At 44.5% G+C, this 72089-nt stretch overlaps 1 protein-coding gene across 5 annotated transcripts; it reads right to left on the bottom strand.

Moving 5' to 3' along the window:
* Window positions 1–12786: 12786 nt before the first annotated feature.
* On the bottom strand, window positions 12787–17503 carry LOC147117533 (proline-rich protein 15-like). Of its 5 annotated transcripts, XM_085988607.1 has the most exons (3): window positions 17353–17503; window positions 15643–15787; window positions 12788–15451 (listed from the first exon to the last, which is right to left on the bottom strand). In XM_085988607.1, the coding sequence occupies exon 3, from the start codon at window positions 15423–15425 to the stop codon at window positions 15090–15092; it is 336 nt and encodes a 111-aa protein (XP_085844733.1). In that variant the 5' UTR covers window positions 15426–15451; window positions 15643–15787; window positions 17353–17503; the 3' UTR covers window positions 12788–15089. The 5 variants fall into 5 exon arrangements, with proteins under 5 accessions (XP_085844734.1, XP_085844732.1, XP_085844733.1 ...); XM_085988608.1 differs by lacking the exon at window positions 17353–17503 and having other exon boundaries at window positions 12787–15448; window positions 15635–15964; XM_085988606.1 differs by lacking the exon at window positions 17353–17503 and having other exon boundaries at window positions 12787–15451; window positions 15635–15964.
* Between the last annotated feature and the right edge of the window lie 54586 nt (window positions 17504–72089).

Raw genomic sequence — 72089 nt, forward strand, 5'->3', positions numbered from 1 at the left:
TTTTCAAAGCTTTACTTTATGAACTCTAAGCTTTTCATTCTTTTATTATAGTTTTCTTTATACTCAAAGATTAAGTCTATCAGGCTTTTTTACTTCACGTGTGGATCTTCTCAGCACAGGTAAGTCTGATGTGTTTTCATGAGAGCCTGTCTGTGTGTTTGTGTTAGATTGTTCTGGTGGTGAGTGACAAGATTCAGTTGCGGCATTGTCATCGATTTGCTCTTGGATAGTTTCTTGTGTTTTCAGGAGGGAACGGCGGTTCCTCCTGAGAATCTGTCCTTCCTCAGTTCTAACAGTGTATGACCTTGGTCCTACTTCCTCAAGAACTGTAGCTTTCCTGTTCCATGCATCTGGATCCTCAATCCTGACAACATCATCCCTCGTCAATGGTTTCAGAGTTTTGGATGACTTGTCATAGTGTGATTTCTGTTTCAGCTTTAACAGTGGAAGTCTCTGTCTCAGTTCCTTACTCTGCTTTTCTTTTGCACAGCAGGGTAGCATGGTGCGCAACTTGCAACCCATAAGGAGTTCAGCAGGTGAAGAACCACAGTCTAAAGGGGAGGCTCGGTAGCTCAGCAGGGCGAGATAAGGATCAGACTTCCTTTCTGTTGCTTTCTTCAGTAGCTGTTTGAGAACTTGAACACCTTTCTCTGTCTTACCATTCGACTGAGCATACAGAGGACTGGAAGTGATGTGTTGAAAGTCATAATGTGCTGCAAACTGTTGCCACTCCTTACAGTTGAAGCACGGACCATTGTCGCTAATGGCAATCCTGGGAATTCCATGTCTGGTAAAGATGGATTTAACATGCATTATGACACTGCTTGCTGATGTGCTTGAGAGCAGCGCCATCTCAGGATAGTTAGAATAGTAGTCAATCACTATTAGATAGTCTTTACTGTAGGGGGGCATCTTTTAACTGGTTTAAGGTAATTTACCTGGTCTTGCAGCCTTTGCCTGCACTCTGACCAATTCCAATCTTTTACCTGGTTTATGGTAATTCACCTGGTCAGGCAGCCTGCTGCTACACTGTAAACCAATTTCCAATAAACCAATTTTCAAACAGCGGTTTCGAATCGCTACCCCACCTTCCAGTTCTGACTGAAGGACTTATAATTAATTATATTAAAATGGACACGTGGTTTGGATGAGGGAACAAATCAATTTTTATTAACTAAATGAACTACAATCAAATTATAAACTATACCACACGAACACAGTAATTACAGTAAAATTGCTTAAATGGGGGAATGCAGATGGTAAAAACGAGGGATTAAATGGCTACAATGTTAATTAAACAATCTTAGCAATATCCCCTTAATTCACCATCCCCTAACTCCTTACTAGGTTGCTTTGCTGAGGAGTCAGAAACTCTGCTCACATGTGGTCCAGCGAAGTGAGAGAGAGAGAGAGAGAGAGAGAGAGAAGCTCACCTGTGGTCCCAGGAAGTAAAACAGAGCAATAGCTTCTCAGGAGCTATCTTATATACCTGGTGAGACCCCTGCTGTTTGCCTGTCCGGAAAATTCACGCCCAAAAAGTTCCAATACACAAAAGAAACGCTGTGATTGGCTAATTCAAAGTGGTTGGAATGGGTTAATGTGTCTGCACTGTGGGGCCAAAATGTTCCCGCAAACATCCGGAGCTCACCTGGGCTAAAACAAAAGGGAATCCAACTGCCGTATTGTCCAATAATGGGTGATTCAAAAACCCATTCATTGCTTAAACTGTTACATATCAATATCCGTCCCATGGTTTCAGTCTATCATTGTCTGTGAGTGCTTTGAACAGCTGTGTAAACAGAAGCAGTTACAATCGATTGTCCTGCGGTTATTCTCAAGTGGGCTAATCTCTTAAGTAAATAAGCAACTTCAAGTGCTGAGAGGGAAACTCCCTGGTTTGATTGACAGGTCTGACTGCCACTGTATCCCCCCACTTTTTCACACAGGCAACTCGAGCTGCTTGCTGCTCTTTTTGCCATGCTTTCTGTGGCCATTTTAAAACTTTTTGTGATTGCCCAAACTCCAGGGAACGATTTTATTAATAAAAGCACTGTCTTAAGGTGTGTGAATATTTTCCACAGAGCTCCACGACTCCCGTGTTGTCCATGTTCTTTCCATCTCAGAGCAGTCTTTTGCAGTTCTAGGCACATTTTAAAACATTGTAGACAAGTCATATCACCCAATTCTTCATCCACGATGTGGACCAATATTTTCAATCTTCAGTGAAAAATAGGGGAAATTTTGCGACCCCTACATTACCATTCAAATGAAAGAGGTCCATACCAACCTTTTGCCATGGTGCTGTTGGTAAGTCAGCTACTATCATTGGTTCCTTTGCTTGTTTGTTTTGGTGTTTCTGACATGTCTCACATATGCCTATCGTGTTCTCAATGTCCTTATTTATGCCAGGCCAATACACAGTGCCTCTTGCTCTACTTTTGCATTTTTCAATTCTGAGGTGTCCCCCATGAATCCTTTTGAGCATGTCTTGACGTAGAGCCTGTGGAATGACTATTCTGTTCAGTTTTAGCAATAGTCCACTTGTGACACTTAACTCTGACCTGATGCGATAGTACTTTGGACAGGAACCTTTTGGCCAACCATGATGAATGTTCTCTATTATTGTTTGTAACACTGTATCTTTTACTGTTTCTTCTGCTATTTGCTTTGATTTTGTGTCTGACACAGGCAGCACAGCAGTGACCACACTCACATGAACATCCACGTCTTCCTCAGTAGAGCTCACATGACTCATTTGTGGGTGCTCGGGATAGTGCATCTGCTAACACTATGTGTTTGCCTGGTGTGTAGATCAGTTCAAAGTCATATCTTTGCAGCTTCATCATGAGTCGAATCCTTGGAGACATCTCATTCAGATTTTTTTTTATGATGGCAACCAGTGGGCAGTGGTCTGTCTCAACTGTGAATGTGGGAAGTCTATATATGTAGCCATGGAACTTTTCTAGTCCAACTACCAAGCCTAGACATTCCTTTTCAATCTGGGCGTATCGACACTCAGAGTCAGTCATAGGCTTGGAGGCATAGGCAACAGGCTTCCAATCTTCACCCTCTGCTTGTAGCAAGACCGCACCTAGGCCATCTTTTGATGCATCCGTTGACACTTTGATTCTCTTTGTTGGGTCAAAGAAGGTGAGTACAGGTGTGGTTGTCAGCACTGTTTTGAGGTTCATCCACTCTTTTTCATGTCTTTCTGTCCATGCAAACTCATTTGTTTTATGTAGCAGGTCTCGCAGACAGGCTGTCTTGGCTGACAAGTTAGGAATGAGCTTTCCAATGAAGTTTATCATCCCCATGATGCATAGCACTCCTTTTTTGTCAGTGGGTCATGGCATTTTGAGTATGGCGTTTACTTTTTCCCATATCTGGCTCTATTCCTTTAGCAGATAGATTATCTCCTAGGAAAGTGACTTCCTAGACGCCAAACTGACACTTGGCTTTGTTGAGCTTCAATCCATTCCGGCGTATGCTCTGTAGCACTTTAGTCAGTCTCTCACTGTGTTCTTTCAGTGTGGAGCCCCAGATGATGATGTCATCAACATAGACCTGAACTCCTTCCAGACCTTCAATTATGTTTCCCATTGCTCTTGAAAGATTTCAGATGCAGATATTATCCCAAAAGGCATTCTGAGGAAACAATACCTGCCAAATGGTGTGTTGAAGGTACAGTATTTGGTGCTCTCTTCATCCAGTTTTAGTTGCCAAAATCCTTGTGAGGCATTGAGCTTTGTGAAGTATCTGGCACCTGACATTTCACTGGTGATTTCTTCTCACTTGGGAATCTGGTAGTGTTCACCCTTTATGTTTGCATTTAAGTACTTTGGATCCATGCATACTCTTAGATCATTGTTCTTTTTCTTTACACATACCATGGAGTTAACCCAGTCTGTTGGCTCTTCGACTTTCCTGATGACTCCTAGTGTGGTCATTCTGTCCAGTTCTTTCTTGAGCCAGTCATGCAGGGGTGCTGGAACTCTCCGTGGAGCATGTACCACTGGCTGAGCATCCTCCTTTAGCTGGATCTTGTAAGTGAATGGTAGAACTCCAAATCCTTTGAACACATCCTGGAAATTACTCACTACAGAATCCACCGAGTCATCTGGTCTGCTTATGGCACAGTTTATATGGTAGACTCTCTTGACCAGTTCTAAGTCCTCAGAAGCTTTGTCACCTAGTAGTGAATCAAGTCCTTCAGCCACAACAGAAAACATGAGATGATGCACTTTGTCTTTGACTGTCACTTTAAGTCTGTATACACCTAAGCTATCTATTTTCTGTCCATTATAGTTCTTCAGTAGTACTGACTTTTTCTGTATTTTGGGCTTTTCTTTCATATTTTTAATGTCACTCATACTGATTAAGTTTGCTTTTGCCCCAGTGTCTAGTTGCAATGTAACTAATGCTCCATTTACCTGCAGTGACATTATCCATTTGTCCTCTTTTACTGCATTAACTTTATGTTCAGCATTGTCCATTCCTGAGGGCTGCACATTTTCTGTATCCTTTTCGATATTGTCATATGACACCATTCCTACAAAAAATGTCTCACTTAAATCAGTGTCCTCTATCACATTGACTTGTTGCCCTTTCTTTTTTTTTACTTTTGAAAAGCATTGTTTGGCAAAGTGATTCTTTCCATTACATTTTGTGCACATTTTTCCAAACGCAGGGCATTGTCTTGACTGGTGCTGGTAACCACAGCATTTACAATTAAAAGTTCCATCCTCCGATTGCTTTGCATTTCTGTTCTGCCCACATTTCTTCCCCTTGTGGAACAGAGCACCGACAGCAGCACAGTCACTCATTACAGTTGCATTATTATTAATTTCACTGAAAGTCTTCGCGTGCTTCTGATGTTAGTTCAGTTTCTCTCAACAAACGTTCCCTGACTTTTTTTATCATTAATACCAAACACAATCTGGTCACGAATCATGGATGATTTCAGTTCAGAGAAATTACATGTCTGTGCTTTCAGTTTCAGATCGCTCACAAAGCTATCAAAAGTCTCATTTTGCTGCTGTGTCCATGAACGGAACATGTACCTCTCATAGGTCTCATTCTTTTTGAGAGAACAATGTGTATCAAACTTCTTTAGCATATCGTCCATTTTTTCTCTGTCCTCCTCTTGATCAAATACAAACATATTAAATACCTCTATCACCTGTGGGCCTGCAACCATGAGCAGTACTGCTATTTTCCTTGCATCTGGCTTCGTACCAAATCCGATGGCAGCAATGTAGAGTTTGAATTATTGTTTGAAAGTCCGCCAATTGCAGTCGACATTCCCCGTGAGTTTCAAACCCCCCCGGTGGCTTCAAATTCTCCATGACGCGTTTCACATTATTCAGCAGATATTACCAATCCTGGTACCATGTTATGTTCATAAATAAATAGACGTTTTCATTATGAACAGCTAGCTTGAGCTAGTCCTTTATTCAGCCATGTGGACTAGTGTACAGGCATCCATCTTCACTACTGCCTTGTGGGTAGCCCACTGCTAAACATACTGCTCCACCTAGTGTACCATTCTAGAATGACATGTTACTGATCATTACAGAGGTGTTTCTGGAATCATCTAAAGTAAAAGGGGTGATTTTAACCCTGATTGCCCAGCGGAAATAGGGTGGGCACAGAGTTAAAATTGATCATGGGACTTAGCTGCCAAGGTCCCACTCTCTTCCCGTAGATTACAATTTTAATCTGCTCTTCTGAGCAATCGGGAAGGACCTACTGGAAACTGGCAGTGTCCATATTTGTACATGCTGATCAGGCATCTGCTCTTTTAACCAAAGGGCTGCATGTGGCTTTCCCACCAGGCTAAGCTTATAGGGCAAGAAGCCCAGTCCAAAAGATTCCCTAATAGGTAAATCTTTTTTGACCTCCCTTGTGGAGCCAGTAGGAGCAGGTTCCCACAAGGAAAGCCAATAGGAGCAGGTTCCCACAAGGAAAGCTCAGGCCTCCCTTGCCCCAGGCTTCCCCACTCCCCCACCCCCATGATCACGAGGCTCTCCCAAACACCTCCCCAGGACTTACCAGAGTAGTGGGGACCATTTATTCGGTCCCTGGCAGTGTCCTCCTGCCATATGACATTGCGCTCCCACCCGCCGACCAGCGACCGCTCCCAGCCAGTGTCAGGCAGAAAGCTAACTGAGGCTATGTAGATGAAGCCTGCGAGTTAAAAATCACACTACCAGTTTGCCTCCTGATTCGGCCTTTGCCAGTCCAACTCATGCCCAGAGTTAAAGAGTTAATGTCCATAGGACAAAAGTATAGATCTTACCATTCCGCAGTGCAGCTTGTTTGAATACCGATGTACTGTGCCCCAAGCCATCATAACTAAATTAAACAAAGATGAATTGTGTGTATGTTTGATATATCTGTTGATTTCTCCAAATTAGCGTTAGAAGTTACTTACCTCTCTTGATTCAGATATTGGATGTACAGTAATCAATGCAGTTCCACTGGGGTCAGTTTTTCTTTGCTCTGTAAGGGTTAGGAATTCTGCCTTCCCCTTACTGGGAAAATGATGGGCCAGAACAGGACATCCCTAAGCCGAGAATGTCTCCATTTCCATGGCGGTCGGTTGCTTACAGAGGTGAGGCAATCCAACCTCTACAAGGGAGCATGTGGGTTCCATCAGTGTGTTCTGGGCTTGGCAAAGAACTTGGACCCCTGACGTGATCAAACTTAAAAATTACTTTCTGGTCAGCCCCCTTGCTTGGAGACTGATCGGAGCCATGGCCAGGGGCCAACCCCACCCCATGGCTGCCCCAGTTTATGAGTATGTGGGCAGGCACCACCAAAGAAGCAACTCAAGTGGCACTTTCAGCTCCCAGTCCTATGCAACAGAGATGCCCTCCCACTGACCCATAAACTCTGGCAGAGTTCAGAGTTGGGGGGCACTGGCAGGCATGATTCTGGTAGGACCACTGGATTGCTGCTGGTGGAATTTCAGGGCCTAGGATTCTACGCATATTTTAAAATATCAGAAAATGTTTTACTAATTTACACGAAAAAGGGAGGAACAGCTTTCTTCAGAAGATTCTACTCCTAATATTTTTTTAACCAGTAAAGAAAAGCCAGGACATGAAATGCAAAGTAACTCAGCAGAAAGCTACACAGACAATGGTAGTTCACAATGGGGTTAAGAGACAAATTAGAGTTCCATTGTTGCTGATGGTGTCTGAGACCTTGCTTCTTAAACCCCTCCCCATGCACACACACACTCTTACATACTCAGAGTATGGAGGGAAGAAGCCTCCTTTTCAAGGCTGAGTTTCAGAGAGCCTGATTGACAACTTACATAATAGCCCAGCTAGTATAAATGGACTAATGTTGAACAATCTCATCTTTTTTGATTCAGTGTAGTTTGTCTTTACATATTACCAGGTAGTGAAATGTATGTGCACGGTTACCAGGTTCAGTAATATATAGTTTCTGTTACAAAGGAGAATGCCTACCCTTAATTTAAGGTGCTGCCGTGTATGGAACATCAGTATTATTTGAGTCAAGTTGCATTGGTCAGCTTTATGCAGATCGAGGTCTGATAAAATAGAATCAAATGATTCAATAAGCTTAATTAAACGTAACATGCCACATGGCTTTTGTACTGACATGTTAGTTAATAATTAAGTAATACTTTTTTTTTGTACAACTGTGTTCAGTGCTTCATCTGTACTTGGAAATGAGAGAAAGTTGTTCTGAGAGTCCCCAAACCTTCATTGTGGGAAACTAAATTCAGATTCACACTCAGAGAAGCCTGAAAAAGTTTGAGAGAGAAATATTTAAAAAATTGCATTGGTGCAGTTGGTCTACTTAAGATATATTTTCTCAATAAACTGAAGAAAGTTTTTCTCTCCATTTGCCCATACCTTTGGGATTGCTTGTGGCAGATAAAAGTTGCTACTTGTTGCATTCCTCACCATGACAACACTCACCTTATGAGCAAGAAAAGCTGTTTGGCCCATCAAGCTCACTCCTTCCTCAAGCCATGTGCAGTCTACCCAATCATGAACTCAATTTCACTTATTTAATCTCTGGACAGAGTGTTTAGCCAAATTCCTCCATCTCCCCAAAAGGTAATCGTGTGAATATCCAGAAAGCTATTTATTCTTACACCTCCGTAATTGAACCATAGCTAGTTGTTTTCCACCGGTGATATTTCCACTCATCAATATGCCAACATTAGGCATGCATGTCAAAGGTGTTCAGCGGTAAAGGAGATAAAGGTCAAGTCTTTGATAAAGTACTGTACAAATGCATCCTTTCTTTCTATAATGTCCTGATTCAGATACAATGCATCAGCGCAGCGACACATATATAATACTGTAGAATCAATTTTGCAACGTTGCAAATCAGTAAGTCATATTACCAAGCTTTAAAAACAAAATCATACGCTGAATCACACATTTCCTTTCTGCTGTTATTGGGCCCTAAAAATCTGCGATCCCACTCCAATGGCATAACGACGGCAGAGCGATAATCTTATTCTGCCAGTGATATGGGAGCCTGACCCTGTAGGAGCACAGACAATTCTTTCCCCATACTCAGAATATATACAAGGGTCTTGATTCAGTAATCTAACTGAAGTGAATTTCAACAGCCATCTCCAAAATCCTGGCTACAATCCTGACACCAGACACTAGCAGTGGTTGTAATGGTGAGATGCAAGTTTAAATGATCGGTGTCATAATACAGTTAACAGCAATGGTCTTCCATAGAAATGAAGAGGGGAACATTTGCCTTCTAAAAAACTATACACTTAACAGAAGTAAACTATTTGATTTAAAGACGTGGATCATTAGAATATAGATATGATTATCCTTTAGATTATTTACACTAATACCTGCAAAAATTAAATTCTGGAATAAAATGTTATTCCAGACTGCTGTTAAGATATTTTCTGATGCCTATGGGTGTGTACGGGCTGTGTACACACCCGTAGGGACATCGCATGCCTGACACCGGCATTTCCGAAGTGCATGCGCTGAAAACCGGCATTTTCGATCTGTCAAGAATGCTCTTGACAGATCGGACACCTGCCCTGGTGAAGGGCCTCTGCGGGAGGGAAGAGTTCCGCTTTCTGCAGAACCTCCGCCCACTGAAAACCCTTATCTTATGCTTGGTAAAGCAGGTGTAAGGCCTGCTTTTACCAGCATAAGAGTTGAAAAAAGTTAAAAAATGTTCTTCCACTCAAAGGTAAGTTTATTTTTTGCCTCATAAAAAACTAATTATTTTTTCAAAAAATAAAATTTTTGTTTAAAATATTTAATTTAATGTAATTTTTTAACTCATTTTAAAAATGTGATGGTTTTTAAAAAAATTATTTAATGTTTTAGTGTGTATTGGGGGTGATCTCCATTCATACAGGTCTATCTGTCAAAAGTATGAAGGAAGATTCCCTTCTCCTATTGGCTGGCCTGGCCCATGTGATCCCAGGGACGCTTGCGAACCGCATGCGCCCCTGGGATACGTGGGCCCTGCGCATTTCGACTTGAGGGGCCCAGGAGCGCAAGTGTCCCGACCTCGGGAACCCTCAGGTAAGTTCGTAGATTTTTTTCCCCGATAGGAGGCTTCCTGCGTGCGGGTGCCTCCTATCAGAAATTACGGGTCATTGGCTTTATTATTGTTTTTTTAGGTTTTTCCATTTTAAAATGTCTTTTCATCTTGATCTGAACACCAATGCCCATGATGTCATGTGTGTTCTGCCTGCAGTTTTGAATTACCAGAAACTGGATACAGACTGGACTTTTCTGCCCTACCAGACTGTTTGTTATGCACATTTATTTAGTTCAGGTTCACATTCTGTTAAACTGCACTACCCAGTAACCTTCAAGATACAAAGGAAATCTTTGACATATAAAAAGGTAAATTCAGCATTCCTGTATTTTCAGAGTGGAGCGGAGCTTGAAGGGAGTGTAGTTCAGAAATAAGGCTACAATATTGTAACTTGGTTTCTCCAAATCACATTCCCTTCAAGAAAGGCTCCCTGCTGGCAACACTAAATTTACCCAAGGAAGCATATTTCACCGTGTATGTTAGTTTATACAAAAAAGGTGATGTAAATACAAAAAAGGTGATGTAAATAAACAGAGGAGCAAGACCGATAAAAAGAGGAATGGACTTTTCTTCCTTTTCACTGTTATTGTGTCTTATTCCCATCCTAAAACGTACTTACAATAATTAGCTGAAAAATTGCTTGTTTATGGCTTTGTTAAAGGCCAATCATGAGAAACCCTTGTAGAATTATGTTGGAGGGGAAATAGAAATTACATTTGAGTTTTTAGCAGAACTGGGAGTTATTTACATGAGGATATAACTATATAGTTCGAATTTCCATTAAGTGTTTTAATATCATCTATATGAAATCAGTCCCCATGAAAGATAGTAGGAGCTACCCAGTACAAACTGTGCTTAGGTTCATTGTACTAAAGGTTAAGGCCTGGATTTTACTCCACTAACCTGCACCAAATTAGGATCAAAATAGCAGGGACAAATCAGGCAGCAACACTTACTGCCATCTCCCCATCCTGACCACCCAGCCCCCACCAGAATCGCAATTGGCTTCCCCTACCCACCCATTAAGTGCAAATTCCTGCGATGAGGCAAAGCCCAGATTCCCATCCAATTTCCTCTCCAGTCTTCTGCTTTTAATGCCTGGACCACCTGGTGAAACCTGGCAGTAGTCCTTGCGGTAGCAGCAGAAGGGCTGTGAACTGTGAGAATGGAGGGAAGTAGTGGTCTCATCTCCCTCCAATTGTCTCAAATACTCAAGTAGGTCTCACTCTTGGAAAAACCCTACAAAAACATGAGCTAACTGCTTTTTCAGCGCGGTTCTGTCCCTTTAAATGCCCTCTTGTTGCAGCACCACCTGGATTTTCTTGCTGTCCAGGATTTTTCCAGGAATCCACAATTAATACATAATGAATATAATGACCCCGAACCCAGGAAAATGAACCAGGGTAAGGATGGGAAAAGGAAAACCTACGCCTAATAGTCCTTTGGCACTGTTATTTGCAAAAGGTGACTCTCTGCTGGCAATCAGTGCTCTGTGAAGATCAATCCATCTTGTTCCACTCAGAGCCCAAATTATTTGTAATAGAAAGAGTGTACACGGTCATACTTTGCAGAAAAATTAAACCGAGATATATTTCTACCAGAATAGGGAAATATTTATCAGCTATGGAAATGTCATTTAAAATGTCACCAACAATTAAAACCTGAAGGAATGAAACTCCACAACTTGAAATAGTTCATTCAGTGCCAGAGAAGTTGACTGGCAGTCATTGAAAGGGTACTTAGACTTGAAATAACTTGACTTTGTGGCAAGTTTACTCTGTATCTACCGTGTAAGTACGCAACTGCACGCTGCTCAATACATTTGAATGGAGAGCCAGACAGCAAGATGCTGTTTTCACGAAGCTAAAGGCGGAGTGGCTCATCTCTGACAGCAACTTTTTTATTTCCAAGTTTAAACACACATCTGCCCTCATCTGAAGTTTCTGTGGCATTTGGGCATAAATAACGGCGAGTGCTATTAACCTCACTGTTACTTTGACAGCAATTTTTGGACCATTACTGAAATAACAAAATAGCCATTAGATAGAAATAACAAAATAGCCATTAGATAGGTTAACAACAACTACAGAATGTTGCGCACCTTCAATTCTGTTTCTTAAAGTTGTACTCAATGTTTCTCAGTTGTAAATGAACCTGAAGCCATAGAACAGCAAAATAAATTACATACTGAAGTTCAATCCAATGTAATTTAATTTGTAATCTTCTTGCAATTTTTAATCTTACTGTTGTAATTTATCCCTTCAATGTCAGCTCAAGTATGAGAATGGCACTAACCATTCAATAATAAACCTGTGACATTTACACCTGTAGATTTGAAGTTACTAAATGGTTTTTTAAATTTATTCATTCATGGGATGTGGGCATCACAGGCACAAGCAGAGGTAGATCTGTGCATGATCTCTCAACGCATTTCAGAAAGATAGCCATTTTGGTAACCTGGCATTTCTACATTTTCATTAAGTCATTAGACACATATTTTGCTTACTCCATGGCTGGATTGCATAAATTTTCATCAGTTATAATTGTTAAGTGACTATTTAGCTACTTGAGAAGAGTAATAGGAACACCATTACAGATGCATTATGGTTGGCCAATTTATTTTATTCCTACTAACAGATTAATCTGCAGAAAAATCAGCACAGGTACCATTTTCATCTGAGTCCATTAAAACGGCTGAAAACACCACAAATAAGGCTTTATTTGCAATAAGAAAATATACCCCATTGTGCCTGCATGAATTAAAAACAATTTTTTTTTTACTGAAATCTTTATGTAAAAGTCCACCTTACTTGGATATAAGCTGTTATTACTAGTCATATAGGTAATTGTCATACACAAATATTATATATTATTTATCAGATGAATAAGCCCGATGATACTAGAGCTAGTGGAAGAAAATCTAATTAATAAAAATCTGTTGAATAAAACATATGTTTATTGCAAGATATTGTATCACTTTGTCAAGTGACAGTGCTGATAACATGCCTAATTATTAAAACACTCAAGTTGGCCCTCTTCTGTTTAATTAAATAAACAATGATACTATTTCAAAGCAGACATGATTAAATGCAATCAGAATTAACGAAGGTACCTGTATAAGCATCTCAATATTTCAATAATGCCCCCTATTTTGCCTTGGATGGTATTTTGATTGTAAGGCTCTTAAAATTCACCCTTCTAAATAGCAGGATCTACAAATCAAAATCTAGCCCGTGCTTCTGTGCTCTCTGTATTGTTCGGACTCATCTGTGGAGTTTGGTAGGTATATTTTGATTTAGTCAGGTTATATACATATATGTCAGATTTCTAATCAGGTGAAACTACTCACTTTCAGTTAATTATAAAAGGGATGTTCTATGTTTTAGAATATTTGTAACTGTTAACCAATGGCTGTCATAGCATTTTGGAACCCAAATAGAAATATAATTTACAATATTCCCAGAATAACATGAATTGAGAATTGTTATTTAGTCTTCTGCATTTCTTTAATTCAACTTACATAAAATGGGCACAAATATACATATATTCAAAGGACTTCTAGTACATAAAATGCTGATGTTAGTTGCTCATGTGAGCACAGAGTTCTGCTTCTGGAATTTTTTTAGATTGTGTAAGAATTTTTTCCTTAAGGCATTCTCTAATATAGTGATGAATCATAGATATTACATGTTAACAGATAGCAGGAAACACTATCATGTCAGATCACATACAAGATTGTACAATTAATGTGACTGAGCCAATCTCATGTTGCCATTATATAAAATGATATGTAGTACATTTGGGATATTCTAGTCAGATTAACTTCATTTTTAATTCATTTGGAGAATATTAAAGAAAATGACCCATAAAATATCACTTTTTTTTTACCTTAATGCAAACTTGAAAAGATGCTCTTTCTGCATAGTATTCCACTCAAAAAACGACGAGTCTGCCAGTTTGGATACAATTTAAAAGTTGACTTTTCTAGACTGTCCAAACACTATTGAATGCTGCAGAATAGCTCGCCTTTGGGATAAAGGAAATACCACGAAATCTGGTTATCTGTAAAAGATCAGGATAGGTAACAAATATTCATCATAACCGGATCCTCGTATAAAACAAATGTATACTCTCGAGACGAATGTAATTTTACTGGTCCCTGAAATTTGAATGAGCAGGATTACAAATAGATATCACTGCCTTTAGGTAGTGGATTATTTCACTCATAACTCACACTGTTGTGGGAGGTTCTAAGGAATTAACGGAAAAGCATCTGAACTTGTCAATAGCGATTACATCAGGAATAAACAAAACAAGTCACACTTCCAGCAGCTAAAGTTTTTTCTGCTTTTTGTTTATACTGATTAATCTTTCGGCTTGTTCACTTTTTTTTTTACAAGGAATTTACAAAAAAGTACATTATTATATTGTACTAATGTGCACGCAAGTTAGAAAAAAAGAGAAGCCGCGTCGACCAGGTGCACAATCGCAGCCGGAGGCATATTTGATAAACTTCCCTCGCACACTCCACCTGAACTGCGAACCTGGGACATGTACACGCGAGATAAATGCCGGCATGTCCAGCTTTACATCAGACCTCTTACCAGCCGTCAACATGGATGAAAAATACATTTTTAATAAAATAACTACAGCATCTTATGGTCTCATTCAAACAACGGATATACCTGCAGTAGCTCAGCTTCCCGGACCTTACGCTCGCCTGAAAAACGATCTTCAATGAAATGAACATTGCTCGCTTAATTAACTGAGTATAACATTTTCCCAAGTAAATAGTGATTGAAACTGATCCAAAAATATGCATACAAATTCGGTGGCAAAACTCCAAGCACAGTATGCTCTAAAGGTCCTACGTGTTGGATTACTGGGTGTGTTGCATTTCGGTCTTGCGCTACATTTTCGCAAATGATTAACTTTTACAATAGGCCAGGAGAAATGGGAAAAACACCTTTGTGTGAACCTTTTAAGAGGAAAAAAACCACGGCATTCAGCAAATATGAAACAATACAGATGAGAATTTTCTTGAAAATATTTTTTTATTTAAAAAATACCCAACCCCTTTTAATCTCAAATAATATGAACAATTGCTTTGGTCGGGAGTTGACGCGGTTTCTCGTCTTCAAGCTTCATAACAGCCGCAGACGAAATACAAACTAATAACTTGAATAATTTCCCCCCCAAAAAAGTTCTGAATCAGAACAAGCGTTTCTTCATCATTTTAACACGCAGTGAATTTCACTGCCAGTCTGTGCACCTGATGGGGAAAGAATTCAGGAACCGTAAAAATCAATCTACAGCAGTAGGTATCTGCATTACAACAAATAAATATTTAACGCATAATTCATGAAATATTCAAGGTAATATAAATTGACACTTTAATTTCAGCTTTTGTTTATCACTACTAAATTAAGGGCTGCAAGATCTCCCATTAGAGTCCATTGACAAGTCTTTAAATACACACGAACGGACGACGCCATTAGAAATGATATTTCGCACTAGTTTTCATCATTTGTATTTCCATTCGAGTTGCCTTCAAAAAACTTGGGGCTCTCCGGTAAAGTAGCCCGTACTCTGCGCTTTTCCTTGAAACGTCCTGAGCGAGAGATTTTCAGGTTCCTGCGCGTGCTTTTCTCATTAAACCCTTTTTCCAGTTTAGGGTCCAGGTATTCTTTATCCTCGATAAAATTAGGATGTTTGTTTTCCTGGGCCGCCGTTTTGTCCGTGGACGACTGCACATTCTCCACCCCTGCCCCTTTGTCCGTCATGACTTCCTTCGGCTTTTTTTTCATGGTCATCGATTTCCACCAACTGGTCTTACCACCGTCAGCCATTTCCCGGCCACCTCACTTCTAACCTGCTTTAAAGCATGGAAAGTATCATTGAAGGAGTAAAGATTACCACTTTCAGTTGCAGACCGACAATTTCATTTGTACATATGACACGAAACCTCTTCACATAAAACATAAAAATATCACTAGATATTAAAAATCAATGACATCTCCAATTTTTTGATGAGTTCCACATCATCACTTCTATATACCAGCTCACTTGTTTGCCTCTCGGAAGTTTTGACTCGATCCGCAATAGAATTGTATTTACTGATTCAAATGATAAAATCGCCTTTTAGTCCGCGGTTGTTAGTCCATGTTTGCCGTGAAGTCCACACACTTTGCCCCAGTGGTTTATTATCCAACTGTCGGTTAAAGGTTAAGGCATAAATTGCTGTTTTACACTGCGCTGCGCCCGCAACTGTGTTGGTGTGCATGCGCCTATCCTTCCGTGAAGCGACCTTTTCCCTTTGCTTCCTCAAGCTGCAAGACTTGCACAGGTGGACAGCTCAGGGCCCGCCCCGCCTCCCCGCTTGTGTCAATCAAGCAGAGCGCGTGCACCTCAGGTGAGCTCGAGCTCGAGCTCGGCAGAGATGCTGTACCTGGATCGCGCGCCGCCGCGAGGCGTCCAAACTAGCCTTTAAAAAAATGTCATGGTGTTTTAATGCAGTATTCTCTCAGTAGTAAATTATTCCTCATAAATGTTATAACGAGAAATGTCAATCCTGCAAGTTTGAACGGTGGGTTTACATTTACAACAGTGTCTAAATAATCGCTTATGTATTATGTCGAATGGGCTCCGATCCGTTTACAAACGATCTCCCTATTAACTGGGTTAAAGAAGGTGACATTCAAAACTTTAAAACATTTAAATGCGCGCATGCATTCTGTGCATATCCAATTTACTATAATGCTTATACTTCTTCCAGAATGTATTCTTAATGCTGCAAGTTAAGTTTTACACAGTGTCAACTTCCCTAAATAAATTGTTCACGTTGGATAGCATTAAAAGCCCTGGAGATGAGCGCAACAAAACTAATTGTAAATCTATGCTGAAGATACAGAGAAGCTTAGAATTTACAATTTAAAAAAGTGGTGGGGAAAATTTAAGTATACACAATAATAAATTATACAATAAAGCAGCCCAATTTATTAAAATAGATTAAATCAGATTAAAACAGGAAAGCAGGATTGAAAATATAACGGGAAATTACTGACAAGTTAATGGAAGAGAGGTATAACAGAAGGAAGAACTTCTACTCAAGAGTGTTAAATGTTTGCAGTGGTTTACCAGCAGGGTAGTAGAGGCAGAAACATTGGGAAATAACAACAGAAAATGCTGGAAAAACTCAGCAGGTCAGGCAACATCCGTGGAGAAAAATTTGAGTTGACGTTTCGGGTTGGACCCTTCTGAAGGGTCCAACCCGAAACGTCAACTCAAATTTCTCTCCACGGATGTTGCCTGACCTGCTGAGTTTTTCCAGCATTTTCTGTTGTTATTTCAGAAACATTGGGGTTGTTCAAAGTACAGTTGGATATAGCAACAGCAGAATTCGAGTACTAGAGGGATGGATGAACTTCAATATTTTTCTTATATTATAAATATAATTTAACAAAGGAAAACTGTTGGTCTAGTAAAGAAAGACTCATATTTATGTAGCACTTTATCATGTCTCAAAAAATCTCAAAATACTTTGTAATGAATTAATTTTGTCATGCAGTTTGGGGGGGGGGGAGGATTTTGACCAGCGATATTGATTCAGCCACCCGTTATATATCTCTCCCGTATCAGGAGATGTATAACGGGTGGCTGAATCAATATCGCTGGTTTTACACTATCACCCAAAGTCAAAATTTCCCTCATTGACTGTTTATAGGTGAATGTGGTCTCCATCTTGTGCACAGCAACATCCCACAAACAAGAAGATACATGACTAGGAGACTTCCTTGCTCTTCAAATAGTGCTACGGGATCTTTCATATTCCACCCGAAGCACCATCTTGGTTTAATGTCTCATCCGAAGGAACGTTTTGACAATTGCATCACTCCTTCATTACTCCACTGGAGTGTTAGCCTGAATTCTTTGCTAAATTCTTGAAATGTGGCTTGAACCCAAAACCTTTTGTTCCAGTGGCAAATTGAGTCAAACTGAAATTGAAGAACAATAATAGTAAGAATGAAAATACTAACATTTTAGAAAGTACAAGGGCATCTAAACATCACAGTAAAATGTGTCTTTATAAAAATAGCATCAATAGGTCAGTTTGACTTGTATCTAAATACTGATTTCAACTTAGTTGCGTTTCATGCAGAAAATATTGCATGCTATAGAAAAAAATATGATTCATAAACTGTAAACATATGAATGTAAAACAGCATTGGATCAAAATACAGAGAAGCAGGAAAGCATATGAGGACCTATTACTTTACCAGCTTGAATAATCAAAAGACAACAGCTTGGTGAGTAAAGTACAGCCCAAAGTCATATGGAACAGAAGGGCCCAAGTTCCATTCTGGATCTATGTAGAATTAGCTGATTTCAGTTGAGATGTTACAATTAGACTTAGTACCAGGCTAGAGAGAGGGCATGGGGGAAATCAGCCAGGATTCCTGCTCCTGGTCCCTATTCAGTGACACCCCGTCTCTAACTCTGAGAAGTGTCTGTCTGGATCCTCAATTTAATACCCTCCCATGGTTATATAGACTGCTGACACTCACTGTCCATGCTCACACATAGAGAATGGATACATAGATGAGGTACCAAAGGGCTCCTGACATCCAATGGAACAATTACTCTAAGAGTCAATGCTTTCAGGAGAGAATGGTAAAAATTGCTAAAAGGAAAAATAAATTCACTGCTTCTTTTCAGCTCGGGTTCTTCATTATTTTTCCTTACTTCTTGCTTATGTTGGCAATTGCCCATCACTATTAAGAAGTTAGCTTTGTTCTTGCTCCTGCTGTCCTTTCTATACAAATGTATACTGTTCTTATTCATGCTGGTATTTTTGCAATTAAATACTCATGTTCCTAATATCTGAAAATCTATGTTCTTTATGTCTTTTAATAATTGGCCTTTACAACTATTTCAAAATTGAAATGTAGAATCAGTTTAGCTTTAACTATAATTAAATAAATTCAATGGGATAGAATTTCCACAGGGGTCACCCCAAACTCCTGCCAAAGTTATGGCAGAGTTTGGGAGCACTCCAGTGGAAATTGCAGATATATATAAAACACATATTTATCTCATGTTTTACAGATAAATACAGTGTACTTTGATATGCAATTATTCAATGCAAGTGGTTTTATTTACATAGGATTACATAGGTTATATGGCACAGAAACAGGCCATTCGGCCCAACCAGTCCATGCCGGTGTTTATGCTCCACTCGAGCCTCCTCCCGTCTTTCCTCATCTAAATCTATCGGCATAACCCTCTATTCCCTTCTCCCTCATATGTTTGTCCAGCCTCCCCTTAAATGCATCTATACTATTCACTTCAACCACTTTTTGTGGTAGTGAGTTCCACATTCTCACCACTCTTTGGGTAAAGAAGTTTCTTCTGAATTCCCTATTGGCTTTCTTGGTGACTATCTTATATTGATGGCCTCTAGTTACGCTCTTCCCCATAAGTGGAAACATTCTCTTTGTATCCACTCTATCAAAACCTTTCATAAATTTAAAGACCTCTATTAGGTCACCCCTCAGCCTTCTTTTTTCAAGAGAAAAGAGACCCAGCCTGTTCATCCTTTCCTGATCTGTATACCCTCGCATTTCTGGTATCATCCTTATCAATCTTCTCTGTACCCTCTCCAGTGCCTCTATATTCTTTTTACAATATGGCAACCAGAACTGCATGTAGTACTCCAAGTGTGGTCTAACCAAGGTTTGATACAGGTTTAGCATAACTTCCCTACTTTTCAATTCTATCCCTCTAGAAATAAACTCTAGTGCTTGGTTTGCATTTTTAATGGCCTTGCTAACCTGTGTCGCAACTTTTAGTGATTTGTATATTTGTACTCCGAGATCCCTTTGTTCCTCTACCCCACCTAGACTCGCACCCTCCAAGTGATAAGTGACCTCCCTATTCTTCCTACCAAAATGTAATACCTCACATTTGTCTGTGTTGAACTTCATTTGCCAATTATTTGCCCATTCTGCAAGTTTATTAATGTCCTCCTGTAATTTGTTGCAGTCCTCCTCAGTATTGACTATCGCCCCCAATTTGGTATCATCCGCAAATTTAGAAATTGTGTTTTTGATTCCAAAGTCTAAATCGCTAATGTAAAGTGGTCCCAGCACTGATCCTTGTGGAACACCACAACCCACCTTCTGCCACTGTGAATAGCTACCCTTTACCCCCACTCTCTGCTTTCTGTCTTGAATCCAGCTAGCTATCCATTCTGCCACTTGTCCCCTGACTCCGCATTACTCTGACCTTATTCATTAGTCTATTATGGGGTACCTTATTGAAGGCCTTTTGAAAATCTAGATAAATTACATCTACTGCATTACCATTGTCTACTCTCTCTGTTACCTCTTCAAAAAATTCAATAAGGTTGGTCAAGCAAAATTTTCCCTTTTGAAATCCATGCTGACTATTCATTATTATACTTTTCATTTCTAGATGTTCTTCTATTCTCTCCTTTAGTAGGGATTCCATTATTTTTCCTACCACCGATGTTAAGCTGACTGGCCTATAATTCCCTGGACATGTTCTATCCCCCTTCTTAAATATAGGTATTACATTAGCTAACCACCAGTCCTCTGGCACTACACCTTTTTCTAATGAATTATTAAATATGCTTCTGCTATCTCTTCCATGGATTCTTTTAAAATGCATGGATGCAATCCATCCAGACTAGGGGTTTTATCCTCTTTGAGTTTGATTAGTTTATTTAATATATCCCCTTTTTTATTTTAAATGCACTTATCTCTTTACTCATCTCCTCATCCAATGTCATGTCCAACTGTTCTATCTCCCTGATAAATACTGAAGCGAAATAATGATTTACTATTTCTGCCATCTCACTATTGTTACCTGTGGTATTGTCCTGTCCATCCCTTAATGGCCCTATTCCCATCCCAGCCTTCCTTTTTTTATTGATGTACCTGTAAAATATTTTACTATTTTGTTTTATGTTCCTGGATAATTTAATTTCATAGTTCCTCTTTGCCTTCCTAATTGTTTTTTTTTACTTCTCTCCTAATACCTTCGTATTGTCTCTTAGGCAGCAGAGGAGTGCATGATATGTACTTAATGTATTCCTCTTTCCTTACCCTCAATTGTTTCCTTATGTCTTTATTCATCCATGAAGTCTCATTAGTGTTTAGTTTGTTCTTTCCTTTTAGCAGAATATATTTTTCCTGCACCCAGTTGAACACTGTTTTAAATGTTTCCCATTGTCATTCTACATTGTTGTTTGCCAATATTGTTGCCCATTTTATCTTCCCATGTTCTATTCTCAACCCCTCAAAATCAGCTTTTCTCCAATCTATTAACTTGTTTTTTTTCATTCTTATGTCCTTCTCTATTGTCACCTTAAAGTGTATTATATTATGGTCACTATTGCCTATATGTTTCCCTACTTTTACTTCTCTTATCTGCTCTGGCTCATTCCCCATAATTAGATCCAATAGCGAATCCTCCCTTGTTGGGCTTTTTACATATTGGGTTAGAAAGAAGTCCTGTAGACATTGTAGGAATGCTATTCCCTTATTCCCTTTACCTACCTCTTCTGTCCAATTAATATCGGGGTAGTTGAAATCCCCCATGATTATTATTCTATATTGTTTACTCATTTCTCTCATTTGTCTGTATAGTTCTTCCTCCACCTCTCTTCCACTATTAGGTGGTCTGTAGATTATGTCTATTAGTGTGATTGATCCTTTATTATCTTTTGTCTCTATTCATATGGATTCTATTTTTGTCTTGCTGATATCTATGTCCCTTTTTTCTACTGCCATTATGTTATCCCTAATAAGTACAGCTACTCCACCTCCACTTTTTCCTTCTCTATCTTTTCTAAATATGTTATACCCTCCAATGTTTAATTCCCAGTTCTGATTTTCCTGTAGCCACGTCTCAGTAATCCCTACTATGTCTGGTTCCTCCCAACGCATGATTGCCTCCAGATCCCCTGTTTTATTTTGGACACTGTGTGTATTGCTGTACAGACAGGTTAACTAATTTTTAATAGGATTTCCTCTCACTTTATGTTTAACCATCTTTTCAGACTCCTGTTCTATAACTCTATTTGCTCCCTTGGCATCACTGTCCACCCTTACTTTATTCTTTCCTAGGCTCACTTTTCCTGTTTTGTTTATATTTAGGCTGCTTACGTTTCTTGTAGATCCCTCCCCCCTTACTAGTTTAAAGCCTTTGCCACCTCCCTATTTACCCTTTCCGCTAGGATACAGGTCCTATCCCGGTTCAGGTGGAGCCCGTCCCATCGTTACAGCTCTTTCCTGTCCCAGAACTGGTGCCAGTGTCCCATGAAAAGGAACCCCTCTTTCCCACACCAGCCCTTTAGCCACATGTTAACTCTCCTGATCTGTCTGCTTCTATGCCAATTTGCATGTGGCTCAGACAATAACCCAGAGATTATTACCCTCGAGGTCCTGCTTTTTAATTTAGAGTATATCTCCTGAAACTCTTTCAGCAGGACCTCCTCCCTGTTCCTACCTATGTCGTTTGTTCCAACATGGACCACGACAACTGGATTTACCCCCTCCCTTTCCAAGTTCCTCTCCAGCCGCTGTGAGATATCCCTTACCCTGGTAGGCAACACACCCTTCGGGATTCTCGTTCATGACTGCAGAGGATGCTGTCTATCCCCCTAATTATAGAGTCCCCTATCACTACCACATTTTGACTCTGCTCTTCCCCCCCCCCCCCCTTGGATAGCCTTCTGAGCCACGGTGCCTTGGTCTGCATTGTGGCTGTCCTCCATGCAGTCTTTCTCCTTGTCCTCACAGGTATTGAGTACATCGCACCTGTTGGACAGGACCAGTGTCTGTGGGACCTCCTTTTCAACCTCTCTTAAATACCCGCTACCCGGCTCCCTAACAGTCACACCCTCCCCTTCCTGAACCTGTGTTTTCCTCTGGGGTGTGACTATATTCAGGATAAAACTGTCCAGAAATTCCTTCCTCTCCCTTATGTGTCAGAGTGTCTCCAACTCGCACTCCATCTCAATGACGCTGAGCCAGAGTGATTCGAGATGGAGACATCTCCTGCAGACGTGTTTGCTCGGGACAGTCTCGCCATCCACAAACTCCCACATACTGCAGTCCAGACACAAAACCTGCCCTGTCATATCTTAGACTAGCCTTATTTTATTTATTTAATTAGTTAAAGTCTTTATTCAACGATTATTTATAGTTATATTAAATAGTTTAACTAGTTAAGCTATAAATTTAATAGTTATAGTTTCCCGCACTTAGTTTAAACCACTATCCTAGGTTAGAGAGAAAAAAAACCTTAATACTCACCAACCAATCACCTACCTGCTCTCCTGTGACATCACCCTTCGGCTTTTTTTGGAAATCGTCGACGGTTCTGCCGATCCTGGTGTCTCCAATCAGGTCGGCGCGGTTTCCCCGCTTTTTTTGTTCCGCTCTTGGTATCTCTAATCAGTTCAGCGCTGTTTCCCCCGCTGCTTTTTGCTCCACACCTGGTGTCTCCAATCAGATCAATGCTCTTTCCCTCGATGCTTTATGTTCTGCTCCTGGTGTCTCCAATCAGGTCGGCGTGGTTTCCCCGCTGTTTTGTGCTCCGCTCTTGGTGTCTCCAATCAGATCAGTGCTGTTCCCCCCGCTGTTTTATGCTCTGCTCCTGGTGTCTCCAATCAGGTCGATGCTGTTTCCCTCGCTGTTTTATGCTCTGCTCCTGGTGTTTCCAATCTAAGGCAGTCAACAACAACAACTTGCATTTATAAAGCATCTTTAAGATAGTAAAACGTCCCAAAGCACTTCACAGGAATGTAATCAGATACAAATTGACACAGGGCCAAAGAAGGAGACTAAAAGCTTGATCAAAAAGGTAGGTTTTAAGGAGTGTCTTAAAGGAGGAGAGAGCAGTGGAGAGGTTTAGGAAGGGAATTCTAAACCCTAGTGGCTACATAGCTGAAGGCACAGTTACCAATGGTGGTGTGAAGGAAGTGGGGGCTACACAAGAGGCCAGAATTGGAGGAATGTAAAGTTATCGGAGGACTGTGCAGCTGGTGGAGGTTAGAGATCGGGAGGCGTTAGGTCATGGATGGATTTCAACATGAGGCTGAGAATTTTAAAATCACGATGATGGTGGAACAGGAGCCAATGCAGGTCAACAAGCACAGATTTAATATATTCTTCTTGATAATAAGATTGGTATGATGGGATAGACTTTACAAATCTGTTTTCAGCATTCCTCCAGTTATTATGGGCTGTCTTGACATAAGTAACTGAATAATACTTTAAATTGTTTTACATTGTGGCATCTTAAACAACTTATAGACAAATTATGAACAAGTTGTGTACAATTGAAGTCAACTCATACCTTGAATGTAATAGCACATTAATTATTATATTTGTTTTAATTCATTGGACTATGATTAATGTTAGGCTTTACTCATCCCTCTCTGACACATAATATGATTAGTACTAATTTAAATCTAAGTTATATCATTAGAAATTAGAAACGAGGTGTCAAAGAAAGAACTTGCAATTATATAGTGCCTTTCACATCCTCAGGACCTCCCAAAGCATTTTACAGCAACAACAACAATTTGCATTTAAATAGCACCTTTAACATAGTAAAATGTTCCAAGGCACTTCACAGGAACGTTAGCAAACAAAATTTGACACCAAACAAAGAAGAAGATATTAGGCTGGGTGGTCAAAGAGGTAGGTTTCAAGGAGCGTCTTAAAGGAATAGAGAGAGGTGGAGAGACAATATTGGCCTAGAAATTGGGTTGTGGCGCAAAAGTCGCCTGAGCGCAGGATTTAGCGCAGCGTTCGAGGGTTTAGCGATCGTCAGATATTCAGTTTCATTGCTCCTCGAGGGACACGGGGCGAGGCTCAAGGCGCTCCGCGTCCCTCTTAGGGCGCTGAAACTGAATATCGCAGCGCAACGTGCCGCAGCACCACATGCTGCGGCACGGCACGCTGCGGTACTGCAGGCCTTCCTCCCACTGTTAAGGGGGAGGTGCCTGCAACAGCGCGAGCCCCGATCGCGAGTGCCGGCAAATGAGCCCGGCACCAAGGAGAAGTGCCGGGCTCTCGGGAAACAGCCGGCAATGCCACGGGGGGGTGGTTAGGAGGTCGGGGACGGAGGTGCTGGCAGGCGGCTGCCCCGCACCTCCACCTTAACTTGCGCCGCTGCCGGCACAGTAAGGCCCCGTGAACCGGGCGCGGGTAGCCAGCGGCGCAAATGCGGCGTTCGCTACCAAATATCGCGAATGGGGCGCTGCGCACACCATTGACGTCATCGGTGGCGGCGCAGCGCAAATGCCTAACGCCACCATTAGCGCCCCTACTGAATATCGTGGAAGGCGCAGCCAGTGGCGCTACAGCCACTGACTGCCTCTTTAGGCGCTAACAGGTGGCACTACTCACCCAATTTCTCCCCCATAATGAGTTTTAGGGAGAGAATTCAAGAGCTTATGGCCTAGACAGCTGGAATACAAAGCACACTGTCAGTTGCTTAAGCAATATGCTGCATTCTAACCTTGAATACCCATGCATGACACTAAATTGAGATTTCCATTATCCGCATCATTTATTCTTACAATCTTTCTTTCCAAGGTTGCCAGATTAATATCAACCAGAAACCAGTGGCAAGTGAACTGAAATAGTGAAAATTTACTTCATCTGGATTCTAAATGGCTTTCAGAGAGATAAACAGTCATCCAGTCTATGCGGGTAAGATTGCAACAGATTCCAAAGATGAAAGGACAATATTTTAATCCCAATATTTTGACAATGGGAAATATTCTTACATTTTCTGTTTAATAATGTAGGGATTTTGGCCAGGATTTTACTAATATGGGTGACATCGGTGGCGGGTCCCGACCCCGCTGCAGTCTCCATCCCGGCCTCTGAAATGAATTTCCGTTGATTGTGCTTGTTAAGCCCACCCAGCACGTTTCCCAGCCAATTAGAGAAAATGGGTCTGGAGACATTATTTGATGACTCGTCATCAGCTGGTTTCCTTAAAGGGACCATATCCAAATTTATTTTGACATTTGTGCTGTCAGTATTCTACAGCATTGAGGGGCTGCAAACACTGACAGTCACTGTACAAAGGCACAGGGTTACACCCACATTCTCCCATGACTCCCTCCATATGCTTATGGGGGGAGTCACAGCACGCAGGGAGGTCCTCTTCCCTTCCCATGGGCGGAAGAGACCTCCGCAGAAGATCAACACAGCCTGGTTGCACATTGTAGATGAGGGCACAAGCAGGGGTGTGGTCAGGAGGACCTGGGTGCAGTGCTGCAAACCTTTCAATGATCTCAGCAGATCACGAAACGTTAGTACAAAGCCACACTCAACCTCATCTTGCTGTGCCTCTCATCACAGCCCCATCACTCTGCCTTCCCTACCCTACTCCTGCACATTCTTACTGACACCAACTTAACTTGCACCTCCACCCATCTCTCTCTATTTACATTATCACATCCCCATCTGACTAACCACCCCTCGCACTCACCCTCATCCTAGTGTAATCATACCAACTAAGAACACACACGGGTAGGCACTTGGATGTGGTATCAAACATTGAAACCTTTATTTTCAACACTTTGCATTCTTGGACAGATTTGTGTGCACCTTTGGAAGTGGCTTAATGAATTGTAGTGAATGGTGAGACATAACAGTACCCCCTGCAATGGTGAAGAGTGTGAAAGGAATGGCTTGGACATTTTAGGGATGCTTTATGGTGTTGGAGTGGGGTGGTGCCAACCTGGCGCATCATGTGGCAGCCAGGGTGTACAGTGTCAAGTGAAGTAAATCTGGCCATGGTGAGGCCATCCCTGGCCGCCTGGGCAACAATGTGGTTGGGTGCTGATGCCCTCTGTCCTGTGCAGCATCAGGTGATTGCAAAGAAAGTTGGTGGTGTTGTTGCTGCTGCAGGTGAGTCTGGTGCTGCTGGTGTTGGGGCTGATCATGGTGGGATTCTGAGGACCAAGGTGAGAGAGTATAAAAGGCATCCATTGGCCATATGATGGCTGATGGAATAGATGGCAGGTGAAGTAGAGATGACATAAGCGATCTGTCAATGGTGAGAAAGGCAATGAGGTCAGACTGGATGGAGACTTGTGTAAAGACTTGCAGCATGGTGAATCTGTTGTGGAAATGCAGTGAGGAAGAGCTTGTGGCTGAGGGAAGATATCTCTGTAAGGTGGGAGCTTTTACTGTACATTTGAAGCTGTCAACTCATCAGCTGATTCAATGGCCACTGAACTCCAGCCTCAGCTTGACAGATGTAGTCCACGACCAGCGTGGACCCCATGGGCGAGCTGTCAAATGCAAAAGGTGAGCTGAAATTCATTCTTAAGTGGCACTAAACAAGCCACTAATTACCTGAATTGGGTCCCCCACTGTGAACCCACCGCTGTGTGTCGGGTCTGCTCAGCACTGACAGACCTGACATCAGGAAAGGCGCGTGGCTGTGGGTTCACGGGGGTTCAGACGCACTGGGGAAAAAAAACACTTTCCCACCGATCGTGCCCACTGACCCCCCGCAAAATTCCGGCCATTGTCTTTAATCCTAGTCTCCCTTGAATTGAAATTGTGAAAGTACTGGCCATATGACCTTACAAAATGATCCCATTGCATGAGACTGAATTGCTGGGTCTTTGCCTCTATGATGTTGCCCCAGAATTTCTGGGGCTTTGCTGAGGAATGTCCACAAAAGATGGCTCTGTGGCCTGCCCCCAAACCACTTTTGACTGGAAAGGCCAAAGAATTTCAGATAGGCATTCCAGAAGGTATTTGTTCCCCATCCCACCCATCTGAATCCTGGGCAGAAAAACCCAATGATCCTGGGCTGTTCACTTATGGTGCGCTGCTTCTGTTCAGCGCTTGGACTGGGGTGACCCAGGAAAATTGACCTAGTACCTTCTGGAAGGGAGAAAAAGAAGGGATAAAACTGGAGGGGAAAAAAGCACTCATCGTGGGGTACATGAAACAAACAACAGAATTAGATTCAGTTATGTTACGTAATGTATTCTTGTTCAACAGCTGAGTACAGTTTGACTGACACATGAAACAGTGATTACTAAAAATACAATGATACAACAGACTGAATGATATGAACAATTAAAAAATATAGGAATGCCAGTGATTTTGAACTTATCACATGGATGCTTTCGAGCATAACAACCAGCCATTATTATTGGCATAAAACAACAAAAACATAATTATGTCTTACATTATACAGTGACTAAGTTCAATTCCTGATTCTGAATTAAATTGCTGGGACTAATTTACAAGGTAACATCTCATTTGTATAAGCACATCACAGGATCTAATGTAATGTAAATGTACACTTCAACCTAACCAATCCAATTCACAAGATCAAATCTGCTTTGAGTTGGAGAAAAAAACTTTTTTGAAACATTGTTTAGGAGAATGTTGTTACTGAGTTTTTACTACATTAAAAACACACAAATTTCACATCTGTGGCAAACACCAAGTTATTCTAGAATCAATTAATCTCTTATTGTAATGGTTGTTTCTCGAATCTGGAAATATACAATTACATAATAAACTCCCAGCAAGTCATCATTGCAAAGTTCAAGTCCCCTTTAATTGACAATAAACTCCATGTATAAATTTACATATTTTGTGCTCAATCTGCAAATAAACAACACATCATGTTGCTGTTTAACTTCTCGATCTAGTGACTGTCAGTTCAGGTTTAGTGCAGTCAATGTCAATGCTGTGACCTTTTATCCCTGCCTTGGATATTTTTTTTCTTTTTTTAAATAGAAAAACTATTTGATGCACAAAATTAATTGAAGTTGCGCTGTAAAATTCATCTAAAGTGAATATTAGCCTTGTTATTCCTTCCCCCTTTTCTAAAATACTATTAATAAAAAAATTGACCAATAATTAAATTGTTTTTAACTACTGTAAAACAACAGTGCCCCACTTTTGTTCTGAATGCTTCATATATATGGAAGAGCTAAAACTATCTATTTCTGAAAAATGGCATAGATTTTTAACTTTTTATAGCAGAAATCAATTTCAGTTCCAGTTACCTTCATTTTTGGTTCCTGTGCACAAACCATTCAGTATTCAAATTGACCTCTGCTGTAAAATGTTAAAAGCACCAGTTCCTGCCATAATCCACGAAGAAAAGCAGTGCTGCTCCTATGGTACCAAGTTCATACTGTGGCAAATGCTACATCCAATGCAGAACAAATTTTATATTCTCTTTTTAAAATACATTTTAATATTAGGTTCTACTAAAATAAGATTAAAAAAATACATTTGTACTTTCAGATGGAATTAATGATGCAATAACATTATGTCAACTCCATCATTCCAGTCACTTCAATTTACCAACTGGGACATGGGCCTAGACATTCGTGAACTCCACAAAAGCTGCTGGTGCCACTGCGGGTGGGTGTTAACGGCCACCAAAAATGGTGGTTTCTGGCAGTCCTGGCAAGATGCCCCAATGTAGTGTGGCCATAACCTCATTGCAGCTAGAACAGCCTGCTCTGAAAGCAAGGCTGTCATTTCAGAAAGCAGTGTCGGTTTCTTAAAGGGGATCTGTCTTCTGAAATAAAAAAAATGTAAAAATAGGCAGTTTTTAGCCCTTGCAGCTCAACTGTCTTCTGAAAAAGAATTACCATTAAAAGGAATGCCCAAATGGGAGTCTTCAGCTTTTAAAGGTGAATTCCCTTCCACACCTAAAAACATGGGAAAAGGTGCTTCAGCACTAACACAAATGGCTCAGCAAGCCAAGGAAGGGGCACCCAGGGCCTTGCACGCAGCACTTCAGCATTGTGCAGGGGATCAATACTGCAAGTGAGGTCCTCTACCCACAGGGACCAGGAGGCCCTCTGGAAAAAATGATATTGGACCCTGTCACTGCCAGCAGTGCCCAAAGAAGCTTCATGACCTCAGACCAGTGGTCAAGGTCAGTGAATGCATCTTCAAAAGCCGGCCCCTACCAACTGCACCACCAGCCTCATACGCTTCTCAATGCATGACTGCCGCCCACCCCCCCCCAACCACCACCCTGCCAATCACTTGCCTACCCTGCCAATCTCTAGTAAACACGAGACACACCTCCCATTCCTAGCTTTTCCTCACCCCCTTGGAGGAGATGGTGCTGGCCATTCTTGGCAGGAGCATGGCTGAAAGAATCCAAGATGCTGGTATCCTCATATGTTATCCTCCTCGCATGCACCTCTTGCTTTCCTGCACTCCCCTCACCACAACTCCAACCTTGTGCCTTCCTCATTTCACACACCCAAGAAATGCAGCCTGCCCAGCCAGTGGTTGACCAAGAAGAGGGAGAGGAGGGTGAAGAAGAAGAAACACCGTCACTCGATTTGACACTTCCAGCCACCAGCTCCTCAAGGTCGACCAGCAAGGCCATTTGCAGTGACCCCCAATGAAAGTTAGCAGCCTTCCACCAGCCATGCTGTAGCTACTGGGGTAGCACTGCATGACATCAGTAGGATAGGCAAAGGCACACACAAGACCGTCACTAAGGGAATGCATATGGGTGATGAGTTGATTTCTTGATGTCATATTGGATGGATAGATGTATAAAGTTGGATTGGAAAGTTTGCTTTGTGGTGGCTTTTATTTCAGCATTGAGGCCAAGAGGATGCTGTGATGATCAGTAACAGAGGGAAGGTAAGGTGAGGGACAAATGTTGAAAGGGGAATTCGGGTTGTGGTACCGCTGCCGGATGATTCCATCATAGAAACATAGAAGAAACATAGAAGATAGGAGCAGGAGTAGGCCATTCGGCCCCTCGAGCCTGCTCCGCCATTCAATGAGATCATGGCTGATCATCCAAATTCAGTACCCTGTCCCTGCCTTCCCCCATATCCCTTGATCCCTTTAGCCTCAAGAAATATATCCAACTCTTTCTTGAATATATTTAATGAACTGGCCTCCACCGCCCTCTGTGGCAGAGAATTCCACAGGTTCACCACTCTCTGGGTGAAGAAGTTCCTCCTCATTTCAGTCCTAAATGGCTTACCCCTTATCCTTAGATTATGACCCCTGGTTCTGGACTCCCCGGCCATCTGAAACATGCTTCCTGCATCTAGTCTGTCCAGACCTGACAGAATTTTATAGGTTTCGATGAGATCCCCTCTCAATCTTCTAAACTCCAGTGAGTATAAGCCCAATCGACACAATCTCTCCTCATACGTCATTCCTGCCATCCCAGGTATCAGCCTGGTGAATCTTCGCTGCACTCCCTCCATGGCAAGAACGTCCTTCCTCAGGTAAGGTGACCAAAACTGCACACAATACTCAAGGTGCGGTCTCACCAAGGCCCTGTACAACTGTAGCAATACATCCTTGTTCCTGTACTCGAACCCTCTTGCTACGAAGGCCAGCATACCATTTGCCTTCTTAACCGCCTGCTGCACCTGCATGCTTACCTTCAGCGACTGGTGCACAAGAACACCCAGGTCTCTTTGCACTTCCCCTTCTCCCAATCTATTGCCATTCAAATAATAATCTGCCTTCCTGTTTTTGCCACCAAAGTGGATAACCTCACATTTATCCACATTATAGTGCATTTGCCATGTTTCTGCCCAATCACCCAACCTGTACAAATCATACTGGAGTTTCACGACATCCTCCTCACAGCTTACCCTCCCACCCAGCTTTGTGTCGTCTGCAAATTTGGAGATATTACATCCAATTCCCTCGTCCAGATCATTAATATATATTGTAAACAGCTGGGGTCCTAGGACCGATCCTTGCGGTACCCCACTAGTCACTGCCTGCCACTCGGAAAACGACCCGCTTATTCCAACTCTTTGCTTTCTGTCCGCCAACCAGTTCTCTATCCAAGTCAATACCTTGCCCCCAATCCCATGTGCCTTAATTTTGCATGCTAATCTCTTATGTGGGACCTTATCGAAAGCCTTCTGAAAGTCCAAATATACCACATCCACTGGTTCTCCCTTATCTATTTTACCAGTTACATCCTCAAAAAATTCCAGTAGATTAGTCAAGCATGATTTACCTTTTGTAAATCCATGTTGACTTTGTCCTATCCTGTCACTGCTTTCCAAGTGCTCTGCTATGACATCTTTTATAATAGACTCCTGCATTTTCCCCACTACCGATGTCAGGTTTACCGGTCTATAATTCCCCGCTTTTTCTCTACCACCTTTTTTGAATAGTGGGGTAACATTAGCTACCCTCCAATCCGTGGGCACCGTTCCAGAGTTGATCGATTTCTGGAAGATGACCAGCAATGCATCTACTATCTCTATGGCCACTTCCTTAAGTACCCTGGGATGTAGACCATCAGGCCCATGGGATTTATCAGCCTTCAATCCCATCAATTTTCCGAACACCATTTCCCTACAAATACTGATTTCTTTCAGTTCCTCCCTTTCATCAGACCCTATGTTCCCCGACATCTCTGGGAGGTTATTTGTGTCCTCCTTTGTGAAGACAGAACCAAAGTATGTATTTAGTTGGTCTGCCATTTCCTTGTTTCCCATTATAAATTCCCCTGATTCTGACTGTAAGGGACCTACGCTTGACTTCACCAATCTTTTTCTCTTCACATATTTATAAAAGCTTTTACAGTCAGTTTTTATGTTCCTTGCAAGCTTACTCTCATATTCTATTTTCCCTTTCTTAATTAATCCCTTTGCCCTCCTTTGTTGACTCCTAAACTGCTCCCAATCCTCAGGATTATTGCTTTTTCTAGCCAATTTATATGTCCTCTCCTTGGATCTTATGCTATCCCTAATTTCCCTTGTTAGCCACGGTTGAGTCACCTTTTTTGTTTTATTTTTATGCCAAACTGGGATGAACAAATTCTGTAGCTCATCCATTCGATCTTTGAATGTTTGCCATTGCCTATCCAATTTCAAGCCTTTAAGTGCCATTCCCCAATCAATCCTACCCAACTCGCTCCTCAGACCATCGTAATTTCCTTTATTTAAATTGAGGACCCTTGTCTCTGAGTCAACTACTTCATTCTCCATCTTAATGAAGAATTCGATCATATTATGATCGCTCCGACCCAAGGGGCCTCGTACAACAAGATTGCTAATTAATCCTTTCTCGTTACATAATACCCAGTCTAAGATGGCCTGATCTCTGGTTGGTTCCTCGACATATTGGTCCAGGAAACCATCCCGTAAACACTCCAGGAATTCCTCCTCCACAGTATTGTTACAAATTTGGTTGGCCCAATCTATATGTAGATTAAAGTCACCCATGATGACTGCTGTGCCCTTATTGCATGCTTCTTTAATTTCCCTTTTAATGCCATCCCCAACCTCCGCCTTACTGTTTCGAGGTCTATATACAACTCCCACTTATGTTTTTTTCCCCTTAGTATTTCTCAATTCTACCCATACAGATTCCACGTTATCAGAGCTAATATCCTTCATTACAATTGTATTAATCCCTTCTTTAACCAGTAATGCTACCCCACCTCCCTTTCCTTTTTGCCTATCTTTCCTGAATATCGAATACCCCTGGATGTTGAGTTCCCAGTCTTGGCCATCCTTGAGCCACGTTTCCGTATTCCCAACCAAATCATATCCGTTTACCTCTATTTGTGCAGCCAATTCATCCACCTTATTACAAATGCTCCTCGCATTAAGACACAAAGCCTTCAGGCTTGTTTTTTTAACGCTCTTAGACCTATTAGAATTATTATTTACTGTGGCCATGTTTGATTTAAACCGTTGATTTCTCTGAATGCCACTTTTGTTTTTCTCCTTCCTATCTTTTGCTTTTATCCCTGTTTTCCTTTCTTCTGTCTCCATGCTCAGGTTCCCAACCCCCTGCCATTTTAGTTTAAACCCCCCCCCGAACAGCACTAGCATCCTGGATATCTTGGCCAGAAAGGGCCTGTCTGGGTTGCATTCTTCCTCGTCTTCTGCTTCCTCATCTTCTGCTTCCTCCTCTTCTGCAACTTCCTCTTCTGCATCTTCCTCTTCCCTCTGCAAGCGGTTGCTGTCAATCTAAAATGCTGGAAATGAGATGTGAACTCTGTTTCTCTCTCCACGGATGCTCCCTAACTTGCTGAGTATTTCCAGCATTTTCTGTCTTCTCAGAGACCATCCTTTACCAATCAAGGCCTTGCAAGCATCCAGCAGCACTTCCTGCATGCTTTAAAAACTTTTAACATGTATTGCACCAAGTCACTACTTCAATAAAATTTAAAAAATCCAGTCCAAAAGCTTAAATGCAAATTTACCTGCAAGATGTATGTGTCCCTTTAAGAGATGCTGACAGTGTCTCTGTCAGTCTGCTGAATGCTCACTTTTCAGAGCGAGCTTAGGACCCAGCGCTAAGGTCAAAGTTCGCAGAGGTGACAATAAGTCGGTGTTTCATGCCGACTGACGTCCCGCTCTCTTCATTTACATCTCCAGGGCCAGCGCTACTATCAGCAGCACGAAGGCCCTCACCAAAATGGCAGTGGCCAAGTCGGGCGCCAGAGAAGGGTGCTAGAGTGGCAGCTGCCATTTCTCACTATGATTCCAGCGCTAACGAGTGGCGCTAATGTAAAGAATTTCTAGGCCATGTTCTTGTGAGGCAATTTATTAGTGAGAATATTCATGAAATAACAATGGAATACTGAACAGTAAGGCTGTAAAATGACCTTTATCTACAGTAATACCTGTATGAACAAAACTCCATTTCTTCACATTAATTAACTTATTTTTCACGTAAACTATTGACTTAGAAAACATATTTAGGAGGATCTGGGTGGGAATGTGGATCAGCCACTGGGCTCTGGATCCAAATCCAGCCAGATTGATCGGCTAATGGTATTCTCTCTGTTGGCTGTAAGGGTCCTACATGACATTGGCAGTCTCCCAGCCAGCACGGGCCTAAGCACAAAACTGACTGAAATTCTACACTAATTTGCAATCGCACTCAGAGAGGCCACAGGATAGTTGGTATGGAAAATGGAAAAAATGTCACTCTGGTGCAGCAGGGCATGCTGTGCTGAAGTTGAAGCTAAGGCATGTTGTTGGAGCCGAGTACCTGGAGCGTTACTCTGCCCCTGGCTGTGCTATACCTGATTTAGAAAGAGTTCCATTCACAGCATTAACAGCCTTCACCTTAATGAGCACAAACATTAAAAAACAATCTAGGGCCATTTTCCTGTGCATTGCCCATGGTCAGTTGATGACTATGTTTTTTATATAATAGTTTACAATAGGATATTTTTAAACACAAAATAAAGAATCAGTAAAGGAAAAAGGTGACATTGTTGCTCATTTTGGGGTAATACCCCACAATCATTAGCCTGAAATCAACATCAATGTGAGCCGTTGTCACAGTGAGCATCAGAGAAGCAGGAACAATATCCTTTTGATAGCCAAATTAACAAAACATTCAATGATAGAAACATTAACATTACAGGGCTCTATAACAAGAACATTTCAGAAACAATGCGGGTAATTTTACCTATCCGCCCGACAGGAGACTGACAAGATCGGGTTGAATGCCAGTTTCACACCCTGCTTAATATTACTCTCTGATGACTTCAATAAAGAGTAAAATTGGGTGGAATGCAAAGCCAGCATTGCACCTGATCTCGTCAGTTTCCCAACGGATGTGTGAGGTTAAAATTGGCCCTAATGTTTCCAATGTGATCAAACAGGAGAAGTTTCTTTTTGACCTCGGGAGGGACTTTTGGTTGACTCTGGGACTTCTGGTTGACCCACATGGCTGCTCCAGTTGATGGTTCCTGCGACTTGAATAAAAATCCTAAGAAATTAAGATGCATAAATGCTGAAATAGACTATTGATTGTAACACACAAATGGGTGATAGACTGGTAGTAAAACCTCACGGTGAAAGAACTCTACTGAATAAAGCTTCAGAATGGTATGGGGAGGGGATGGGGTCAGCAATCAAGTAGACTTAAAAGGAAATAACGATCTAAAAGGGATAATTAAAGTTATTTTTGTCTCTAAAAGTGTAGCACAAGCAGAAATAGTTTTTAAAGGGAGAGGAGCTGAGAGAGGTTGATGTTAATGAGAAGCTGGGGAGAGCACTTGAGCTCTAAGAGAGTACCTGTGTGAAATAGATGATAAGGGAGTTCACTGAGGCAAGCCAGTACTAAAAGAAGGCCTGAGGGAAATAAGTTAAAGGGGACACCAGAAAGAAGTAAAACCAAAAAGGGAGAACCTGAAATTCCATGCATTTTAAAAGAATCTAGGGAAGAGATAGCAGAGGCACTATCACACATATTTAATAATTCATTAGAAAAAGGTGAAGTGCTAGAGGACTGGCAGATAGCTAATGTTATTATTATACCTATATTTAAGAAGGGAGATAGAACATGTCCAGGGAACTATAGTCCAGTCAGCTTAACATCAGTGGTAGGAAAAATAATAGAATCCCTACTAAAGGAGAAAATAGAAAAACATCTAGAAACCAAAAATATATTAATGAATAGTCAACATGTATTTCAAAAGGGAAAGTCTTGCTTGACCAACCTCATTGAATTCTGTGAAGCAGTAACAGACAGTGGACAAGGGTAATGTAATAGATGTAATATATCGAGATTTCCAAAAGGCCTTCAATAAGGTACCACATAATAGACCAATGAAGAAGGTCCGAGAATGCGGAGTCAGGGGACAAGTAGCAGAATGGATAGCTAGCAGAATGGATAGCTAGCTGGCTGATAGACAGAAAGCAGAGAGTAGGGGTAAAGGATAGCTATTCAGAGTGGCAGAATGTGGGATGTGAGGTCCCACAAGGATCAGTGCTGGGACCAGTGTAGTTCACAATTTATATTAATGATTTAGACTTTGGAATCAAAAACACAATTTCTAAATTTGCGAATGACACTAAATTGGGAGGGATAGTCAACACTGAGGAGGACTGCATAAAATTACAAGAAAACCTTAATAAACTTGCAGAATGGGCATATCATTGAATTTCAACATAGATAAGTGTGAGGTATTACATTTTGGTAAGAAAAATAAGGAGGCCACATATTACTTGGAAAAGAAGAATCTAAATGATTCTGGGAGCACAAATACACAAATCACTAAAAGTTCTGACGCAGGTCAATAAGGCCATAACAAAAGCTATTTCTAGAGGGATAGAATTGAAAAGTAAAGAAGTTATGCTAAATTTGTACCGAACCTTGGTTAGACCACACTTGGAGTACTGTGTGCAGTTCTAGTCGCCATATTATAAAAAGGATATAGAGGCACTAGAGAGGGTGCAAATAATTTACAAGGATGATACCAGAAATGCAAGGTTATACCTATCAGGATAGGATGAACAGGCTGGGGCACTTTTCTCTTGAAGGCTGAGGGGTGACCTAATAGTGGTCTTTAAAATTATGAAAGGTTTTGATAGACAGAGAGAGAGAGGCCTGGAAACTGGATTAGGCCTGAAAACGGGTGATGTCATGGACCAGCGATATTTGCCTACACCTGTTCAAAGTGGTCCAGGCAGCATGAAAAATTTGTGCTGCCTGCTCATTATAATGATTGGAGCATTGATCTCAGCGCTAAATGCGCTGCTGATTGGCTTAGCACTCAACGGGGGGGGGGCCAATATAGAGTACAGTCTAATGGCCAGTAATGTTTGGCCTAGACTCTCTGCACTACTTAAAGCGGAGGTGCTTTGTTGCAGAAGCACTTCATTGTCATTGTGGATGAAGACCTGGCTCCAAGGGAGTGAACACAAAGGTTCTCTGATGCTGCACTGGAGGCCTAGGTCATGGCCATGCAACAAAAGCGGGCTGTATTGTTCCTGCAGGGTGGCAGGAGGCAATCCAAGGGAGCAGCGAGGCGAGGTGAGGCGGAGCCCGGCTTAAAAACCGGCTCCACCAACGAGGCCCGACCAGAGGGAGCAGCGAGGCGAGGTGAGGCGGAGCCCGGCTTAAAAACCGGCTCCACCAACGAGGCCCGACCAGAGGGAGCAGCGAGGCGAGGTGAGGCGGAGCCCGGCTTAAAAACCGGCTCCACCAACGAGGCCCGACCAGAGGGAGCAGCGAGGCGAGGTGAGGCGTACCAAATCAACAGCAGAGGAGAGAGGTAAAAAGTAATCAGAGTGTGACGTCACCAGGGAGCAGGTAAGTGATTGGTTGGTGAGTATTTCTCTTTTTTAAACTTTAACTCTGTAGTTTATAGTTACTAGGGTCTTTTCTGGTGTAGCAGGGACTGTTGGTAGACTATACAAGCGCCTTAGAGATATTTTTAATTGGTGATAGTAAATTAATTTAAATTAAGTAAAGGGAAGGTCATGCCAGGTGAGCCCAGCCCCGTGATATGCTCCTCTTGCTCTATGTGGGAATTCAGGGACCCCGGTGCCCCTGATGACCACGTGTGCCAGAGATGCATCCATCTGCAGCTACTAGCAGACCGCATTGAGGCGCTGGAGCTGCGGGTGGATGGGTTGTTGAGCATTCACGATGCTGAGAGGGTCGTGGATAGCACGTTTAGTGAGTTGGTCACACCGCAGGGAAGGGCTGCACAGGAAGATAGGAAATGGGTGACCACCAGGCAGAGCAATAGAAGCAGGCAGGTAGTGCAGGAGACCCCTGTGACCATTCCCCTCTCAAACAGGTATACCGCTTTGGATACTGTTGAGGGGGATGACTCACCAGGGGAAGGCAGCAGCAGCCAACTTCCTGGCACTGGGGGTGCTCCTGCTGCCCAGGAAGGGGGGAAAAAGAGTGGGAGAGCAATAGTGGTAGGGGATTCTATAGTAAGGGGAACAGATAGGCGTTTCTGTGGCCGTAGACGTGAATCCAGGATGGTTTGTTGCCTCCCTGGTGCCAGGGTCAAGGATATCACTGAGCGGCTGCAGGGCATTCTGGAGGGGGAGGGTGAACAGCCAGAGGTCGTGGTCCACATTGGTACCAACGACATAGGTAAAAAGAGGGATGAGGTCCTGCAGCAAGAATTTAGGGAGCTAGGTGAAGGATTAAAGAGCAGGACCTCAAAGGTTGTAATCTCTGGATTACTCCCGGTGCCACGTGCTAGTGGGTATAGGAATAGGAAGATAGAACAGATGAATGCGTGGCTAAAGGGATGGTGCAGGGGGGGAGGGCTTTAGTTTCCTGGATCACTGGTTCTGCTTCTGGGAAAGGTGGGACTTGTACAAGTCGGACGGTTTACACCTGAACCAGAGGGGAACCAATATCCTTGCGGGGAGGTTTGCTAGCACTGCTGGGGGGGGGGTTTAAACTAACTTGGCAGGGGGATGGGGTACAGAGTGGAGCTATAGTAGGGGGTGATTTACAGCCAAATACAGAGGAAAAAACAAGTCAGCTGGGAAGGCAGAGCAAATATGTGAAGGCAAAAGGGAATTTGGCAGGGCTGGAAGGCATTTATTTTAATGCAAGGAGTCTTGCAAATAAGGTGGATGAACTGAAATTGTTGTTGAACACATGGGAGTACGATATTGTTGCTATCATGGAGACATGGTTGAGGGAGGGTCAGGACTGGCAGCTCAATATTCCGTTGTATAGAATCTTCAGGCGAGACAGAGGGGGGTGTAAAAGGGGAGGGGGTGTTGCAATATTAATTAAGGAGTCAATTACTGCTGTAAGGAGGGATGATATATTAGCGGGTTCCTCTAATGAGGCCATATAGGTAGAACTTAAAAACAAAAAGGGGGCAAGCACTTTGCTGGGAGTGTACTATAGGCCCCCAAACAGTCAGGGGGAGATGGAGGAACAGATATGTAGGCAAATCTCAGAGAAGTGCGAAAATAATAGGGTAATAATAGTGGGGGATTTCAACTTCCCCAATATAAATTGCGATAGTCAGAGTGTGAAAGGCTTAGAGGGTGCAGAATTCTTAAAGTGCATCCAGGAGAGCTTTTTGAGCCAACATGTAGAAAGTCCTACAAGAGAGGGGGCGGTACTGGACCTAATTCTGGGAAATGTAGCCGGGCAAGTGGTGGAAGTATCAGTAGGAGAGCATTTTGGCGACAGTGACCATAATTCGGTGAGATTTAAGGTGGTCATGGAAAAAGACAAAGACGGCCCGGAAATAAGGGTTCTAAATTGGGGGAAGGCCGATTTTAATATGATAAGGCAGGATCTGGCCAAAGTGGACTGGAAGCAGCTACTTATAGGAAAATCCACATCAAAACAGTGGGAGACTTTCAGAAGGGAAATAGAGAGAGTACAACGCCAACATGTTCCTGTAAAGGTCAAGGGTGGGACCAACAAGCAAAGGGAACCTTGGATGACAAGGGATATACAAAAATGCATTAGAAATAAAAGGGGGGCTTTTGGCAGTTACAAAAGACTAAAGACGGAAGAAGCCCTAGAGGAGTATAAAAAGTGCAGGGGCATACTTAAAAAAGAAATTAGGAGGGCGAGGAGGGGCCATGAAATAACACTGGCGAGCAAAATAAAGGAAAATCCTAAGATGTTTTATAAGTATATTAAGGGCAAGAGGATAACCAGAGAAAGGGTAGGGCCCATTAGGGACCAAAGTGGCAATCTGTGTGTAGAGCCAGATGATGTAGGCGGGGTTTTAAATGAATTTTTTGCATCTGTGTTCACTATGGAGAAAGACGATGCAGACATAGAAATCGGGCAAGGGGACTGTGACATACTTGAACATATTTGCATCGAGAGGGAGGAGGTGCTAGCGGTTTTAGCAGGCCAAAAAGTGGATAAATCCCCAGGCCCGGACGAGATGTATCCCAGGCTGCTGCGGGAGGCAAAGGAGGAGATTGCAGGGGCTCTGACACAAATTTTCAGAACCTCTCTGGCTACAGGGGATGTACCAGAGGACTGGAGAACAGCTAATGTAGTACCATTATACAAGAAGGGTAGCAGGGATAAACCAGGGAATTACAGGCCAATGAGCCTAACATCTGTGGTAGGGAAATTATTGGAAAAAATTCTGAGGGACAAAATTAGTCTCCACTTGGAGAGGCAAGGATTAATCGGGGATAGTCAGCATGGCTTTGTCAAGGGTAAATCATGTCTGACAAATCTGATTGAATTTTTCGAGGCGGTGACTAGGGGGGTGGATGAGGGAAATGCTGTGGATGTGGTTTACATGGACTTCAGTAAAGCTTTTGACAAAGTCCCGCATAGGAGACTGGTCAAGAAGGTAAGAGCCCATGGGATCCAGGGTGCCTTGGCGCGTTGGATCCTAAACTGGCTGAGTGGCAGGAGGCAGAGGGTGATGGTCGAAGGTTGCTTTTGTGACTGGAAGCCTGTGTCCAGTGGGGTACCTCAGGGATCGGTGCTGGGTCCCTTGTTGTTTGTGATCTACATAAATGATTTGGATGAGAATGTAAAAGGTATGATCAGTAAGTTCGCAGATGACACGAAAATTGGTGGGGTGGTAAATTGCGAGGAGGAAAGCCTCAGGCTACAGGACGATATAAACGGGTTGGTCAGGTGGGCGGAAAAGTGGCAAATGGAATTTAACCCTGAAAAGTGCGAGGTGATGCATTTTGGACGGACAAATAAGGCAAGGGAATACACAATGAGTGGTAGGACCCTAGGAAGTACAGAGGGTCAGAGGGACCTTGGTGTACATGTACATAGATCCCTGAAGGCAGCGGAACAGGTAGATAAGGTGGTTAAAAAGGCATATGGGATACTTGCCTTCATTAGCCGAGGCATAGAATATAAGAGCAGGGAGGTTATGATGGAGCTGTACAAAACGCTGGTGAGGCCACAGCTGGAGTACTGTGTGCAGTTCTGGTCGCCTCACTATAGGAAGGATGTGATTGCATTGGAGAGGGTGCAGAGAGGATTCACCAGGATGTTACCTGGGATGGAGCGCCTCAGCTATGAAGAAAGACTAAACAGGTTGGGGTTGTTTTCCTTGGAGCAAAGAAGGCTGAGGGGGGACCTGATTGAGGTGTACAAAATGATGAGGGGCATAGATAGGGTAGATAAAGAGGAACTTTTCCCCTTAGTAGGGGGGTCAATAACAAGGGGGCATAGATTCAGGGTAAGGGGCAGGAGATTTAGAGGGGATTTGAGGAACTTTTTCACCCAGAGGGAGGTTGGAATGTGGAACTCAATGCCTAAAAGGGTGGTAGAGGCAGGAACCCTCACAACATTCAAGAAGCATTTGGATGAGCACTTGAAATGCCATTGCATACAAGGCTATGGACCAAATGCTGGAAAATGGGATTAGACTGGACAGGGATGGATGGGCGGCGCAGACACGATGGGCCGAAGGGCCTCTTTCTGTGCTGTAAAACTCTATGACTCTGACTTGCAGAAGGCTCTGGGAGGAGAGAGCTGACTTCATCACGGCCACAAGTGTGGTCCCAAGGAATTGGTTCCCGTGCTGAAAAAAGTTTAATGACCTCACACAGCAGCTCAAGATGAGTGAATGCTGTAGAAAATGCCATATCCCACCAACTGCACCACAAGCCTCACACACTGCTCAATGCACCACACCCCCAGCACTCATCTATCAGCAATCTCTTGCTATCGCCACTCGTACCTCACAACCATGGCTTCACTTCACCCTCACAACCTTATCACTGCTGTAACACTCACATCCACAACTCACACCTCGCACACACTGACAGCTATTAAACTATGGCAGGCACATCACCCAAACACATTGCACCACACTCACTGAGACACTTCCCTTTCTCTTGGAGGCAAAGGTGGCACATAACAGGAGGCAGCAGCAGCACACAAAAGGCAGCCAAGCCGCAATACAGAACCTCACCAACCTGGAGGAATTCGTCCTTGTAATAATTGGACGGGCAGTGACGTAGTCTGTGGCCACAGGAGAAGTTGAAGCCATTGCTGATAATGACGGTATGGTCATACCTAATCCTTCTTCTCAGATACCACTTCCTCCTTGTCCCACAATCTCTTCTCACTTACAAGCTGCTGATGGTGTATGCATGGATATCTTCCTTCTACCCCTCCCCTCACCACAACCCGACCCTTGTGCCTTTCTGCTTTCAGACACCCAAGAACTGCCAGCAAGCCAGCCTGTCCCTGAACTTGTGGAGGAGAGGGATGGGGGAGAAGAAGACGACACAGCGGCATCTGACAATCGCAGACACCAGCTCAGAAAATGGCATGCGCAGAATTTAGAGGGTAGTATAGAGGTGGGATCTGCACATGGTGAGGCACCAGGTATGAGTGAGCTGCAGCAAGGCCAGGGGAAAAGGGTAGCTCAGGTGCCAGCTCCCCGGAGGGCGAGTTCGCACACGAGTTCTGCTGCACACAACTCAGATGATGACCTTGATGGGGCGGCCTTCAGAAGAAAGGTGATGGGCATGCACATGGAATCCTTGGTGCAATGGCAAGCCTGAAGCCTGCCAGAAAGTCTCTTGTCAGTCTCAAGGAGCATGGAGGAGTCTGGCTCCAACATTGGATGGGGCTTTGTGCAGAGCTTGGAGCCTAAAATATCCATGATGGAAATGATGGACAACTCCAGCAGAGACCTAGTGGACTCAGCCATGATGCTGTGTGTGATGGGCGATGTCGCGGCTTCCATTGAAGCACAGGCGGAAACATTTCACTTCTGCGGTGTAAGCTCAGACGGCTGCCATCGTGGTTGGGTTTACAAGTCTTGAAAGCGGCTTGCAGTGTGTCGCAGCACAGGCTAGCAATCTGTCCTCCAACAGATTGCTAGGAATGCTGAGGCGCGTCCCACGGGGAGTGGCAGTGGGTCTGTGGAGTGAGAACCTGCTGTCCTCTCTCAGGATGACAGCATTCCTACTCCCACCACTGTCACTTGGCCATTGCCCTTGCTGCTGTCTGGCATCCAGCCCAGCCCAGACTGCTGCCGCCCATGCCGAGTTGGTGCAGTCTACAGCTGGGCCTTCTAGGTCCACAGCTGGTCAAAGCCATCCTGCAAGGCCATCTGTAGTCTCCCCCACTGAAAGTCAACAGCCTTCTGTCTTGTTTTGCACACTTTGTACAAAAATAATAAATTGCAGGACAACGGAGTATTACAGTTTAAACTCTTTTATGAAGCATCAGATCTGATCTTAATCATATAGCACAGTGGGGACAAGGTGGAGTTAGGACCCCTAGGCCTTCCAAAACAAAGCCGTCCTTACAGATGCCTGCAGGCCAATGACAACTCAGCATGTGATCACATGTGAATATAATAGGTATTCCTTACAGATGCCTGCGGGCCAATGATAATTCAATATGCAAATGTTACATCCCCTTTTAAAAGAAAAATGTTATGCATTACTTTTAAACCTTTCTTCTACCTAATGTTCTCGGTAGCATAAACATATAAGTAAACTCAGCATTTAACTAGCGCTGAAAACATCTCAATGTTTCAATAATGATGTACAGATTTTTTTTTTAGGGCAGCGATCCGCCTACACCCTTTGACAGTTCACAAGTCAAGGATAACATTAAGCTTGACCTCTCGTCCCGACCTTGTGTGGTATGGAACTGAGCATGCTCCTGAATCGGTCAGCAAATCAGGTTCAGGTTTAGGTTCAGGTACGTATGATGTGTTTTGTGTATTGCTCTGTTCATCACACTCTGTTGAACTGATCCTCTCGTCGGAATGACGGTGTTGTTCCTTTGTGTTCAGGAGGTGCCTGCTGTTGAGTCTGTGTGTTCCAGATATACTTATTTTAAATAACTGGACACAGACAACAGGAAAAACTTAAACAGGTCTTTACTACTTGAAGGTCAGGGCTGAACTGCTTTACAAATTACTACACAGAGCTTATATACCGGTGTGGTCACCACCGGTACTACAATATACAGTAGCAAGAGAAAGTAGTCCATCTTCTTAAGGTAGTTCTCTTAAGGTGGTACAGGTTACATACACCACAATTCCTCCCTTTTTAGCTTAACAGTGTACACCCCAATTTAAATATAACATGGATAACATATATACAACTTTCATGCAACTGTTCAAAGATTCAGTCTCTGAGGAGGCCTCCTGATCCGAGTTGGATAACGCCTTTCAGGGGTCTCTGATTCTGGTTGCTGGGGTGACTCCTCTAATTGATCTCTTATGGATTGAACATCCTCATGTACGTTCGCGTTTGAGGTAGATGCTACAGGTTCAATAATTTCTTCCACTGGTGTCTCTGCCGTAGCCATGGGTTCGACCCTTGTTCTCGATTCTACAAGTTGGTCAGCATGACGTCGTATTACGTTTTCACCAATCTCTACCATGTACATCAGGGGTCCTTGTCTGGCACGAATTGTTCCAGATTGCCATTTCTCATTCTTATAGTCCCGGGCTAACACTGGTTGTCCTATTTCGAAACTCCGAGTGGTCTTGTTATTTACATGCTGGAACTGTTTGTTTTCGACTTCCCTATGCACATTTGGTTTTAACAAATCCAACCTGGACCGCAACCTCCTGTTATAAAACATCATGGCAGGACTTTGATTTGTCACTGCATGTGTGGCGTTTCGATATGCCATTAGGAAATTGTCCACCTTGTGTTGTAGTGGAATATGGTCTTCGCTCATGGCCTTTATCGCCTTTTTGAACGTTTGTAAAAATCTCTCGGCCAACCCATTTGTAGCCGGCTGATATGGGGCAGATGTATAGTGTTTCACCCCATTCTTCTTCATGAATTTCTGGAATTCTTCTGACACGAACTGCGGTCCGTTGTCTGAACATATCTGTTCTGGCAATCCATTTCTTGCAAATATGGTTCTTAGAACTGCGATCGTCTTTTCTGAGGTAGTGGTCGCCATCTTAATCACTTCTGGCCATTTAGAATGTGCGTCTACCGCTATCAAAAACATGGAATCTATGAATGGACCTGCAAAGTCGATATGTACACGCTGCCATGGGGTTGAAGGCCATTCCCATGGATGCAGCGGTGCAATTGGAGGTGCAATTTGAACTTTTTGGCACCCTGAGCAGCTTTTAGTCAGATCCTCTATTTGTTTGTCGATACCTGGCCACCACACATAAGCCCTAGCAAGGCTTTTCATCTTGACTCCCCCCAGATGACCTTCATGCAGTTCCTTTAGAACTCTCTCCCTTAATTTAGGAGGAATAATCACCCTTGTTCCATACATCAATGTTCCTTGACAAACGGACAGCTGTTCTCGTCTGGCTGAGAATGCCGGCAACAGTGGTTCGCCATGTGCTGGCCATCCCTTCACTGTCAATTCGTAGACCCGAGACAGTGTCGGGTCGTTCCTGGTCTCTCTCTCAATACTCGCATTGGTGACTGGTAAACATTCGATGATGGTCGAGTGAAATAACTCAACAGGGTCAACTGTCGGTGCCTCTTCCACCGTAGGTAGTGGCAGGCGCGACAGCCCATCAGCATTACCATGTTGCTTTGTACCTTTGGATTCGATCTCATATTGATGTGCCCCTAGGAAACGGGACCATCTCTGGAGCCTCTGCGCTGTCATCACCGAAACACCCTTCTTGGGGTTAAAAATGGAAACCAACGGCTGGTGGTCTGTCAGCAGCGTAAACTTTTGGCCTTGCAGGTAATGATTAAATTTTTTTACTCCCCACACGAGGCTGAGAGCCTCCCTATCTATCTGAGCATAGTTGCGCTCAGCGGAGGTCAATGATCTGGATGCGAACGCGACTGGTCTTTCCAAGCCATTTGGCAACTTATGTGATAGCACTGCCCCAATACCATATGGAGAAGCATCACAAGCTAAACGAATAGGCAGCGTTGGGTTAAAGTGAGCCAACACTTCCTTAGAGGTGATCAATGCCTTGCTTTTGTGAAAAGCCCGCTTACAGTCCTCGCCCCACTTCCATGGCACTCCCTTTTGTAAAAGAGCATTCAGCAGGTGTAGCACCGTGGATATATTTGGCAGAAACTTATGGTAATAGTTAATCAACCCTAGGAACGACCTCAACTGGGATACATTTTCCGGAGCGGGAGCCTTCACAACAGCTTCGATCTTGTCAGGTGACTTGTGAAGCCCCTCCTGGTCAATGACGTGACCACAGTACGAGATTCGCTTCTGAAAGAACTCACATTTCTGGCGATTAACTCGAAGTCCATACTCTTTCAATCTGGTGAGCACCTGTTCCAAATTAGCAAGGTGTTCCTCATCATCATCTCCTGTAATAAGAATGTCATCCAGATAGCATTGTGTGCCAGGAAGTCCCTGTAATACCTGCTCCATGGCCCTTTGCCAAATCGCTGGAGCCGATGCCACTCCAAAAATCAGTCTATTATACCGATATAAGCCCTTATGCGTGTTGATCGTGAGATACTGGCGTGACGCTTCATCAACTTCCATCTGTAAGTACGCCTGCGCCAGGTCTATCTTGGTGAAGTGTTTCCCGCCAGACAACAAAGCGAAGATATCCTCAATCCACGGAAGCGGATATTGCACTGTGTGAAGAACCGGATTAACAGTGATCTTGAAATCGCCACAGATGCGAACCTTCCCCGGTTCCCCCGGCTTGTTGCTCAATGAACGCTTCATGACGGGAACAATGGGCGTGGCCCATTCGCTCCAGTCCACCTTTGACAGTACTCCTGAACGTTCTAGCCCTTCCAGCTCAGCTTACACAGCAGGTCGTATCGCATAAGGTACCGGTCTGGCTTTGAAAAATTTCGGGTTTGCATGTTCTTCAACCTTGATGTTTGCCGTAATTCCTTTCAGTGTTCCCAGTCCCTGTTAGAACACCTCCTTAGCATCGTCCAATATTCTGGACAGTCGTTTAGGTTTGACATCGTCCTTTTTACCGGAATCTACAGTTAGTGCTCTTAAGGAATGCCAGTCCATATTCATTCTCCTGATCCATTCCCGTCCCAGTAGTGGTGGACCTCCCTCAGGTAACACATACAAGTCCATTCCTTTGCTTTCTTTACCCTTGTGGACCACCTTTACTTTTATCTTTCCGATGGGGTACACTCTTTGCCCCGTGTATGTTTTCAATACAATCTCCGTATCCCTTAGGGGAATGTGTGAGAATAACCTTTTGTAATCTTGCTTATTCATGACCGTCAATGCCGATCCCGTGTCCAATTCCATCTTCACTTGGACTCCTGCTATCTGGAGTGTAACCCAAATAGTTTGGTGGTCTGCTGTGTTACCCACATTATGTATTCTTAGACAACCCAGTTCCTTACTGCTGGAGTCTGAATCCGTCTTCTGTTCATCCGAACTGTTCTCTGTCACCTTGTGTACTTTTTTGTACTTCTTCTGTGGTGACTTTTTGTTGCTGGTCTTCTTTCCTGACCGGCATACTTTCGCTATGTGGCCGAGTCTGCCACATTTTCTGCATTCTTGATCTTTGAACCAGCACTGGTTCTGATCGTGCGTTGTCCTTCCGCAACGATAGCACTTTACTGCACCCAATGCCATTTGATTGGTGCTGAGTTCCGATGGCCTTAGCTGCATTTCCGCGGTGCCTCGTGCTGCCGCCTCGTACGATGCTGCAATGGTGACAGCTTTATCTAGCGTAAGGTCCTTTTCCTCTAGCAGTCGCTTCTGAGTTCCTTGTTTTAATAGTCCACACACGAACTTATCTCTCAGAGCATCTGCTAGTCCTGTACCAAACTGACAGTACTTTGATAGCTTGCGCAGTTCAATTAAGAATTCAGCGTTGCTTTCCTCTTTCAGCTGCGTTCTTCTGTAAAATTTAAATCGTTCCGCTATCAGCAGCGGCGTGGGGTTTAAATGCTCTTGCAGGATAGTAACAATATTCGCGAAAGTCTTATCCGCCGGTTTATCTGGTGTTACAAGGTGCCTTAATAACCCGTACGTCTTCGCACCCATCGAGTTTAATAGGGTTATTGCTTTCTTTTCAGCCGGTATCTCATTTGCTGTACAATAAACTTCAATACGCTCCACATAAGTGGCCCAATCTTCGACATCGCTATCAAAAGCAGTGATGTTACCGTTTTTAGGCATCCTTGTAAGTTTCTTTAAGTATTTTTTTTTTTTCCAAAATGGCGGCTTCCCGCGCTTGGCGGCTTTTCCCGCACTTGTCTTCTTCCTGCGCCGACTAAAATGGCGGCTTCCCGTGCTTGGCTTCTTCCCCCGCTGGCTACAATGGCGATTGCTGCGCTGTTGCCGTTCTCGCCTCCCAACGGTCCTTAATTTCCCCCGACGCTGCTGCTTTACTCCCCGCTGTCCTCATGGGTATTAGCGCTTCCTTTCTTGCTGCGCGTCTGTTCCGATTGCAGTCCGGTCTTTTACACCGGCTGCGGTCGAGTTCTCCACCCTTTTTTCCTCCGGTCTCGCCCCCCTTCTCCACTGACAACGCGGCTGACTTTCTGCCTGTGTCGCTAGATCGGCTTACCCACCGCCGTGGAAGAAGGATGATCACTGCCTGTCGCTGATGGTGGACTTCGTGGTCAGCAATTCCAACCCGGGTTCTCGATGCCTCCCGTGCGAATGCGGTGCTCAGCAGGATGATGAGGGCGGATGCCTTTTCTCGATGCCCGTTCTGGGGACGAAGCTGCGTTGGATGCAATTGCCGTTGGGTAAGATCGACTCGTCGCCACTGTTGAGTCTGTGTGTTCCAGATATACTTATTTTAAATAACTGGACACAGACAACAGGAAAAACTTAAACAGGCCTTTACTACTTGAAGGTCAGGGCTGAACTGCTTTACAAATTACTACACAGAGCTTATATACCGGTGTGGTCACCACCGGTACTACAATATACAGTAGCAAGAGAAAGTAGTCCATCTTCTTAAGGTAGTTCTCTTAAGGTGGTACAGGTTACATACGCCACACCTGCGATTGCGACGGTTTACCTGTCCTTCTGGGGTGCGGACGTGATCCGATCGCTCAGCGTCTGCTGGCTGGATGATGACTGCTGGCTTCCAATAGTCATGCTCCTGGATTCTGACATATTCTCCATTGTGCAGTGGCGGCAGTAGTCTAGCTGACCTGTCATAATATCTCTTTTGGTGTTGCTGTCTCTGTACATGTTTTGCATGCACTTGCTTGCAGCTGACGACCTCTGGCTGCAGCTGCTGGTTGCTGCTTGGAAGGATTGAGCGAAGTCTGCGGCTCATCAACAGCTGTGCTGGTGATTGTAGTTGTCAACCGGAGTGTTGCGGTACTCAAGGAGACTGATGTAGGGGTCTCTTTTGTCCGCTTTGGTTTGTCCATGATTGTTTTTGCAATCTGGACAGTTTTTTCAGCAAGGCCATTACTTTGAGGGTAATGTGGGCTTGATGTGACATGTGTGAAATCCCATGCCTTGGCAAACGACTCGAACTCTTTTGATTTGTATTGGGGGCATTGTCTGAGACTAAAGTCTCTACCATGCCATGCCTGGCAAAGGCTGCCTTTAGCTTGTGGATCACAGCTGCAGATGTGGTGCTGTGAAGCTTGTCCAGTTCAAAAAATCTGCTGTAGTAATCAACAGTCACTATGTAGTCCTCGTTGTTCCATGTGAACAGATCCGTTGCCACAACCTGCCAGGGCCTGTCTGGGATACGGTGAGGTATAATGGGCTCTTTGACATTTGATGGGCGGCGTTCTAGACAAATGGAACATTTTCTGACAATGTCCTCAATGCGTTCGCACATTCCGGGCCAAAACATAATGTCACGTGCTCTTTGTTTGCATTGTTCCATGCCCATATGTCCAGCATGAATTTTTGTCAACATTTCTTCTGAGACTGGTAGGAATGATGATTTTCTCCCCTTTGAAGACGATTCCGTTGATTTGTGACAGTTCGTCTCTGTGGTTCCAGAATTCAGATATGCTCTGAGGGCATTTCCTCCTTTCCTCAGGCCATCCTTCATGTATGACTTTGCTCAGAAGTGTGAGTTGTGCATCTTTCTCTGTTGCTGCTCGGATCTCCTTCAATTTTGAGTCACTCACAGGTAAGCTGTTGTACACCATGTGCATCTGCACATCCATGCCTTCACTAAGGCTGCTGTCCTGGTAGCTAAGAGACTTTCTGGAGAGCGTGTCTGCGACAGGAATGTCTTTGCCTGGACGGTGAATGATTGTGAAGTCGTACTTCTGTAGCTGAAGGATTATTCTCTGTAGCCTTGGTGAGGCTGCGGCTAGTGGTTTCCTCATGATTGACTTGAGGGGCTTGTGGTCGGATTCCACAATGACTTGTCGGCCATAGACGTACTGGTGGAAATGCTTACATCCAAACAGAATTGCATATAGCTCTTTCTCGATTTGAGCATAGTTGATTTCACTGTCTGTGAGAGATCTGGAAGCATAGCCGATGGGCTTTCCTTCTTGCAGTAATACTGTGCCTAGTCCGTACTTTGACGCATCCACTTGTAGTCTGAGCTCTTTGTTGGGGTCGAAGTAGGCAAGAACTGGTCCTGGTTCTTTGGTGATTAGGTCTTTCAGTTTCTGAAATGCTGTGTCATGTTATTTGTCCCACAGGAACTCATTGGATTGCTTGAGCAACTGACTCATGGGTGCGTTGATTTCGGAGAGACTCGGGGCAAACTTGGCTAAGTAGTTAACCATGCCTAGTACTGTCTCTAGCTCTGCGTGGTTCTTCAGCGGCTCCATCTTCTTGATGGCAGAGATTTTCTCTGGATCCGGCTTAATGCCATCAGTTGAGAGGCGATGCCCGAAATAACTGATCTTGGTGGATCCGATTATGCTTTTCTTGGGGTTGAGCCAGATACCTTTCTCCCGTGATCTTTGTAGCATCGCACGGAGGTTCCTGTCATGTTCCTTTCTATACCTGCCATAGATGAGGATGTCGTCTACGATTGCGACTACTTCGTCGAGGCCTTCATAAGTTTCGTCGATCTTCCCCTGGAATTCATCCTGAGCTGAGATAAGACCAAATGGTAAACGCAGAAATCGGTAGCGTCCAAATGGTGTGTTGAACGTTGTTAGCTTAGATGACTCTTCCGTGAGCTTGATAGTCCAGTATCCTGATCGTGCGTCCATTACACTGAAGTAGCGTGCTCCCACTAGCTTGGGTGTGATGTCATCTAGCATTGGTAGAGGGTAGTGAGGGCGTTTGATAGCCTTGTTCAAATCTCTGGGGTTGAGACAGACTCTGAGCTTGCCTGTACGTGGTTTCTCAACCATTACTAATGCGTTGACCCACTCTGTCGGTTCTGTTTCCCGGACGATGATTTCTGTATTCTCCCTGCTCTGCAGCTCCTCCTTCAGGTGACTACATAGGGCAAGGGGTATCCTTCTCGGTGGGCAAACCACCGGGGTTGCTGCTGGGTCAAGGTAAATAGTGCATTCACCTGGGAATAGTCCGAATCCTTTGAAAACATCAGCAAACTTCTCCATGACTGTCTGCTTCTCAACTGGTGCTGTCAATGATAGCACTAGCTTGACGAGATCCATGTCTAAGCATGCCTTTAGACCTAGCACTGGAGGTGCTTGCTTGTCAACAATGTAAAAGTCCAACATCATGTCGCTTTCTTTGTACTTGCATTTCATCATGCACGTGCCTTTTACAATGAGCTGCTCACCCCCATAGCTGGTCAGTCTGCGTGAGGTGGGCTGTAGCTCACACTCATCCTTCAAGCTGTGATACTCACTCAGAGGAATTACATTAACCTGAGCTCCAGTGTCTAGTTTAAACCTAAGCTCTGTGCCCTGTTTTCCTATCTCAATATCGGCAAAGGCTTGCTCAGTCTCTGAAATCTGTTTTTTCTTTGACACAGAATCAATAAACAGTTCCTCTGCATTTGGCTCTCTATCTGGCATTTGGCTGTCACTCACTGTGTGTACTGTTTTTCCAAAAACAGTCCTGCAAACTTTAGCAAACTGGTTCCGTTTACCACATTTAGCACATAGCCTTACTTCGGCAGGGCAGTACTCCTTTTCTCCATGCCAGTTGTTTCCACAATATCCACAGTTTTTGAAGCGTTTTATGTCTGCGTCGCCCATTTTTAGAACTCGCTCTGTTCTTTCTGTTCTGAAACACGCTCTCTGAGCGGTGTTCTTTGGTGTGTGTCTATTAACTGCGTGCACTGTCTGTTCATGCGAGCTGTTCATGGCGCTGGTTATGGTTTTCAACTGTGCTTGGGCTATCTTGTGCGATCTAGCTATGTCAATAGCTTTGTCCAGCGTTAGCCCAGACCCAACATTCAAAAATTTCTCTCTCAGTTTAGCTGAATGTATTCCAAACACGATGCGGTCTCTGACCATCTCATCTTTATCGGCATATTCACAGTCTTTTACCAGCGGTTTTAATTCAGTCACAAACTGTTCAAATGACTCACTAGCGCCTTGTACTTTCTCCTGAAACTTGTACCTAGCGAATATCGTATTTGTCTTGGGCATCACATATGCTTCAAAACAGTCAAAAGAACTTTTCAGTACCTTTGCTTCATCCACGGTGAGAGACCATGTGTTAAAAATGTCTCTCCCTTTTTCTCCGATCCACAGGAGTAGGTAGCTGCATCTTTCTTCCTCCCCTTTGCTTTTCAACGGACCCTAGAATATCAACTGCACGTGTTGCTTGAACTTGCACCATTCTCTATAAGTTCAAAGATTCCCAATTCATTCGAGGTAAGGGAGCTCCAACGATGTCCATTTCAAATCCCTGTTCTGACACCATGTCTTGTTTTGCACACTTTGTACAAAGATAATAAATTGCAGGACAATGGAGTATTACAGTTTAAACTCTTTTATGAAGCATCAGGTCTGATCTTAATCATACAGCACAGTGGGGACAAGATGGAGTTAGGACCCCTGGGTCTTTCAAAACAAAGCCGTCCTTACAGATGCCTGTGGGCCAATGATAATTCAATATGCAAATGTTACACCTTCCACCAGCCATTCTGCAGCCACTGGGGGAGTACTGCATAGGAGCACTAGAGTAGGTAAAGGCACACGAGCGACAGGCACTAAGGGAATGCACAAGGGTGGTTAGTTGATATTGTAATTTTGATTGAATTCGGATACATTTTGGATTTTTCTTTTGAATGTGTGTTTTGTTGTGGCTCTCATTTCATCTTTGTGCCCGGGAAGATGCTATGATGTTCTGTGACAGGGGGATGGTATGATGTGCAAATGATGAGCGACAGGAATCTGGGGTTTCATTCACTGGAATCGGACGCTGATGAGGCGTTCACAGACAGCCTGTCTGGAACGGGGATTTGCTGCCTGCCTCCTCCCTCCCTCCTCTGCCTTCTCCTCATCCTCTTCCTCTTACTCCTCCTCCTCCTCCTGAGGTGGTCCCGCAATCCCTGGTGGCAAGGGCCACGCGCTCATGATGGCCAAGTTATGAAGCATACAGCAGACCACCACGAAATGGGACACCTGCTCCGGCGAGTACTGGAGGACTTCTCCTGACCATCAAGTCATTGGAAGCATTGCTTTAGCACACAGGTGATCTGCTCGATGATATCAATGGTAGCAGCATGGCTATCATTATATGAGTGTTGGCCACGAGTGGTGGGGTTGCGGAGGGGAGCCATCAGCCAGATGCAGAGTGGATAGCCCTCGTCTCCGAGAAGCCACCCTCAGGTTTGACGTGGTGGCTGAATGATTGCTGGCACACCAGACTGGTGCAGGATAAAGGCGTCATGGCTTCTGCCAGAATGGCAGGCATTCACCATCATGATGCGCTAGGCATGATCACACAACAACTGCACATTAAGTGAGTGTTAGCCTTTGCGGTTACGGAACATCTCAGGATTGGTATATGGTTCCCGCAAAGCCATGTTTGTGGAGTCGATGGCACCCTTCACCATGGGTAAGCCCGCTATCCTGGCAAAGCCACATGCGTGCTCCTCCTGCTGCTCTCTGTTCAGAAAGAAGACAACATAGTCCCTTCTGGAGTAGAGAGCCTCTGTGACCTCCCGGATGCAGCAATGGATGGCAAACTGCGAGATCTTAGCTATGTCTCTTGCTGCAGACTGGAAGGATCTGTTGGCAAAGAAATTGAGGGCCACGGTGACCTTGATGGCCACTGGAAGAGCTGTGGTCGCCCTGCTCTGAGGCTACTTGTCTGGTTGCAGGAGGTGGCAGAGTTCTGTGACCACCTCCATGGGGAAGCAGAGCCTCCTAATACACTGCCCCTCGCTTAAGTGAAGGTAAGAGAAGCGCTCTTGGAAGACCCTGCTGAGAGCCCTCTTGCCCCTCCTCCTTCCTCTATGCGCATCTTCTCTTTTTCGCTGCTTCTGCTCCCTCTCCCGAAGAAACTCGAGTGCGAGGGAGACTGCCAGTAGACCTCCCATGACTGTGAGCAAGTGGTGTGAGCAGAAGCCTTTAAATGAGAATGAAAGCATTCTCCACTTGCACCAACACTCTGTCACCTCAGGAACTTTAAACCAGTTTAGAAAGCTGCAAGAGGTCCAGAAAGCTACACAGAGCCAGTCAAACTGAGAAACCATGTCAGCTGCAAGCTGTTGATGAGGATCTCTTTAAATAATGCTGCTGGAGGCTCCTTTCTGCTGCTGAACGCTTGGTCAGCTGGTCGTGATTAAGAGAGGGCAGTAAGTGGAGTGATGACGGTGAAAATAGCAGATCGTGCATCAAATGAGCGTTGCACGCTTACTGATGTCACGATCTGCCTCATTTCCATTTATGCAGCACTGCCGAAAATGGCGGCCGTCACGGGACCCATCGGAAGTGCCGGAAGCAAGTCGGCCGCTATTTTTTCTTCAAAACCACCTGAACGGCCGGTGCTAAACCCCTAAATTTCTAGGCCAGAGCATTTCCACTTGTGGGGAAGAGCAAAACTAGTGGCCATCAATATAAGATAGTCATCAAAAAATTAAATGGGGAATTCAGAAGAAACTTCTTTACCCAGAGAATGGTGAGAATGTGGAACTTGGTACCGGAAGGAATGGTTGAGGCAAATAATACAGATATATTTAAGGGGAAGCTAGATAAGCACAGGAAGGAGAAGGGAATAGAGGATTCTGCTGATGGAGTTAGATGAGGAAGGATGGAAGGAGGCTTGAGTGGATCATAAACACCAGCATGGACTGGTTGGACCGAATGGCCTGTAACTGTGCTGTGTATTCTATGTAATTCTATATGATATAAAAACAAAACCAGAAGATGGCAAATGGAAGAAATACGACGAAAGGGCTGGGACCTGAGAGAAGTGTAATTAAGATGGAGCCTATGAAGTGTATTTGCTGTGGAATGCGCACAAATGAGATAGTCAGATAGAATAGAAGGGTGAAGGGATGTGGAAACTTTCTGTTCCTCTTAACCTTAAAGAAATAGCAATTGCTTTAGAGAACAAGGTACAGGAATTTACAAGGGCAGACAAAAGTGAGGGAATTATTCAGGGTGAGTGGATAGTAATAGACTTAGTAAGTGGGCTAACACACGTCAGTGAAATAGCCAGGCTAACATTAGACTTTAAGAGCAAAGCATCAGGGAGTGGGTTTGGAGACTAGTACAACCAGGAACAGCTTTGTCATAATATGAAGACAAGTGCTGAGGGAACCCAAAGTTAGGAAAAGAAGCAAGAAAAGCAAGTAAGCCTCAAAAGTTACCTATGAGAGTACAATAACAAGCAGATATAAGGCATTGTCCAACATTGCAGAAGGTAACAAGGTCCCAGATGAAAGGTTAGTTAGAAAACAAGAGATAACAGCTTGGACCAAAATGCAGTTTTCAGATCATAGAGAGATTGTGGTTGTTGGCAACATTTTGCTCAGAAAAGTAGACAGCCATGTGTTTCATAACGACAAGAGGCTAGAACTTCGACCGTGCTGTACCTGTTTCAGGCACTAAACAGCCTCTGAAGCCTCCAATATGGTGGGCAGGAAGCGGCTACTATTTATGAGCTGGAAGTGTATCGCCCGCCACATTGGTGCAGGCAAAAATTCAGTGTCCAGGTCCCACACCTGAAATAGGTGTTAGGTCCTTTGGTGCCAGGGTTAAGGACATCTCCTCTGGGCTGGAGAGAAACTTGGAGTGGGAGGGGGAAGATCCAGTTGTCATGGTCCACATAGGTACCAATGACATAGGTAGGACAAAGAAAGAGGTTCTGCTGAGAGAGTATGAGCAGCTAGGGGCTAAACTAAATTAAAAAGCAGAACCACAAAGGTAATAATCTCTGGATTACTACCTGAGCCACGAGCGAATTTGCATAGGGTAAATAAGATCAGAGAAATGAACAAGTGGCTCAAAGACTGGTGTGGGAGAAATGGGTTTCGATTTGTGGGGCACTGGCACCAGTACTGGGGTAAGAGGGAGCTGTTCCGTTTGGACGGGCTTCACTTGAACCATGCTGGGGCTAGAGTCCTGGCAAATCGAATAACTAGGGCTGTAGAGAGGGCTTTAAACTAAATAGTTGGGGGGAGGATCCAGGTGAGCAGGAAAATAAAAAGTCAATGAGAAATGAGAAAGCAATAGAGCAGGCTAGAGAGGGGGGAAATAATAACCAGAGTGTGACAGGAAGGGGCAGAATGTTTAAAAATAAAAGTGTAACAGAAAAAAAGGCCAAAACAAGGAAAAGTTATAAAAAGCCAAAGTTAAAAGCTCTATATCTGAATGCACGCAGCATTCGTAACAAGATAAATGAGTTGACGGCACAAATAGATACAAATGGGTATGATCTGATCGCCATTACCGAGACGTGGTTGCAAAGCGACCAGGACTGGGAACTGAATATTCCAGGGTATATGATAATTCGGAAGGATAGAAAGAAATGAAAGGGAGGTGGGGTGGCTTTGTTGGTAAAAGATGGGATCAGTGCAGTGGTGAGAAGTGATAATGGCTCAGAAGATCAAGATGTAGAATCGGTTTGGGTGGAGATAAAAAATTATAAGGGGAAAAAGTCTCTGGTGGGTGTAGTCTACAGGCCCCCGAACAGTAGCAATGCTGTTGGACAGAGTATAAATCAACAAATAATGGAGGCCTGTAAAAAAGGTACGGTATAAGTCATCGGTGATTTTAATCTCCATATTGATTGGACAAATCAAATTGGCCATGGTAGCCTGGAGGAGGAATTCATAGAGTTCATCCGGGATGTTTTCCTGGAACAGTATGTAATGGAACCAACCAGGGAGTAGGCTATCTTGGATCTGGTACTATGTAATGAGACAGAATTAATAAATGATCTCATAGTAAAGGATCCTCTAGGAAAGAGTGAATCATGGTTGAATTTCAAATTCAGTTGGAGGGTGAGAAAGTTGTATCCCAAACCAATGTCCTGATCTTAAACAAAGGCAATTATAATGGCATGAGGGCAGAACTGGCTAAAGTGGACTTGAAAAACAAATTAAAGGGTAAGAAAGTTGAAATGCAGTGGCGGACATTTAAGGAGATATTTCATAACTCTCAACAAAAATATATTCCAGTGAGAAAGAAAGATTTTAAGAGAAGGGAGCACCATCCGTGGCTAACTAAGGAAGTAAAGGATGGTATCAAATTGAAAACGAAGGCATACAATGTTGCCAAGATTGGTGGGAGACCAGAGGATTGGGAAATTTTTAAAAACCAGCAAAGGATGACTAAAAAAATAATAAAGAGAGAGATGAATTATGAGAGTAAGCTGGCAAGAAACATTAAAACAGACAGTAAGAGCTTCTACAGGTATATAAAAAGGAAGAGGGTAGCTAAAGTAAACGTTGGTCCCTTAGAGGATGAGACTGAGGAATTAATAATGGGGAACGGGGAAATGGCAGAGGCTCTGAACAAATATTTTGCACCTGTCTTCACTGTAGAAGACACTAACAACATCCCAATAATGGATAATCAAGGGGCCACAGGGAGTGGGGAACTAAAGACAATCACTATCACTAAGGAAATAGTACTCGGTAAAATAATGGGACTAAAAGACGTCACTGGGCACCCGATTTGTACAGGCAATGGATCTATTTCAGGCATGCCCCCTGGGGTCTACAAGGCATCCTAACTAATGTGTCATGCGGCGCACTTCTGTTGCAGATTGAGTATGCACACAGCGAACATTATATTGGGCCCTGCAGTGCCTGATTTTCACCCAAAAAACAGGTGCTGCGCAATCAAATTTCTTGGCCATCCATTCTCATTCCCTTTACGAATACCTTGCAGTTGGTGTTCCATCACCTGCACTGCTTTAATGAAGAAGGATATAAATTTCTCTTGGGCAGTAGCACAGAACGGGTGACAGAGAATCGGTGACCTGTTTTGTGCTCCGCCCAAGACACATTTATACCTCTATATTCCTAATAAATTGGGGGAAGGTTTCCTCCACAATTGGGTGTACCCCATCAGTGGCCTGAATAACCAATGTGTAACACTTATCTTGGGTTTCTATTTCCAGTACTCAGAGATGTGTAGCTGTACTGACTAAATTCTGAATGACTACTGTCAGTAAATTTATTTATGGATGTAATAAGGTGACTTCTATACTGTACTGAATTAGTATGTTCTTTAATAAGATTTGAATGGTTGCTGCCAGTAAACTATGTGTTTTGCTTCATCAATAGAATATCAGGTCTCCCTTTTCTTTTGTGTCCCTTGTCGACAAACTCTTTGCATATACACACTAACATTCAAGTTCCCACCCATGAGCATTTGTTGCTTCTATGGCTACTCCATAACACAGAAGTAGATACAAACAGTTCAGGTAATGTAAACTACAGAATAGGGTGTGACCTGCCAGGCTTATAATAAATCTTTCCAATACTTAATATGAGAGTACAGTGACACACCTGATTATTAGTTGTAGAAATGTTTAACTTAAAATAAAGCATTTGCAAAACAATTGTTTTAAGAGGTTTTTTTTTAATTGTGTACTAAAAACACTGAAAATGATGGGGATACAAATTCAATTCACCTCACCACTCTAGCTAAAAAGGGGAATAACTGCTGAGCTTCCCAGTCATTGTTATCCCATGAATCCTCCTAGAAATGTATATGCGCAGACACCAGTTGGGGACATGCTTGGGCTTGGCTGTGATGCCATTCAGGTTAAATAGCCTACAGACAATGGCCCAGAAATTCAGGTCGGAGTCTTCCCGCAGGTGCAAGCCCCTGACCTGCACTTACATAGCGCGCCTGCTGTTGTGTTGTGGGCCTACGTGGGATTCCGATCCTGGGCCTCCTCCAGCTGCCGGCGCGCAGTGCTCGCGTATCCCAGGGGCGCAGTTAGTTCGAAGCATCCCCTGGGATCATGTGGGCCATGGAGAGCCAATCGTAGCAGAGAATCTCTATTCATAGATTTGACAGGAAGACCTGTCAAATCTATGAATAGAGATCGGCCCCAAAACCTAACTAAAACTTCAAATAATTTTTTTTTTAAATCACATTTTAAAAATAACTATAAATTACATAAAATAACTATTTTAAACAATAATTTAAATTTTTGAAAAAATTAATTACATTTTTTAATGGGGCTAAAAGTAAACTTACCTTTCTTTAAAGTATTTAAAAATAATACACCTGTGGAAAAAATATTTTAATTTTACTTAATTCACCACTTACTTTGTTAAAAGCAGGCCTTGCGACTGCTTTTTAAATGCGCAACTGCTAGAGACTTACCCTCCTGGAGAAACCTGTAAAAAAAACAAAAGTTCCAGGCGTACGCGCTGCCTCTCCGGCGCACGCGTTTGACCTGTGAACCCCTTCCTTCAAGGGAACGGCAGTTCCGGTTTCCAGCGCATGCGGAGTGCATGCACAAAACCGGCACTTTCGTTGGCCCTACGCATGAGTACACAGCGCGTACTCACCCGTGGGGACCCGAATTTCTGGCCCAATAAAGGCCAAATTTTCCAACTGCGTGTCCTCCAGAAGTGTGACAGGCAGGATTTATGTCTACCTGCAGTAGTGCTGACCCCACTTGTGTTTCTGTGGTCATCTTAATTATAATATGCAGGTAAACTCCAGGCATTGTAAGTGGCTCTCATTAAAGAGTGCAGGATTTAAACACCTACAGAAGCTTAAATATTGAAAACTGACTTGGGAGTAGAGGCCCAACATTTGTTAATAAAAGAATGCCTGTATGAGGGCACAGAGCTAACATTCCCTGATACAGGGGAAAGAAGATGTCTAGGACAGAGTTAGAACAGAGCAAAACCCCAAATGTGATGTCCAGGTCAGCAGAAGGATATAGCGAGGACAGTGAGTGGCACCTCAATACTACAAAAAATGTAATAATCTTATCAGGTCAAGCAAAGTAAGAAGATCCCCTTGGCTTAAAGCCTGGGGACACAGATGCCATGGTTCCTGCTTTTCAAAGAAGGTTATTTACAGAGCATGAAATGCATGTGCAGGCACTGAGTTAGTCTCCGGCGTGCAGAATGTGTGTATGTAATCTGTACCACCTTAAGAGGATACCTTAAGGTGATGGACTACTATTTGATGGCTCCTGTACATTGTAGTACCGGTGGTGACCACACCGGTATATAAACCCTGTGGAGCAAAGTGTATTCCAGTTCAGCCCTGACCCTCAATTACTAAAGACCTGTTTAATTATTTCTGTAGTCTGTGTCCAGTTATTCAGCATAACTACATTTGGAAACACAGACTCAACAGTGGCGACGAGTCTGATCTTACCTAGCGGCAGTTGCATCAAAGGAAGCTTCGCCTCTGAAATGGGCGTCGATCAAGGACATCCACCCTCAACATCCTGCTGGGCACTGCATAGCACGGGAGGCAATCGGGAACCTGGGTTGGTTTCTGGCCACGAAGTCAAACATCAGTGAACATCCCTTCGACGACAGCGGCGGGTAAGCCCGATCGAGCGGCACGGGGGGGAAGTCGGCCGAGTTGTCAGTAAGAGAAGGGGAGGGAAATGACGAAAAGGGCGGAGAACACGACCGCAGCCGGTGGCAGGGGCCGGACTGCAATCGGGGCAGAGACGCGCAGCAGCCAGAAAAGCGTTTATGTCCACAAGGACCGCGGGAGCAGCGGGGAACAAGAGCAGCAGCGTAGGGGAAAATAAAGGACCGCTGGGAGGCGAGAATGGCAACAGCGCGTTAATCACCATTTTGAGTCGGCGGGGGAAGAAGACAAGCGCGGGAAAAGCCGCCAAGCGCGGGAAGCCGCCATTTTGAAAAAAAAAATAATAATAATAATCATATCCAAAGGAAAGGAAACTCAACAAGGATGCCAAAAATGGGTAACATCACTGCTTTTGATAGCGATGTGGAAGATTGGGCCACTTATGTGGAACGCGTCGAAGTTTACTGTACAACGAATGAGGTACCGGAGGATAAGAAAGCACTAACCCTATTAAACTCGATGGCTGCGAAGACGTACGGGTTATTAAGGAACCTTGTAACACCAGATAAACCGGTAGGAAAGAGTTTCGCGGATATTGTTACTATCCTGCAAGAGCATTTAAACCCCACGCCGCTGCTGATAGCAGAACGATTTAAATTCTACAAAAGAATTCAGCTTAAAGAGGAAAGCAACGCTGAATTCTTAATCGAACTGCGCAAGTTATCAAAGTACTGTCAGTTCGGTACAGGACTAGCAGACGCACTGAGAGATAAGTTTGTGTGTGGGCTCCTAAGGGAAGGAACCCAGAAGCGACTGCTAGAGGAAAAGGATCTTACGCTGGACAAAGCTTTCAGCATTGCAGCATCGCACGAGGCAGCAGCATGAGGCGCTGCAGAGATACAGCAAAGGCCATTGGAATTCAGCACCAATGAAATGGCATTGGGCGCAGTAAAGTGCTATCGTTGCGGAAGGACAACGCATGACCAGAACCAGTGCTGGTTCAAAGATAAAGAATGCAGGCAATGTGGCAAACTTGGTCACATAGTGAGAGTATGCCGGTCAGGAAAGAAGACCAGCAGCAAAAAGTCGCCGCAGGAGAAGTACAAAAAAGTACACAAGGTGACAGAGAACAGTTCGGCTGAACAGAAGATGGATTCAGACTCCAGCAGTAAGGAACTGGGTTGTCTAAAAATACATAATGTGGGTAACACAGCAGACCACCAAACTATCTGGGTCATGCTTCGGATAGCAGGAGTCCAAGTGAAGATGGAATTGGACACTGGATCGGCATTGACGGTCATGAATAAGCAAGATTACAAAAGGTTATTCTCGCACATTCCCCTGAGGGATACGGAGATTGTATTGAAAACATACACGGGGCAAATGGTATACCCCATCGGAAAGATAAAAGTAAATGTGGTCTACAATGGTAAAGAAAGTCAGGAAATGGACTTGTATGTGTTACCTGATGGAGGTCCGCCACTACTGGGATGGGAATGGATCCGGAGAATAAATGTGGACTGGCATTCCATACAAGCACTGACTGTAGATTCCTGTAAAGAGGACGACGTCAAACCTAAACGAGTGTCCAAAATATTGGACGATGCTAAGGAGGTGTTCCAACAGGGACTGGGAACACTGAAAGGAATTACGGCAAACATCAAGGTTGAAGAACATGCAAACCCAAAATTTTTCAAAGCCAGACCGGTACCTTATGCGATACGACCTGCTGTGGAAGCAGAGCTGGAAGGGCTAGAACGTTCAGGAGTACTGTCAAAGGTGGACTGGAGCGAATGGGCCACACCCATTGTTCCTGTCATGAAGCATTCATTGAGCAACAAGCCGGGGGAACCTGGGAAGGTTCGCATCTGTGGCGATTTCAAGATCACTGTTAATCCAGTTCTTCACACGGTGCAATATCCGCTTCCGCGGATTGAAGATATCTTCGCTTCGCTGTCTGGCGGGAAACACTTCACCAAGATAGACCTGGCGCAGGCGTACCTACAGATGGAAGTTGATGAAGCGTCACGCCAGTATCTCACGATCAACACACATAAGGGCTTATATCGGTATAATAGACTGGTTTTTGGAGTGGCATCGGCTCCAGCGATTTGGCAAAGGGCCATGGAGCAGGTATTGCAGGGAATTCCAGGCACACAATGCTACCTGGACGACATTCTGATTACAGGAGATGATGATAAGGATCACCTCGCGAATTTGGAGCAGGTGCTCACCAGATTGAAAGAATATGGGCTCAGAGTTAATCGCCAGAAATGTGAGTTCTTTCAAAAGTGAATCTCGTACTGCGGCCACGTCATTGACTAGGAGGGGCTCCATAAGTCACCTGACAAGATCGAAGCTGTTGTGAAAGCTCCCGCTCCGGAAAATGTATCCCAGTTGAGGTCGTTCCTTGGGTTGGTTAACTATTACCACAAGTTTCTTCCAAATTTATCCACGGTGTTACACCCGCTGAACACTCTTTTGCAAATGGGAATACCATGGAAGTGGAGCGATGATTGTAAGCGGGCTTTTCAAAAAAGCAAGGCACTGATCACCTCTAAGGAAGTGTTGGCTCACTTTAACCCAACGCTGCCTATTCACTTAGCTTGTGATGCTTCTCCATATGGTATCGGGGCAGTGCTCTCACATAAGTTTCCAAATGGCTTGGAAAGGCCAGTCGCGTTCGCATCCAGATCATTGACCTCCGCAGAGCGCAACTATGCTCAGATAGATAGGGAGGCTCTCAGCCTCATGTGGGGAGTTAAGAAATTTAACCATTACCTGCAAGGCCAAAAGTTTACGCTGCTGACAGATCACCAGCCGTTGGTTTCCATTTTTAACCCTAAGAAGGGTGTTCCGGCTATGACAGCGCAGAGGCTTCAGAGATGGTCCCTTTTCCTAGGGGCACATCAATATGATATCGAATTCAAAGGTACAAAGCAACATGGTAATGCTGATGGGCTGTCGCGCCTGCCACTACCTACAGCGGAAGAGGCACCGGCAGTTGACCCTGTCGAGATATTTCACTCGACCATCATCGAATGCTTACCAGTCACCAATGCGGGTATTGAGAGAGAGACCCGAAACGACCCGACACTGTCTTGGGTCTACGATTTGACAGTGAAGGGATGGCCAGCACATGGCGACCCACTGTTACCAGCATTCTCAGCCAGACGAGAACAGCTGTCCGTCTGTCAAGGAACATTGATGTATGGAACAAGGGTGATTATTCCTTCTAAATTAAGGGAGAGAGTTCTGAAGGAATTGCATGAAGGTCATCTGGGGGGAGTCAAGATGAAAAGCCTTGCTAGGGCTTATGTGTGGTGGCCAGGTATCGAAAAACAAATAGAGGATCTGACTAAAAGCTGCTCAGGGTGCCAAAAAGTTCAAAACGCACCTCCAATTGCACCGCTGCATCCGTGGGAATGGCCTTCAACCCCATGGCAACGTGTGCATATCGACTTTGCAGGTCCATTCATGGATTCCATGTTTTTGATAGCAGTAGACGCACATTCTAAATGGCCAGAAGTGATTAAGATGTCGACCACTACCTCTGAAAAGACGATCGCAGTTCTAAGAACCATATTTGCAAGGAATGGGTTGCCGGAACAAATATGTTCAGACAACGGACCACAGTTCGTGTCAGAAGAATTCCAGAAATTCATGAAAAAGAATGGGGTGAAACACTATACACCTGCCCCATATCATCCGGCTACAAATGGGTTGGCCGAGAGATTTGTACAAACGTTCAAAAAGGCGATAAAGGCCATGAGCGAAGACCATATTCCACTACAACACAAGGTGGACAATTTCCTAATGGCATATCGAAACGCCACGCATGCAGTGACAAATCAAAGCCCTGCCATAATGTTCAATAACAGGAGGTTGCGGTCCCGGTTGGATTTGTTAAAACCCAATGTGCGTAGGGAAGTCGAAAACAAGCAATTCCAGCATGTAAATAACAAGGCCACTCGGAGTTTCGAAATAGGACAACCAGTGTTGGCCAGGGACTATAGGAATGATAAATGGCAATCCGGAACAATTCGTGCCCGTCAAGGACCCTTGATGTACACTGTAGACGTTGGAGAGAACGTAATACGACGTCATGCTGACCAACTTGTGGAATCGAGAACAAGGGTCGACCCCATGTCTACGGCAGAGACACCAGTTGAAGAAGTTATTGAGCCTGTAGCATCTACCTCAGACTCGAATGTACATGATGATGTTCAATCCATAGGAGATCAAATGGATGAGTCACCCCAGCAACGAGAACCAGAGACCCCTGAAAGGCGTTATCCGGCCCGGATCAGGAGGCCTCCTCAGAGACTGAATCTTTGAACAGTTTTGTGTGAAAGTTGTATATATGTTATCCATGTAATGTTTAAATTGGGGTGTACACTGTTAAGCTAAAAGGGGAGGAATTGTAGTGTATGCAACCTGTACCACCTTAAGAGGATACCTTAAGGTGATGGACTACTTTTTGATGGCTCCTGTACATTGTAGTACCGGTGGTGACCACACCGGTATATAAACCCTGTGGAGCAAAGTGTATTCCAGTTCAGCCCTGACCCTCAATTACTAAAGACCTGTTTAATTATTTCTGTAGTCTGTGTCCAGTTATTCAGCATAACTACATTTGGAAACACAGACTCAACAGAATGTTTCCAATACATCAACTGAATGAATCTAATACTTGCAACTGCAGCAACCTGATGGATGGTTTCTTTGCAATACAATCCACTCTGGAGCATGTAGCAGCTCCAGGCCAATTTGCCACAGAGACCTCCACGGTGGAGGTTCTAAGGATGATCTATGCTTCTGCTGTGGATGCTTAGACTGCTGTCATAGAGGCTTGCGACGTTAGGTCGGAGAGGGTTGATTCTACCAATATCGGAGCTTTGGGGCCAATATACAGACAGGACTTCTCTCATCTCATTGGTACCATTAAGTCAGGTGGTATTCATTTGGAACTCTAAGCTCATTTGTTTAGGCTCACTCATGAAGAATGGCCACTTAGATGAGGTACTGGAGTGCTGCCAGGGCCCTTAGAACTATGCGCCCCAGCAACAGTTATTGCTGTCAGTAGAGGAGTCAATACTGTAGGAGGAAAAGTAAACATTGCCACACCTATCAGATTCAAAGTTCATACATTGGAGTAAATTATGAGCACTGCTTTAGTTCAGCATGTTAGGCACTTTTTACAGTTCAGTTAAAGAAACAGAAAGCATTCAAGGCTATAAACAGAATTGAACATCAAAGTAAAAAATGCACAGTTCTATATATAAACACAGTTTTACAGTTCAGGAGCTAATTCTTTATGGTAAATTTTATATATATATATATCTTAATAACAAAAGAAAATATCAGTATGTCTAATTTGATACCAAGATTAGGACCTGATACATATTTTCAAGAATCAATTATCATCATTTTAAAGGTTTATTTCATTAATTTTCAAATGTATCTTTCAAAATGCTAAACCGCCACAAATAGCTTGAGATTGTATCCAATACATGATTTGCAACTCTTGCATATTAGGAGAGGAATCATTTCTCTTGGCTCCATTAGATCAATGAATTGGAGATAGGGTTATAACAAAATAGGACCGATTCTGAAATCCGTGCTCCTATCCATCGAGTCTCTGTACAATGAGTGAAGTTTAGCAAAATGTCCATATTGAGCTTTATTGTAATTCTGAGAACAGCAAATTTGAGTATTTACAAAGAAAGTATGGAACAGATCCACAAAATGTGCGACAGAACAATGAAGATTACCTCCGTTTCAAAGTGATTTTAGACTTGTTCATGTCCTATCACCTGCCTAGGAACATTATGGCCTAGAAATTCAGTATCGCCATGTTTGGGGCGCTACAGTCGAGCGTGCGCTAAATTTAGCGCCCGGCGCAACTTAGCGCCACCTTCACCGAAATTGAGTTGCATCGCCCCAAGAGATTGCTGCTGTGCTAAAGCAGGTGGTGCACGACTATCCTAAGGCGCTAAGCCGGCGAGCCGAGGCGCTACCACCGAGGGCGGGCGCAGCGCAGGTGCGGCGAGTTAGTGATTGCAGGCAGACACGCTGGCGCCGGTCACCTCTTAAAGGGGGAGGGTCGATTTGGCTTGCAGCCATGCCCTGCACATTGGAGCCCTGATTCTAGGCCTGGACAGACCTGCTGCGACATCGTTACACCTACGACCATGGAGAAGGCCAGGGAGCGAGCGCAGCACTTCAGTGAGGGGGCCCTGAAGGTTCTGGTTGGCGCAGTGGAGCGTAGGCGACCTATCCTCTTTCCTGACAGTGGCAGGAGGCCGCTGCCCAGCGAATATAGAAAAGCTTGGAGGGAGGTGGCACACAGAGTGACCTCCAGCAGCATGGTTCCTAGGACCCCAACGCAATGCAGGAAGAAGTTCAACGACCTCACTCGGGTTGTCAGAGTGAGTACCCTTTCCAGTATCCTCTTCATCCCTGCATATGCACCTCACTTTATGGCCAAAGGGTCCTGAAAGCCCCAATGCCCAGCCCTCTCCAACACCTATGGGACTCTCATGAAAATCACATGCACATTCACCACTTTACACACTGTCAGGGCTATTCGACCATGGGAGGCAGTGCAGGCAAGATCAGGGCTTCACACTGTCAGGGCTAATCGACCATGGGAGGCAGTGCAGGCAAGATCAGGGCTTCACACTGTCAGGGCTATTCGACCATGGGATGCAGTGCAGGCAAGATCAGGGCTTCACACTGTCAGGGCTATTCCACCATGGGAGGCAGTGCAGGCAAGATCAGGGCTTCACACTATACTCAGAGCCCATCCTTTCTCTTGCAGGGCAAGCTGGCCCACAATAGGAGGCAGCAGCAACGGACCGGGGGAAGTCGTCCTGAACTTAAAGACCTCAGCGATCTGGAGCAGCGAGTGGAACGGATTATGGCAGGCTGGCTGATTGGCCCCGTCGCCACTGGAGATGCCGATCCCGTTCTGGACAGCAATGGTAAGGTCATCACCTTTTTGACCACTCTCTTTCCACTTGTGCTTCACACCAGCATCCTTTGCCACTGTCGAACCAATGCAGTGCATTGCAGCACTCATGCCTCCCTCGCTGCCGCCCTGTCCTCACACTAAAGCAACTCTTGTACCTCCCTGCTTTCAGATGCTGATTCGCCAGGTGAGGAGGCGGGCCCTCAAGCTGGCACTGTGAGTGAATCGGAAGGCGAGGAGGAGGAAGAGGAAGCCGGAACATCAGTGCCACCCTCAGCCGAGGCAGCCCATGGCCATGATGGGGACACGTCTTCCCTGGAGGGGAGCAGGGGGGAAGGGTCTGAGGAGGGTGAAGCTCCGGGGCCCAGCGGGCTGCAGCAATGTCGGGGGGGGGGGGGTAGGTAGGGAAGCTCGGCGGCCTTCTCCCCGGAGGGTGAGTGTGGCCTCCAGTACTGCTACACTGAGCGCAGAGGAGGTGCGGCTCCTTGGTGAAATGGGCGCCCAGGCGGAGCGCAGGCACACTGAGCTCATGGCTGCAGTGGCAAGGATGCCTGACTCATAGAGTCACTGGCAAGGAGTGTACAGGAATTCGGGGCAGCACAGGCAAGGAGTCTGCAGGACTTCGGGGCAGCACACGCGGCTTCCAGCCAAGTGCTTAGTCGTGCCATGAAGTCACTGGCTGGTCTGATGCAGACATAGATCAGGGCCACACGAGCAATAACTGCTGCCACCCTCGGTGGATTGGCCAGGATTCGCCGGGGCCCTCGCCGCGCCGCAACAGGCCAGCAGTCTGTGCTTCAGCAGATTGCTGCGCATGCTTCAGTGCTGCGCCGTGCGAGTCCCAGTGTCTCGTCCGACCAGGGAGTGCCTGTGCTCTCAGGTTGGCAGTATTCCTGCTGCCAACACTGTCACTCCTCCACTGCAGCTGCCACCACCCGTAGGACAGACTGCTGCCGCCCAAGCAGAGTTGGAGCAGTCAGCAGCCGGGCCCTCCAGGCCCAGAGCTGGTCCAGGCCGTCCCCCAAGGGCATCTGCCGACTCGCTATCTGACCCTCAGCAGCCTTCCCCAGCCTTGCTGCAGCCACTGGGGTCCCATTGCGGAGGAGCTGCAGGGCGGGAAGGGGCCAATCTCGCAAGCCAGGCAGATCACCCTCGCAGGCCAAAAAGTAGGAAGTGTGGCAAAATATTGTGTTTCTTTTTTGTGAAGGCCGAGGATCATGGTCATTTTTGTTTAACTCTTTTGTTCATTGTCTCCAGGTTGCGAGAGCCAGTTATGTGTCTGACTTTTTTTGGGGGGCTCTCTATATTTGTTTGTCATGCGGGAAGGGCACAGAGTTTGTTAAATAAATGATTGTCTTTATTCAGATTGTGCATGTTTGCATTGTTGCTTTGACCGGCTCAGGGTTTGCGGAGTGGGTCCATTCATGTTCTTTCAATGGCACAAGCCATTCCCTGAGAGGGGGCCTAGAACCGACTTGCAATAAGCCGCTGATGGATGGCCCTTGCACTTTGTGCCTCCCTCCCATCTTGGTGCTCCTCCTTCTCCTCCTCCTCCTCCTCCTCTGGTGGTCCTCCAATGTCTGCTGGCAGTGGCTGAGTCCTGAGGATAGCCAGGTTGTGCAGCATGCATCACACTACAACGAAATGGGAGACTCGCTCAGGCAAGTACTGTAGGGCTCCCCCGCAATGGTCCAGACAGCGGAACCGTTGCTTTAGCACGCCGATTGTGTGCTCAATGATGTTCCTGGTCACTTGATGGCTGTCACTGTATCGCTCTTCAGCAGGTGTGGTGGGCGCACGGAGCGGGGTCATCAGCCAGGTGCACAAAGGATAGCCCTTGTCCCTGAGAAGCCAGCCTCCTGGGTGAGCCGGGGCTTCGAAAATGTCTGCCACAGAAGTCTGGCGCAGGATGAAGGCATCGTGGCTGCTGCCTGGAAAGCGGGCATTGACAGCTAGTATCAGCTGCCTGTGGTCATACACCAACTGCACGTTCAACGAATGGAACCCCTTCCGGTTGCGGTAATCCTCGGCATTCTCTAGATGCACCCGCAAAGCCACATGCATGCAGTCAATGGCACCCTGGATCATGGGGAAGCCCGCTATTCTTGCAAATCCCATTGCACGCTCTTGCTGCTTGTCCAGGGTCATGGGGAAGGAAATGCACTGACGTCTCCTTTTGAAGAGGGCATTCGTGACCTGGCGGATGCAGCAATGCACCGCGAACTGGGAGACATTGGCAATGTCCCCAGTAGTGGATTGGAAGGAGCCGGTGGCATAGAAGTTGAGAGCCACTGTCACCTTCACTGCCACCGACAGAGACGTCCTGCTCCTCAGCTGAGGCTGCAGATCTCTCTGAAGCAGGTGGCAGATGTCAGTGACCACCTCCCTTCTGAATCGAAGCCTCCGAATGCACTGCTCCTCAGACATGTTGAGGTAGGAGAAGTGCTGGCGGTATACCCTGGGAGGGTAAGGCCTCCTGTGCCGACGCCTGTTGGCCCTCCTCCGTCTGGCCATGATTGGCACTCTCTCTTGGCATCTGAGCCCTCTCAATGCAATGGAGAAACCCAACGTTTCCACCCATTGCAGCCCCCATTATATGTGGCCACTCAAGGCTATGGTACTGAAAAATCAATCCAAGTGCAAAGCTCTGGCCTGAAGCCAGAAGTACCTGTGCGATTGCTGAGTCAAAGTAGAAATCTCTCTCCTTTTGTCTCTCTGCATATCTCTCTCTCTCTCTCTCTCTCACACAGAAGGAGTGGTCCAAAATGGCTACCACAAAGAATGCAGGAAGAGTCCCCTTTAAATAGCGCCCCCCCCAGCCCCACAGCGACTGGGAACCGTTCCACTCAACCAGTCGCTGCGAGCGCCAGACAGAAAGAAGGGGGGCGCCACTGAAGTTCCGGTTCGGGGCGCACCAAGGGCGTTGCACCATGAAATGACGTCAGGATCTGCGCGTGCAGCTGAGTGGGCGTTGCGGTTTTGCGCCGCCGCTAAATCTTCACTCAAGTTCACGAGAGGCGCAGATTGCGCCGTGCCCGGGCGCTAGCCGCTTCGCGCCCCACTTATCGCCCTCTTAAGGCGCTAGCGGCTGGCGCTACTAACTGAATTTCTAGGCCTATGTGCCTTAAAGGTGAGGCCCGAGGCACCCCTGATATTGGGTCTTGGGATTCATGAAAATGGAACTGGTAAGGCGCAACAGCCCGCCGGTGAAGAGGACTGCAAGATTGGGCCACTGCTAGCAATTCAGCCACCCTCAGGCAAGTGGGTCTTGTGATAGGGGTTAGGGGCCGGGTCGAGGCATCGGGGCTGGGGATCACTGGGGCTCATCAGGGGTCAGGCCTGGAGATCGGGGGTCCGGGATCAGGGCCAGGTGGTCAGGTCTGGGAGCTTGAGAGTGGCAGCAATGGAAGGGGTGAGCAGCGGTGATTGGGGGGGGAGCGGCGGTGGCCTGCGTTCTTTAAACGTGGGGTCAGGAGGAACACTTCTGCTTCTCCCACTCCACATTCAGGTAAGCATCTGTGGAAAATCTTAGCTTGTAAGTCGCAGGCGATCCCAATGCCTAGTTTCCCCATGTGCAACCAGCGCTGGCACAAACTGCTACAGGGCAAACCAGTCTTGCAGTAGGGGTAACTCAAACAGGCATTAGTTCCCTTATTTGCATATACAAAGGGCCTAACATCTTGTTCAGGCGTGGGTAAAGGACGCCTATTTTTTTTCCTTTCTCAATATGGCAGGCATCGCACACCGGCTGGAAATGTGCACGAGCTTCCTGCCACCCATATTGGGGGCTTTGTCGGCCAGTTAGCACCCGAAAAATGGATGCTGCACTGCCAAACTAATATGCCTGTCTGTCTTATTAGTTCCAGGGTGATTGTTGTAGACACGTTTTACAATATGATATGAGACCAATTTCTTGTGGCTGGAATAGTTAATTCTGTGTTTTGAATGTAAAATAAATAGATCCTGTTAGTTAATTTATAACTAAAGGACTAGCAAGAATCTTATATGATTCAA

Source organism: Somniosus microcephalus, chromosome 5, assembly GCF_052327205.1.
Source record: "Somniosus microcephalus isolate GS21.2 chromosome 5, FLI_Smic_1.0, whole genome shotgun sequence".
Taxonomy (NCBI): domain Eukaryota; kingdom Metazoa; phylum Chordata; class Chondrichthyes; order Squaliformes; family Somniosidae; genus Somniosus; species Somniosus microcephalus.

Bases quoted from the DNA above. Each gene is read 5' to 3' on its own strand.
- LOC147117533 (XM_085988608.1), bottom strand. From the start codon at position 15,425: ATGGCTGACGGTGGTAAGACCAGTTGGTGGAAATCGATGACCATGAAA.